The sequence below is a fragment of the Peromyscus leucopus genome, chromosome 17 (genome assembly GCF_004664715.2).
Source record: "Peromyscus leucopus breed LL Stock chromosome 17, UCI_PerLeu_2.1, whole genome shotgun sequence".
Lineage (NCBI taxonomy): Eukaryota > Metazoa > Chordata > Mammalia > Rodentia > Cricetidae > Peromyscus > Peromyscus leucopus.
The window spans coordinates 8,903,019-8,966,788 of NC_051077.1; the positions used below are offsets into that span (position 1 = coordinate 8,903,019).

The 63,770-nt window shown below is 41.1% G+C and overlaps 1 protein-coding gene and 1 pseudogene across 1 annotated transcript; both read right to left on the minus strand.

The window, feature by feature from the left end:
- Nucleotides 1-44,496: 44,496 nt before the first annotated feature.
- Defb1 (defensin beta 1) lies at nt 44,497-59,983 on the minus strand. The gene is made up of 2 exons (XM_028882051.2): nt 59,804-59,983; nt 44,497-44,727 (listed from the first exon to the last, which is right to left on the minus strand). Exons 1-2 carry the CDS (start codon nt 59,862-59,864, stop codon nt 44,579-44,581), a joined length of 210 nt encoding a protein of 69 aa, XP_028737884.1. The 5' UTR covers nt 59,865-59,983; the 3' UTR covers nt 44,497-44,578.
- LOC114701856 lies at nt 55,622-56,124 on the minus strand (annotated as a pseudogene).
- Nucleotides 59,984-63,770: the final 3,787 nt, after the last annotated feature.

Genomic DNA, 63,770 nt, shown 5'->3' on the forward strand with positions numbered 1-63,770 from the left:
ACCTGCCATGACTGCTTACACACATGAACTCACAGTATCTGCGGTTATCTGAACAATGCTCACATAAGATCAAGAGAGTTAATAATTCTAGCAAAGAAGAGGGAGGGTCTCCATGTGTCCCACACCTAAATGAGAAGTTATTGGCAGTTAATGAAAGCCAAAAAGGGGAATGTCACTTTTCCTAGGGGAGGCAGGAAGACTTTGGCAGGTTTTTCATGCCGTAGTGGATGACCTTACACAGATGGGATTATGGATGGCACTAAGTGGACTTAATGTGTTATTTAAAACACAACAACATAAAACAAGGGAGATGGGAGACATGATGTGGTACAGGGGCTGCTGGAGGGAGTCAATGGGGATAGTTATGACCAAGATATATGGTATGTACCAGGACACTATGAAAGACTGACCTGGGAAACCATGTCCTTGATTCATCCTGTAGGCCTTTGCATCGGGGACATGGTGCTTAAGCTTAGAGAAGTTTCTCTTTTCTGACTAGATGAGAAGATACCTGCATTGATGACTGATAGGAGAATGTGGTTGGATATCTCCTAGTTGCGGACACTTTCCTGTGGTCCCCTCACTGTCCACTTGGTGAGTGGCATGTCCTTAGTAACATGGTCTGTTGGATCTGCCTCAAGTGGTCCAAAGTGCTGTCACCTAGTAACCATACTGATGATGGTTATTGCCTCTGTCTGGGTAGGAGAGTTTTCTCTCAGAGTGAGAGGTCACATTGAAGCTAAGCAAACTCCTTTCTACACAGTGTATTTCCTCAAAGTCTAAGACAAGGATGGGCACAGGAAGATGCCGCTATCTTCTTGTATCTAGCCATTTTTCCAGTGGATACCTTGTAGACTCTGAAGGGCACTGACCGAGGTCAGTCAACAATGGGATGTACTCTTGTCGATCCTATAGGCCTAGAACTAGCTCTTTCTTTAGCTCCTTTACCCCATCCCTGGGGCAGTTGCTCCAGTAGCTTCTGAGACTTACCCTGAACCATCATGGGGGAGCAAAAGGAGAACATTAGTACCAGAAGGTAGACAATCTTAATGGTCACTGCCAGCAAAGCCCACAGTGTGGAGAAGGCAAGAGAACCCTCGGGACAAGTGGAGAGAAGCTTCCAGATAGCTGTTATTTATAGGGGCTTGGGGATTGCACAACCCCATTTATAACTTGAAGGGAGATGTTGCAATTGAGTAAAGTTCTAATAACCAATTTACTATTGTTTGCCTTGAGCAGTCACTGATTACTGTGTGCTCCAGGTGAATTTTTTTACATCCTGGTTATTAGAAATAGGTACATCTTATGAGGCCTTTTATTGTTGGGAGCCATCCCTGGCGGTGGAAAGGTCCACAGAGATGTAAGGAGTCCGCGGGGGAAGGAAGTGAGCCAGGACATGGTGGTTGGGAGAATCTTGCAACCTGACTGAGTAGCAGCCAGAGTGCTTCTTTATTTATACAGAATTTAGTAAGCAAGGATACATGCATGATGTTCCAAAACATAGATCATATCATTTTTGGTTTGGACATGGGCTTCAACTTCTTTTGCTCATCTTTTAGTCATCATTAATAAACTATGATGGAACAGAGTTAACATTTCCAATCATTCTACCTCATGTTTTGACATCATTAAAAAACAGAGTTATCATTCTTACTCATTAGCCCCCAAACCCAATTTTTAATAATCGAGAGTCATAAGACAGCCTGCTCTCAGGCTGGTAGCTTCGGTGGTCTCAAGGCACTAGGCCAAAACAAAATCTTTTTGCCATGTCCCAAGCAGTGTATTATTTACTTTTAGTGGTCAGAGTGCCCAGGAAAATATCCTCAGGCTAAAGCTGCTGCAGTTATTATTCAAATTCTGGCATAATACAATGTTCACATTTATATCTTTATATAATTTATTTATATGTCTAATCCTGGCATTCTGTTGTTCCCTGGTCATATGACATTATAGTGGCTGTGCATGAGCTGACTTTTCTAAGAGAGGGAGGTCCTGGCACCTCATACTTTTATCATCTTTTCACTCCATACTTTGCTCATCAGTATGTCTCTATATAGGGCAGAATTGTATGCCACATAATTGTCTGAGTGTACAGTGGGGAGAGGCTTGTAATCTGAACTGTGGCCAACTCTTCTAGCCTACCAAATCATGTTGACCTTTTTCAGTTTACATTGTTTTGATTATCTTGTTCCTGAGTCAGTACAGGGACGGATGTTTCAAGAATGTCTCATAGCCTCATGAAGAGACCTCTGGCTTCTTTATGTGTCACAACCTCCAAGGCATAACGAAGACCTTCAAGTCAATAAGGATACCTCCCTAGAAGTGGGGGAAATAGTATGTTCAGGACTATCCTGGGAGAAGGCATAGATGATTCATAAGTAATTTTCTATCAATCCAATATCCTCAAATTGTACAAATAGTAAAAGTCTCTTAAGTATGCAACAGGTGGAGATGAAAACCAAAGTGGCATGGCAGCCATCATGTGGCTCAGCTTGGCTGGATCTTTGTCAAACAGCTGTGCTGGCTTTTATGATTTCTGCCATTCCATTCAGATATGGCTGTGCCATGTTATATTTTCCTTCTTAGAAGGTTCTGAGGAGTTCCTGGTAAAGTAGTTCCTGCCAGTATCCCTTCTGTTGCAATGGTCATACACCCCATGAAAGAAACCCCAGCAACTCAAGCAGGTGACTTCCTTTCTCTAGGCTAGTTAGTATTAGTCTCAGTATAGTACTGACTCAGAATTCATTCACTCCTGTTAGAAAGGTGACCAGACTGAAGTAGTGTGCAGTTCTCTAGGAAAGGCTATTTTCACATTTCTATGTGTAGAACCTTTCTGTTCAGGATTAAATAGAAGTTTCTTTTTTCCAACTGGCCATGTATTTCTAAGATTTTCCAACTGTCTTCCTAGTGGTCAGGCTCCTAGCACATTTCCCAGGGGACTGAAGGGTCAAGTATGAGGAGCTGTAACTGAGTTTGGTGTTTCTTACTGTTTCATGTCCTTTCTTTGTTCATTAAAATTATTTCCCCATTGGTTTCCAGTGTAATTCTGTGAGTAGCCATCCCAGTATCTCAAAGAGAGATACAATTGTAAATAGTAGTAACTGCTCTTCTACATTAAGCAAGAGATATGATTACTAAGAGGACATTGATTAACTCAGAGAATTAAATATGTGGCCTGGAGGCTGGAGAACAGGACTTGAAGCTCAGAGACCAGGAAGAACATCCAACCTGTGTTCTAGAAATGGTTTGGTCAGGACTCCAAGTTCTATCCTCCATACTTGAGTGAGAATAAAGCTAATGGCATCAGCTGCTACCATCAGCACAACATCATTGTGAACCAAGTGAACTCATGCTACTACCTTCACTGCACTGGAGACACAGGAGAGGAAGGGACAAGAATAATAGAGAAACAGACAGAGAGATCATATCGACATAGGGACAGAGTCACACTGGGTCAGAAAATGGTGCTATAAATGTCTAAAGAAGAATTATGGAACAAGAAGTGTCAAATTATTGAACTGGGGTTATATGGGGTGACAATGCCCCTACAAGACTCCACTGGCTAATAAATAAAAAAGTCAAATGCTGGTGCCAGGAAGCAGTTACCATTTTAGGATTAATTGACCTGTGAGATCCCAAAGACTTCCTAAAATTATAGACTATTGCCATTGCTATTGTTTACCCACCAGACATTGAAGGTAAGACCCTACTGCTGAAGACATCACATACTCGAATCATAGAACTTGGAGAAATGAAGCTAGTAATGACATAGCATGCTATTGGAGGAAAAAAATTAATCAGCTACCCATCTGTGAACTCTGGAGCTACATTAATGAATGGCCTGGCAAGAAATGTCCACTGGTGCAATAGAGGCATGACCATCATTGAATAACAACTGCTCTCTGATTGGATCAAAGGCCCACCCCACAAGATGAACACATACCTGCCACCATTATGGAGTCAAGGACCTATGTTTAGACAGGACATAGGATCCAGGGGAGAACCTACTATACTATGATTATTCTGGTAACTAAACATATTATTAAGCCAACTCCCAATGGCTTATTGTTATACTCATGATGAATGTATCTTTTGGCCCTCATCAGAGAAGCTTCTGTTTTTAGAAGATGGTGATTATCATAGAGACCCAGAACTGGCCACGGTACAAAGAGTAAGAGATTGAGAATTTTCAGTCGTAAGTGAGACACTCATATCACACCTCTTCCCAAGACTCAGGTGTTATTGCAAAAGAGGAGTTGGGAATATTGAATGACTATAAAAAAGTGTTTTTGAGACACAGCAGGGCAGCTGTGTACTGGTATTTGCTCTGCCCATGACCTTGGGCTATATGGCCCAAAGGAGGCGGTGCTTCCTGCTGTTGTACTTGACCTCTTATAAAGAGCAGGGAGAAAGGCATGTGATCCTTCTCCAACTCCTTGTAAGTCATTATAAGAGGTCACATAAAACGGCAAGAGGCACCACCTCCTTTTGGTCCTTTAGCCCAAGGTCATGGGAAGAGCAAATACCAATACACAGCTGTACACATGAACATACAGTAGTTATAACAGTGTACACAAGATTTGTATGAGCTCAAACCAGGTCAAATTTCATGATGGAGAATTGAGTTGGGCATGAGATTCCAATCCTAGCTAAAGATCTTTTGGCATTTGTTAGCTCCTGGAATAAAGAAAGTCAGTATTCCCTAATAAGAGCACAGCCCTTTGTAAATTGACCATGCTCCAGTAGAAGGCCACATATCCAAGCTTATATGGGCAACAGAAATTAGATTCCATCGACTTTTTTCAAAGAATGGTACAATGTTGGGCAGGTAGAGAAGGGTCTAGGATATGGGAAGAGTTGGAGAAGGGGTAGATATGATGAAAACATGAAATTCTAAAAACTAATGAAAGTGAATGAATGAATTAATAAGAGAGATACTCAGAGAAACTGAGAGACAGAGGATCAGAAATTATCATCAGAAAAAAAATCTAAACACAGCAGTGTAGAAATCACCATGCCCCACAGTTCTTATATGTTTCATTCATGATTTAAAAAATTTTATATTCTTTGTTTAAGTGGTCCTATTCTCCACTTTATCAAGTCCTGATATTCTTTTACTTGATCCATTCTATTGTAATGCTTCCCCGAAATTTTGTAATTGGGTTATTGACCTTTCAATTCCATCTCAATTGCAGACTCAGTCCCATTCAATATTCCTGTACCTTTGCTTAATTCAGTTTCCAAATCCTGGATTGTCTTCACCATTTCTTTCAGCCATGTTTGTATTTTCTTGGCCATTATCCAGGCACTTATTTTTATCCTGTCTAAGTTCATTGAGGTGCTCGTTCACATCTTCTTTAAACTTGAATTCTCTGACAAGGTTTGTTATTGTTCTTTTAGATTCTGTGTCTTTGGGATCATCTAGGGAATTCTCTTTAGAGACCTTCCTCTAGACCTGTGCACTTGTGGGTGCATAGTATCTTGCCCTTCTATACTATTTGTGTTTTTATGATGTGACCTGAGCATATGGACTTCTTTCCTTGGTTGCATGTCTGATGTGAGAGTCCAGCCTGACTCAGACTGGACCAGTACAGAAGCAGGGCTTCCAGAGCTAGGCCTGATGGTTGTAGGGATGGTGATGGTGGTTAAATGCTGGAATATCACTAGTCAAAGCTGGTCACAAGCCGCATGACTGGAGCTAGTTATTTTTCTAGTTAGAAAACATCCACCTCAGATTGTGTCTGTCATTCTGAGTCCCTTGCTCAAATATTAGTTTAGAGCTACAATTTCATTTTCTTATGATGTGTATTACTAAACATGGTTTTATAAGCCTGGAAATTGAGTATAGGTTTTGGAGTGTTGTTGATGCCTCAAAAAGTTTGGGATAGATCATTTATTTATCTTCACACATTTTAGTATCTGTGCTAATACAATCCTTTTTGGGGAACAAGCTATTATATTATATACTTAATGGTATGCTGTCCTGAGAAGATGAAAGCATGAAGTCTTAATCCATTGCTTCAAAACAGCATTTTTGAGTAGTTGCATGAAAGAGCTCCAGTGGTTATTGTACAAGTTCTATGGCATGCTGTCCCTACAGGAATATTGAAGATTCTTACACTTCAAATTACCACACAAGTACTTTCATTTATAACCAGCTCCTGAATGCTGTAAAGAGGAAGGAAGAGACTGAGTGGAAAAATTCAGTACAGAAGGAAGACACCTTCATCAACAGTGAGTCTATGGGTTCCTGATCCTACTGGATGGTATCAATTCCTACCCAGAGAGCTTGAGAATTTCTACCTAAAACAGCTTATTTTACTTCTACAGATTATGATCACCATTACTGTGACTCTCACATGAACATGTGCCTTGAAGAAGAAAACAAATTGTACTGGAATGCCAGGGCTGTGCCCTGGCAGGAACTCCTGCTGTGTGAGAACCATGACCTGAGGAATGTATATTTTCTGTCCTTTCTGAAATATATCAGAACACTAAGACCTCATGTGTCATTCTCTTAATTTATTTACTAATTTTTTAAACAACCATTGAGTACTTTTTGTGTATCAGAACTATGCTAGTGAGGTGGAGTACTAATCCAAGGTCAACTTTACTAAGAAACTTATAGGCATAGAAACTGTATCCATGGGTAGATCAAAGCTATCTGTCTGGTAAGTCATGCCTGAGCATAGTCTTAAAAGTTAAGAACTATCCAGGCAAAGTTGAAGTGATCTAAATATTTTCTGTTGTGAAGAAAAAATGTGTATGGTTTTCATGCCTGAATTATGACTCCCAACCTAATTTGAGGGAGTTGGAGAACTAAAACATGAGAGAAAAAAACTTGCAAAGGAATAGTCTACATCTGAAGAACTTCAGATGCTAAGCTAAATGCATTTATTTTTATACTATAAAGTAACACTGAAGAATTTTTAGTGATGTGGAGAAGGATTGAAAGATAGAGGGTAGAAACAGAAATCAGTTAGTATATACAACTTCAACAGAACTATTTGGGAGTTCAGGGTGTGGATTAAGACAGTGCTTAGTAAAGAGCCAAACATGGTGGAAGATGACAGTAATCCCAGTACTTGGGAGGTGGACACAGAGGATGAGGAGGTTTAAGATCATCCTCAACTGAGTAGTTTGAAGCTAACCCAGGCCACATGAGACCCTGTTTTAGAAAAATAAAAGGAAAATAAAAGATACACAGGAAGTGACAGCATGGGGGGTTGGTCCTTAGAGATGTGGAATCTTGGGGAAAGACTTTAACTTTTGACTTGTTGAATAATGGACACTTCCAGGAAATTGCAGACCTGGGGTTTTAAAGTGTGATTTGTGCATGACAGTGTTTTAGAGACACTGGGACTGTATAGCAGATGAATAATACTAATTTGTGAGAACACAAGGGTAGCAGAGAGTATTGGGTGTGGAGAGAGGTTGTTGTCCTCTTGAACACTAACATTCAAGGTGGACCTAGGTTAGACATGGAAAGGCACTGCACAGTGTTAGAGATCACAGCACACTTTCCAGTTGTGGAGGGAAGCAAACAGAGGGTGATGAAAGTCAGCCAGGGGACTGAGGTGCAGCTTGTGGGGGCTTCACTTGTAGCCATTCTAATAAATTGCGCTCCTATGTCCATTTTAACAGCATCACAAGATTGCCGTAGATCACTGAGATTAAAAACATCTTGGTTGTGTCTGCAATTCTCATGTCTCCCACTCTAGCCATGCCCAACTTGAATCTAGATCACTGAGTACTGCATTTGGCCTCTGAGCCACCATTTCATTGTGGCATCAGTGGGCTTTTAGAGGGTGCATGTTTTCTCACCGTCCCAGATTAAGAAGAGCAGGCACTGCAGAACTGCTCACAAGCCCTATTGGTAATCATTGATGAGTTCTTAATGCTCTGGTAAAGGGCAAGATTCTGAATCTCCTTAGGTCACCAGGCAGAGTGAACCTCTGTGAGTTATAGAAAATAATTTATACTAAGGGGTAAGTGGCTCAGTGGGATAGGATCTCCCTCATGTACAGTTGTGAAGCCCTGAGTCTGAATCACTGGAGCCCAGTAAAAGCTGGATGTAGTGACCAGTTCTTGTAACCTCACCACCAGGAAAGTCAGAGGGGCAGGTTCTCCAGGGCTCACCAGCCAGTTTAGCTGAAATGGAGAGTGTAGAGGAAGATGCCTCCAGCAGCCTCTGGCTTACAAACACACACGCACACACATGCACACACACACATGCACGCATGCACGCACGTACCAGTGAACACACATATACACATATATATCACTCACCCCCTCTAATATTTGGGGGCACTTGACATATTCTGAAACCTCTGCCTACTTTAATGTATCAGTGACTTCCTGTTTAACTAGACATCTCTTCAGGGGAAGGGATGAGGTTAGTTTCTCAGAGGCAGCTCTGCAGTTTCTTAAAGGTTCGTGGAGATGGTCACTGCTGACTCCATCTCAACTTTACAGCGTTCATTTAATCATTGTCTTAGTCACTGTTCCATTGCTGTGAAAACACCACGACCAAGGCAACTTATAGAAGAAAGCACTGGACTGGGGGCTTCTTTATGGTTTCGGAGAGTTTGTCCATGATCATCATGGTGGGAACTCGGCAGCAGGAAAGCAGGCGTTGCTCTGGAGTGCAAGATTCACAATATAGGCTGGGTGGATGGCAGGATGAGACTGGGCCTTGTGGTCCTTTGTAACCTCGAAGCCCTTCCCCCTGAGACACTCCTAACAAAGCCACACCCCTAATCCTTTCTAAACAGTTCCACTAACTGGGGACCAAGCATTTAAACTATGAGCCAACAGGGGCTATCCCCTTTGAAATCACCACATTCAACTGTTACAACTTTGTGTCTCATTGACAAGTTTGCCTAGCCTCCTGTCTCAATTCCACAGATTTTCTGGTTTAGACTTTCCTCAAATTAAGTACCTACCTTCACTGAGATGAAAAAGGCAGGCAGGAAGTAGAAATTCCAATATCAGGCTGGGCAGTGGTAGGGCATGCCTTTAATTCCAGCACTCAGGAGGCAGAGCCAGGAGGATCTTTGTGAGTTTGAGGCCAGCCTGGTCTATAGAGCAAGATCCAGGACAGGTACCAAAACAACACAGAGAAACCTTGTCTTGAAAAACCAGAAACAAAACAACAAAAAAGGAAATTTCAGTATCAACCTCCCTTGCTTTTAGGCCCAAACTTCCAGCAAAGTTTCCTTGCTACATTTATAAATCTGTGTGAGCCTTTAATTTCTTGACTTAAGAGGCCAAGAACCTGGAAATACTAGACCACAAACTCCTCTCTCACCCCTCCACTACATTCTCCCTTTTCAAGCACACTGGCATTTCACTGAAAATTTACATCTTGGGAAGAGTACACATGCATTATGTTGTCTTTATTTCATGGAAATTAGAGCAGGTGCCTACTCTAACGCTGAATTGCACATGTCAGTGAGCTGCCATTAAACACCACAGCAGTATTTGTATCCAGTGCAGCAGTCTTTGCATTCTGCATGCAGGACAGCACATCCAGGGATTTTCTGATTCGTGCAAACGCCAAGGAAAGTCTCACAATGATGAGGTCTCAAATCTCCTGTGAGCCCTGTAAGGAAAAGGGAGAGAAGTTGTAAAGAAACAAAGCTTCATCAAAACAAAGATGCTGTAATTTATTCTGCCTAGCAAGGGTGGGCAAACCAGTCCACAAGACCCACACTAACTTTCTGATGGCTTGGGTGTCACCTGAGCTGGTAACCATTTTCTCACTGGCAGACTATTACAAAGAAAATTAGATGAGGGAGCTTATTTGATAATATATGAAGTCCACATTTCAGTGTTGTTGAACAAGACAGCTAGAAGACACGCTTACTCACTCACTCTCTGTGGTTGCTTTATCATAAAGTAGAGGTGACTTGTGGTCGCTGAGGCCATGTAGCCACCGGAGCCTCTTTTTTGGTTTTGTTTTCCTGGTCCATCAGAAAGCCTTTGGTGCCTATAACTTAGTTTTGTTTCCATGTGAAGATGCTTGGGTTAGAGAAAACACCTCCCATGACTGTGTCTCCAGAATCTGAGTGTAACTCACTTCCTTGCACATGTCCTGGATAAAGCCTTCCTAAAATGCCTTCCTCTCAGACAGTTCAATACGGTGGTATTTTATTTGTACTGAAATGTGATTTTCATTGTATGTTAATAAATAAAGTTGCCCGGGGTCAGAGCTATTAGAGCCATAGCAAGAGCATGGTGGTGTTGGCACACGCCTTTAATCCCAGCACTTGGTAGAAGAGCTAGGTAGATCTCTGTGTGTTCAGGGATACAGCCAGCATTGGAGACATACACCTTTAAGACCTGGAGGGCGGTACTTACAGGCAGTGACGAGGCAGTCATGTGTTTGGGTTTACAACCAATGAGAAGGCAGAAGAGAAAGACTATTTAAAGACAGACACACAGGAAGTAGCTCTCTTTCGGGGAATCTAGGAGCACTGCAGGAAGTAAGGTTTTAGCTCTGAGCTCTGACCTCTCGGCTTTCTCTTTTACATTGGTTCTGTGTTTCTTATTTTAATAAGATGTTGGTTACATCTACAGTTCAAAACTTGACTAGTGTGCAACCAATATCAGGCTGTGCGCAGCTAGTGAATGACCGAAGAGGTGTGCTGCTGGGGTTGAGTGCTGTACCTCCTGTGTTTGGTGTGGTGTGTGCGATTTCATACATGACACGCCATGGCACATAACCAGTGTCAACGGTCCTATGTCACAGTGAGTTAGGCTAGGAAGACCTGAAGCCATAGAGAGAGTTAGAGAGTAGAGAGAACCTGAATTCTGTCCCCAAGCCAAGAAAGCCAAAGAATGAAAAACAGCCATGAGTAAATGCTGAGTATTGTTTCTATCAAAGCCTGTCTTTTTGAGGTGCTGTGTTCTGATGGAGAGCACAGCAGCTGGGAATAAGAGACTTTAGTTCTAAAGCTAGCTATATTGCCACTATAGAAAGAAAACAAAAATAAACATGCTGATGCAGATATATGCTACTATCACAGTCACCTCCACAAGCATATCTATCATCAGTGAATATACCCATCATCCAGTTATCATCTATAGGCTATCAATCATCTGTCCATATCCCCTTCCCCATCTCTCTTCTATTAGGGTGTTCAAAAATTGGTCTGGCTTTCTGTTGTCTCAACACAAAAATATGGTGCTCTTACCTTTTGCCTAAGTACATATAGCTATGAGCCCAGCCCCTGTATTTTGAATGGAAAGGATGCTTTGTGGGGTCTTCAGTTCCTAACTACTAGTGTGAAACTCCTTGGATTCTCTTTCCTTTTGCAATGGGCAGCAACACCCGTGGTGGTGGTTGTTTTGTGAGATTGACCCGATGGATTGCAGTGAAAAGAGCACCCCTGTGGCCTGAGTGGATCTGCACCTCAGGGAGGATGAATCCCTTTGTTCTTTTAAGATGTCAAGACTAGGGATATAGCTTTCTCCATACAAGATCACCAGGCAAAAATGAGACCACTTCATTAAATCTGAATTTTCAGGGAGGTAACAATTAAGCTTTTAGAATAAGCACATCTCAAACATTGCATGGTCCACATTCACAGACAAAAAATCAATCCTTGTTTATCCATAGCGTAATAAATAAACTTATTATCTAATTTTGTTTGGTATTTAATAGTATTATCTGCAGAATTGACCTATTTTTTTTTTTTTTTGGTTTTTCGAGACAGGGTTTCTCTGTGTAGCTTTGCGCCTTTCCTGGAGCTCACTTGGTAGCCCAGGCTGGCCTCGAACTCACAGAGATCCGCCTGGCTCTGCCTCCCGAGTGCTGGGATTAAAGGCGTGCGCCACCAACGCCCGGCGAATTGACCTATTTTTACTTGTGAATTTTACCATGTATAGTCTCTGGCTTGAAGCAGGTTATGTCATTTCTACATCACAGCTATAAAATGCCCACTCTATAACTATCACCACAAGAATAATGTAGCTGTCATATGTTAGAAGTCTGTGTTGTGGCATGGTGGTGTACATATTAAATCCTAGCACTCAGGAGGCAGAGAGATTTGTGTTTGAGGCCAGCCTGGTCTACATAGTGAGTTCTCATCCATCCAGACCTCATAATATCTGAAAAAAAAACCTGTCTAAAAAAAGGAGGTATTTGGGGCTAGAGAGATGGGTTGGCAGTTAAAAACACTAACCATTCTTCAGAACATACAAGTTTGATTCCCAGCACCCAAATCAGCCTGCTTACAACCACCTGTAATTCTAGATTCTGGAAATCTAAGGCCTACTCCACAAATGTAATATTTAAAGGTAGTAAAAATGAAATCTAAAAATTTGCAGGAAAATGGATGGTTTTAGAATATATATCATGTTAAGTGTGACACAATCTTAAAAAGGACAATATACACAGGTTCTCTCTTATGCAGAATCTGTGTGTGTGTGTGTGTGTGTGTGTGTGTGTGTGTGTGTGTGTGTGTAAAAGTACATGAGGGTGTGGTAGAACATGAATACACAGACATGATGGAGTATAATGGGATGAGAAAGGCCTCGATGCAGGTGTAGACAGAGACATGAAGAGGATATAATTGTTTCTCTGGTTCTAATCCTGTTGTGTGTTCTTGGTTTCAGTAATGATTAAGTGCATGAAATATATTCAATACTGAAAGTGTAAGATTGAATGTGAAGCCCCACAGCTTCTGTTCTGAATGCTTATTCTAAGTGTACAAAGGTCACATGTTGTGAAGTTTCCCACATGAGTTTAGTATTTCATCTCACATTCCATCAGTGCAGTGCATAACCCATATGCTCAGAATGCCACAGTGGGCATTCCATCATAAGAAATGCCCTGCCTACTTCCCTTCCATTAAACAAATCCTTCTTACTTGAACATAAGCTCCACATATCTTCAATTGCTATTTCTGCAAATCCTCTGGTCCTTTTCTGCCAGACGCTCATTGTGGCTACTCTGGATAAATGCTACAGGCATCAGCTGGAATTTATTTTGCCTTCTGCCCATTGGACAGAACCTCACAGTTAGAAAGTAACTAAATCTCTCATCTCCTGAGCCACTGAGGAACAAAGCCTTTGCATAGCTTCATGGTAAGTGATCTTTCTAACACCATTTCTCTAGCCTTAACTGCATAACGGTTCAATTGCTGTGGTTTGGATTTGGACTCTACCCCATTCTGATGTACTGAGGGCTTGAGTGAATGATGTTCAGGGGCAGGCCTTCAAGTTTTAGTACCTGCTTGGAGCTGACAGAAACTTAGTGGAAGAGGGCAAATCCATGTTGGTGTGTCTTTGATGGCTACACTTCAACCTCATCCCCCTCCTGATTTTCTCTTCTGCTTTTTATCCATCCTGACTTGAACAGCCTCATCCATCACACTCCACGGTCAGGGTGTACTGCCTCTGATGAGGCCCAATGAGATGGAGGCAGATCAGCTTGGACCCAAATCTCTGATACTCTGAGCAAAAATCTTTCCTTTTTAAATTTATATCAGGTATTTCTTCAGAAGTCAAAAGCTGGCTGACAAATATGAACACTATTTTCCTCTCTAAATTCCTGAGTGAGTCCTAGTCCAAACTTCCTTAGAATGTAACAGTGTTTGGAGAGAAGGCCTTTAAAGAGGTTATTAAAGTTGAATAGAGTTGTCAGTGTATGCCCTAATCCAGAGAGACTGGAGGACCCCAATGGGAAGAATTCAAATACAATGTAGACCCACAAGAGAACTCAACTGCCTGCTGCAAGCCAGGAAAAGATACTACAAGGAGAGCAGCATGGCTGCCCCTGGCCTCAGATTCCATTTAGACCAGCAGTTCTGAACCACAGGGGCCACCTAAGATCACCGGAAAATACATGTTTACATTACAATTAATAACTAGCAAATTTACAATTATGAAGCAGCAATGAAAATAATTTTATGGTTGAGGGGGTCACCACAACTTGAGGAACTGTATTAAATGGTTGCAACATTAGGAAGTTTGAGAACCATTGATCTATAGAGAATCAGTGTCATCCATGTGGATAAGGCAAGATACCCATTTGTTTGTCTGAACTATTCTCGAAGTCACTTCTGTGAGCACTGAGTTGAAGAATAAGTTGGCTATTTTCTTTTAACCCAATATCAATTTACAAATTAATATCCCATACTTTATGGGTTATCTGTCCCCTTCATGCTACTCAGTGATTATATGGCTAAGTGAACCATATAATTTTAGATTCTATTATTACCTGTACATCTCTGAAAAATAAAAATAAATATGAATTTCTAAACAAACAAATAACAAACAAAATGAGAGAAAAATTGAACTAAATAAGTCTCTGTTGTAGAAGGTCCCTAGAATGTGGCATTTATTGTGGTGGCCAGAGCAGGTCCTGCTGTAAACCATCCTCAGCCTGGGAGACAGCATCTCCTAGAGTCACATGTCTGCCTGATGATTACAAAACTCTTTGTATTGCAAAATATGTTTTTAAACTCTTAATCTTGGACACTAGAAACAACTTTAACTGTACTCAGTGAAAACACACACATGCATACTCTCTCTCTTTCTCTCTTTAAGCACAGAGAGAGAGAGAGAGAGAGAGAGAGAGAGGAGGGAGAGAGAGTGGGGGAATTAAATCAAACAGCAATTGCTGCTATTCTATTTACCATGCATGGGCACTTTAAAGAACTGAAAAAAAAAAAAACTCAGGAAGACCCCAGAGCTACCCCAAACTAAGCAGGCTATTGCTATGGTTCTTGTATGCCCATCATGACTAGATGGTAAGATTCTTACTGCGGACTTCACAAATTTTGGTCTTAAGATGCAGGAAAATCAATTTTGAAGTCATGAGGAAACTCCCTTCCTGATGGCTAGCTTTCATAGTGCTACAAAATGCTATGCAGTCTGCTGGGAGAGAAAAGGCATCAGTGGTCTTACTGAGTGTTGGGCCTTGCATGCTACAAGAACTTGCCAGGCAAGATGTGTCTGTTGGTACAATAGCAGCCAGACTAATTTTGGGAGTAACTGGTAACTCTCTTGATTGGATTTGAGACCTGATCCACAGGAGGGAATTTATGCCTTGGAATGTAAACATGGTCAAAAACTATGGTTAATGAACTAGGTGAGAATTCACTGTTGCTGTTTTGCAAAATGGTCATGTTGTTAAGCCCTTTACAAATATTTATATCTACAGATTTGAGTTGCTCTTAACTGTGGTCAAAGAAGCATCTCATTGATGAGATTAGTGGTTAATGCAGACTCATAACTATTCAAAATACATTTGTTGAGTACTCAGCTATAGATGGAATGGACACCTACCAACTGCCACTCCCAGGCTCGGGAAATGTCATGAAAGATGAAGTGGATCCAAAGTCAGACCCAGAGGATGCTTGTGAAAGGCTGGCCTCTGGATCTGCCATGACTGCTACACACATGAACTCACAGTATCTGGGGTTATCTGAACAATGCTCACATAAGATCAAGAGAGTTAATAATTCTAGCAAAGAAGAGGGAGGGTCTCCATGTGTCCCACACCTAAATGAGAAGTTATTGGCAGTTAACAAATGCTAAAAAAGGGAATGTCACTTTTCCTAGGGGAGGCAGGAAGACTTTGGCAGGTTTTTCATGCCGTAGTGGATGACCTTACACAGATGGGATTATGGATGGCACTAAGTAGACTTAATGTGTTATTTAAAACACAACAACATAAAACAAGGGAGATGGGAGACATGTTGTGGTACAGGGGCTGCTGGAGGGAGTTAATAGGGGATAGTTATGACCAAGATATATGGTATGCACCAGGACACCATGAAAGATTGACCTGGGAAAACCATGTCCTTGATTCGTCCTGCAGACTTGTGCATCAGGAACATGGTGCTTAGGCATAGAGAAGTTTCCCTCTTCTGACTAGATGAGAAGATACCTGCATTGATGGCTGATAGAACCTGGACAGGAGAATGTGGTTGTATATCTCATAGTCGTGGACAGTCTCCTGTGGTCCCTTGACTGCCTGCTCACTTGGTGAGTTGCATGTCCTTAGTAACATGGTCTGTTGAACCTGTCTCAAGTTGCCCAAAGTCCTGTCACCTAGTAACCATATTGATGATGGTTATTGCCCCTCTCCAGATAGGACAGTTTTCTCTCTGAAGGAATCACATTGAGGCTAAGCAAACTCCTTCTCACACAGTGTATTTCCTCAATGTCCAAGACAAGGATGGGCACAGGAAGATGCCTCTATCTTCCTGTATCTAGCCCTTTTTTTTCCCCAGTGGATACCTTATAGACTCTGAAGGGCACTGACTAAGGTCAGTCAACAATGGGATGTACTCTTGTTGATCCTATAGGCCTAGAACTAGCTCCGCTTGACTTTCCTTAGCCCCTTTACCCCAGCCCTGGGGCAGTTGCTCCAGTAGCTTGTGAGACTTACCCTGGACCATCATGGGGGAGCAAAAGCAAAACATCAGCACCAGAAAGTAAACAATCTTCATGGTCACTGCCAGCAAAGTCCAGAGTGTGGAGAAGACAAGAGACCCCTTGACACAAGTGGACAGAAGCTTCCAGACAGCTGTTCTTTATAGTGATTTGGGGATTGCACAACCCCACTTATAAATTGAAGGGAGATGTTGCAATTGAATAAAGCTCCAATAACCAATTTACTATTGTTTGCTTTGAGTAGTCAGTGAGTACTGTGTGCTCCTGGTAAATATTTTTTACATCCTGGTTATTAGAATTAGGTACATCTTGTGAGGCCTGTTATATTTTCCTTCTTAGGAGGTTCTAAGGAGTTTCTGGTAAGGTAGTCTGTGGGAGCCCATTCTTGGATTCCTCGTGGCTTTACCCAGCAGGTCCGCATAGTGGATGATTAGGACCATGGGCCTGAGTGCAGGTGTCTGAGATGGTCTGCACTTGGCTGTGCTGGGAGAGGAGGTCTTTTGCGCCACCCCTTGGCGTCTCTATAAAAACCCTGGGGCAGAGACAGTCAGGGCCCGTTGGAAAAGGTTCCAGGCTCTCTCGAGGCTATCCTTTATTTTCTATCTGTTTATCTCCCCAAGATTCTCCACAATAAATCTATCTAATATTTCCTGCTGCTCGCACTCAAGAAAACCCTGGGGAGCTGTCGGGGTGGTGGGTAAACGAATGGCGCCTGAACAGGGACTGAAGAAAAAAGAAAATGGACTAAAGAAAAAAAGGGGGGACTAAAAAAAGGGGGGACTAAGACAAATGAACAGGGACTAAAGACAAAGTAATAGGGACTAAAGATAAAGGAAAATAATAGTTTTATTACAGAGTTTTTGGTGAAAGTGCTGAGTCAGCCCTGCCAGTGGAAAGGCATGCCAGTGTTATGAAAAAAAAATATTTTACATATATATTTTTGGTGAGGCAGGGGTTTTATCCTCGAGAGAAAAGGAAAGCGGACTGGAAGGATGTCTGATGCTGCAGCAAAATTCTCTTCTGTCAAAATTTTCTATCTTCTATCCCTTTCTCAATTTTATCTGTGAAAAATAAGTATAAGGTATAGGGTAGTAATATAGTATAGGAAAAACTTAGAAGTGTAAGATTGTGTAGGAAAAAATAAGTAAAGCAACTAGACAGAAAAACTCTTCAATTTTCTAACTTTGGGGGCTATGAAAGCAAACTTGGAAAAAAAATCTTTCTTTGGGCTTTACAGGTAGTAAAAAAGCTCTTCTTTGAGCTTATGGGGAAGAAAAAGTTTCCTATGGAAGCTTTTGACCTGGGGACAGCTGAAATGCTAAGTCCAAGTGGCAGGAGAAAGTGATTTCTCCCTGAGGCAAAAATGGGGGTGTAAGAAGTTTAAAGTTCAGAAGTTTTGGGAAAAGTTGGTCTTTCTCCTGGGGAAAAAATCTTTCTCTTAAAATATAAAACTTTTCTTGGAAAATTTTGGGGGAAAAAATCTCTCTAAAAAGCCTTAATCTTTCTCAAAAGCTCTTAAAAACAAAAGCCTTTCAGAACTCTCTCTCTCAGAAGGACAAAAATTAGAATCACCTGAAGATATTAGTATGGGGACCACTTGTGATGAGCTCTAAGGGGAAAAACAACAAACTTAAGACAGCAAAACCTCTCTAAGTTCTTTCAAGCTTTAACAATCCTGCCTGCAATGGAGGAGGCAGGAACAAGTTTCTAAAAACCTCTTCTCTGTCTCTTCAAGCTAGTAAAAAACAGTGGGTCAGAGTACCCTGAGGGAAACACTTGGGAGAGTGTGGGTAAAGAGCTACAGAGAGCCCCGAGGGGCAGAAAACTACCTGAGAAAAGCAAAAAAGCCAAGCTTTTCAGTTACAGCCAAGCTGAGGCATCAAGGGTTTTGTTTCTGAGTGAGCATTTCAGAATGAAAAGGTGCTCCTAACCTTCCTTATGCAAAGATCCCCTGAAGCAATGCAAACTGTTAGCATTGTATCCTCGCTTCTGACCAAAAACCCAGAGGTGACTGGCCAGCATCTCTGAGTTGGAGTGCATTTCGGGGATAAGAGGGTTCCTGCAGTTGTAAACTTCCTGGAGCAGAGCTGAGGCAGGAAGGTGCAGGACCCAGGGGAAGATTGCTAATGAACAAACAAAGCTAAAGTCGGTGGGAATGGCACAGTTGTCTGCTTTCCTACAAGTCCCGGGTTGATAGGTCCACAGCTGCAAAAAGAAATCTGAGAAAAGCTTTTCTATCAGAGAAAGGACCTTTCTGGGAAAAGCAGTAAAGCTGAACTGTGTCTGAAGCAGTTGTGCTGCTGAGTCAGAACGCTGTCTGGGGAAAGAGCCCAGCCAGGGCAGAACAGAACTATCCAGGAGTAAAGTTTTCTTTTCAGTCAGAGAAAGCATCTCTTTGAGAAAAGCTTTGTTTCAACTGACTCTGGCATAAACTCTGTCCTTGAGCACCCAGACAAGCAAACACAACCCACTGGGGAACTGGGCCAGGTGAAAGGCCTGAGGGAAAAACACCTGTCCTAATGCAAGCTTAGATATGGCAAAAACCTCCCTTGCTAAGCTTCATTTCTGAACACAAACCTCAGACCCCGAAAACAGAAAGGGACAAAAAGCCCCTACCTTCAGTAGCAGGAAAAGCCACCACTGTAGTGTCGGAAATGTTTCTGGGGTAGAGGGGATAAATTGAGGCCAAACTGGGAACTGTCTGGGAGAAAGACTCTGAAGAAACAGAAGGGACATAATTCTCCCCAGAAAAATATGACCTGAAAAAGCTGCTAGAATTTGAGGCAGATTCGGGGAGAGAGAAAAAGCCCCTACCTCCAAAGGCAGCTAGCAGAGGTACAGAGCTGCAGACAGATAGCCAAAGCTCTACATCTGGGGAGGAACAAGCAAAATGAGAATAAGATCAGTGGGAGAAAATCTCTCTGAAAGAGCTGTGGAAAAGCTGTTGTACATGATCTTGTTTTTCACTGACTGGCTAAAACAAACACAAGCCCTGAGGAAAGTTGCTATCAGAAATGCCAGCCTCAATGCTGGCTAACGAGGCAGGTGTGGTTCTGATTCGGGGGCCAGTGTCTGATGAAGGAGAAACACCTGTTGAAGCCAGTTGAGAGACCAGAAACCTCCCAATGTGCCATAGCTGAAAATGTAAAATGCTTGTTCAAATCTCCCGTTGCAAAAGCAAAAAACTTTGTTCAAACCTCCTGGGCAAGAATTTGTAAGCAAGTCTGGTAAAAGAGAATCAGGTGACTCTCAGGCCCGAAAAAAACTATGGGAAATGAATGATATAAGGAAAATGATATAAGGGACTGATATTATTGACTGATATAAGGGAAATGCATTCTGGGAAAGGTAGTTTTTCCGCTAAAGATAGCAACAATTAGCCGGGCGGTGGTGGCGCACGCCTTTAATCCCAGTACTCGGGAGGCAGAGGCAGGCAGATCTCTGTGAGTTTGAGGCCAGCCTGGGCTACCAAGTAAGTTCCAGGAAATGCGCAAAACTACACAGAGAAACCCTGTCTCGAAAAACCAAAAAAAAAAAAAAAAAAAAAAAAAAAAAGATAGCAACAATTGCCCTGAAACACTTTTGTGGTTTTTCGAGACAGGGTTTCTCTGTGTAGCTTTGTGCCTTTCCTGGAGCTCACTTGGCAGCCCAGACTGGCCTCGAAATCACAGAGATCCGCCTGGCTCTGCCTCCCGAGTGCTGGATTAAAGGCGTGCGCCACCAACGCCCGGCTGGGAAATACAGCTTTTAAAAGAATAAGCAGGAAAATCGTCTAAGAGTTTAAGTGTCATGTCCATTGGAAAAATTGAAAGGATATGGAACTAGGTGCTTCGTGGTTTGGGGCTCCTTGGTAAAATGCCTTATTTACCCTAATAGCTGTGCAAAGTTTTTACGGTAGTTGGAAGACAAAAAGCTACCTATAAGAGCAAACCAAAAGTACTGCTGTAATAGAAATGATTGTCTGAATTGAAGTACTTAGGGGAGCTATTATAAATTTGGGTGAAGGGACAGCCTCTAGTTAAAGACCGTTTACCACTGACAGTGCATCTCTGCCGGTCTGGAACGGCTGAGAGAACTGGCAACTTTGGAGTGTGGCGTCATCCTGGGAAGGTTACAGTCCCTAGCAACAACTATCACAGTTCTATAACAACAACACTCACTAAATCCCAGTGCTTTATAGCAAAGCTGACTATAAACTCTAAGCTTTAGAAATGATGCATGTACTTCCTGTCTAGTTAAGAGAATCTAATAGAGATAGTGATGATAATTAAGAGTATGAAGTAGATAAAGATAAAAATAAGATATGTGAGTTTGTGTAGAAATTATTCTGTCTTGTTAGATCTCTGTTCTAAGAAATCTTTAGGTGTTTGCTAAGTTAGATATATGCTAATGGTAGCCCTGTATAAGTTTGTAAAATAGATCTATAGAGTTCCTTTAAGTTTGCAAGAAGTATCTAAGGTAGTCTTAAGACATATAGTAATAAGCTTGTAAGAAGTAAAGATGCTAGTTGTAATTGTAACTTTAAATAAGAATAAGATGGAATGAAATAAGTATATAAGTAGTAAGAAATATATTTGCTAAAGTAGTTCTGTAGTTTTCTTAAGGAGTATAAATAAGTAGATGTTAATACATTGTATGTGAGTTTGTAAAAACGTGTAAATGTTGAATGTGAGTCTAAATGCTTTGAAAGGCAAAATATGTTATATATGAGTTTGTAAAAAAGTGTAAATGTTAAGTGTGAGTCTATTAATGTATATGGTGAAAGCACCTGAGATACAGGAGGTAGTGTCCTAGTAGACTGCAAAGCAGGCAGTCTGAATGGTTTCAAAAGCTCCAGAAGCTGCTAAGAAGCTAAGAATGGCGGATGCCAGAACCAGCACAACAAGGCATCCTCAGCTAAGATCCGTGGAAAATCGACTCAACACAGAAAAACCTGAGCTAACATCAAAAATGGTGCGATTTAGAATACTACTGTACCTAAAAAGGTCTCTGGCTTGAGAATAAAAATTCAGAGACGCTTGTTTGAACTAAAATTGTTAACTACAAAAAGTTTTGGTTGTAAAATGTCTCTTCATATTTTGAAGTGAAAGCCTGATACCAGAATTTTTTTGTTTGAACTTTTTGAACTTAAAATGAGATAAAACTGTAGTAGTTTTTTTTGTAAAGATTTTGGTTATGGATTTCTCATATTTGGAAGGCTAGTACCAGAATTTATCATTTGAATTTTAAGACTTAAGAAATGAAATAAACAATAGAGATTTCATTGCAATGGGACAATTTTGAGTAATGACCTAGGAACGGTTTTCTGGAATTGGGTTAAAAATGGAACTGTTTAAATGAAGAAATTTATTTCTACCTAGAATCAAGATGCAGTTTTGTGTATGCATATATGCTTTATTAACTGGTGATTCATGAATTGTTTTGTGGAACTGTTTATGTAAAAATGGAATTACTTATGGAACTGGTTTTGTGTTACAAATGGAACTGTTTAAACAGAAAAGTTTGGGTTTTCTAACTAGGCTTGAGATTTTGCTTAAAATTATAAAGAAAAGGGAGAGTTAATATTCCTTAGTCTATTCAATTTAAATTGTTGTTTGAGTGGATTAATGTCATGTTTTGCTAGTAAGAAATGCAAATGGGGTATACTAAGAGACTACTTTTAAAGTGTGTAAAGAGTTTTATTAAGAAACTGCTTTTGGATGTTTTGCTACATGTTTTCAAAGTGTTAATGGTTAGATTGAAAATATTGCTTTTCAATATGGGTTTGTAGGAATTGTATAAGTTTGGGTTCCTCTAACTAGGTTTGAGAGTTTGTTTAAAAAATTATTAAGAAAAGGGGGAGTTATGAGATTGAATTATGTTCACAGAAACTTATTGATATTAATACACCCTGGTTTTGTGGAGTTAAGGAAATATTTAAGTTTGTGAATACATCGAAGTTTTTCCTATGTTCTGTTAACAAGAAAATTCAAATGATTGAGTTAAAGTTGTAAGACGGAGAAAATTGTTAACTATATATAGCACCATATATGCTAATTCAAATGGTTCTGTTAAGAGTTTGCGTTGAGTTGTAAGATTGAGAGAATTGTGACTATGTACAGCAATATTTATGTTAGCCTGTTAATGGTAATGATGAAGCTAAGGGATTCTTTAAGTTTGTAGTTGCCTTAAGTTTTTGGTTTAGAAAGGGCTTGAGGCAGCTAAGACTGCTGTAGTCACCTTGGACCTAATTCAAAAGAGAAATGCCATCTATATCATCCTCTACTCCCATACTGGGAGGTGTAATAGCTATGGAGATTGCTGTAAGCCATTAATAGTTTTTTTTTTTTTTTTAATGAAGAAGGGGGGCCTGTGGGAGCCTGTTTTCGGGCAGGTCCGAATAGAGGATGATTAGGACCACGGGCCTGAGTGCAGGTGTCTGAGATGGTCTGCACTTGGCTGTGCTGGGGGAGGAGGTCTTTTGCTCCACCCCTTGGCGTCTCTGTAAAAACCCTAGAGCAGAGACAGTCGGGGCCCGTTGGAAAAGGTTCCAGGCCCTCTCGAGGCTATCCTTTATATTCTATCTGTTTATCTCGGCAAGATTGTCCACAATAAATCCTTCTATCTAACATTTCCTGCTGCTCACACTCAAGAAAACTCTGGGGAGCTGTGGGGTTGGTGGGTGAACGCCCCACAGTAGTCCCTGCCAGTATCCCCTCTGTTGCAATGGTCATACAGCTCATGAGACAAAACCCAGCAACTCAAGCAGGTGACTTCCTTTCTCTAGGCTAGTTAGTATTGGTCTTCCTGTGTAGCACTGACCCAGAATTTTTCCATTCCTGTTATAAAGGTGACCAGACTGAAGTAGTGTGCAGTCCTCTAGGAAAGGCTATTTTCACATCTCTAAGTGTAGAACTTTTCTGTTCAGGATCAAATAGAAGTTTCTTTTTTCCAATTGGACATGTATTTCTAAGATTTCCCCACTGTCTTCCTAGAAGTCAGGTTCTAGAACATTAATCAAGGGACTGAAGGGAAGTATGAGGAGCTGTAACTGAGTTTGGTGTTTCTTAGTGTTTCTGTGAGTAGCTATCCCAGTATCTCCATGAGAGGTTCAATTGTAAACAGTAGTAACTGCTCTTCTACATTAAGCATGAGATGTGATTATTAAGAGGACATTGATTAACTCAGAGAATTAAATATGTGGCCTGGAGGCTGGAGAACAGGACTTGGAGTCCAGAGACCAGGAAGAACATCCAACCTGTGTTCTAGAAATGGTTTGGTCAGAACCCCAAGTTCTATCATCCATACTTGAGTCAGAATAAAGCTAATGGCTTCAGCTGCTACCATCAGCACAACATCATTGTGAACCAAGTGAACTCATGCTACTACCTTCACTGCACTGGAGACACAGGAGAGGAAGGGACAAGAATAATAGAGAAACAGACAGAGAGATCATATTGACATAGGGACAGAGTCACACTGGGTCAGAAAATGGTGCTATAAATGTCTAAAGAAGAATTATGGAACAAGAAGTGTCATATTATTGAATTGGGGTTATATGGGGTGACAATGCCCTACTAAACACCATGGGCTAATAAATAAATAAAATCTAATGCCAGTGCTTTTGCTAGGAAGGGGTTACCTTTTTAGGATTAATTGGCCAGTGAGTTCCTAAAGACTCCCCAAAATACAGACTGTTGCCATTGTTATTGTTTATTCACCAGACATTGAAGGTAAGACCCTACTGCTGAAGACATCACATACTTGAATCATAGAACATGGAGCAATGAAGCTAGTAATAACATAGAATGCTAATGGAGGAAAAAAGTAAACATCAGACTTACCCATCTGTGAACTCTGGAGCCACATTATGAATGGCCTGGCAAGACATGCCCACTGGTACAAAAGTGGCATGAACATCATTGATTAACAATTGCTCTCTGATTGGATTGAAGGCCCACCCCACAAGATGAACACATACCTGCCACCATTATGGAGTCAAGGACCTATGTTTAGACAGGTCATAGGATCCAAGGGAGGACTGCTAATTAAACATATTATTAAGCCAACTCCTAATAGCTTGTTGCTATACTCATAGATAAATGTATATCTTTGCCATTCATCAGAGAAGCTTCTATTTTTAGAAGATGGTGATTATCATAGAGATCCACAACTGGCCAAGGTACAAAGAGTAAGAGATTGAGAATTTTCAGCCATAAATGAGACATTCATATCACACCTCCTCCCAAGACTCAGGTATCATTGCAGAAGAGGAGTTGGAAATATTGGACAACTATAAAGAAAGTGTTTTTGAGACACAGCAGGGCAGCTGTATACATGAACATACAGTGGTTATAACAGTATACACAAGACTTGTGTAAGATCAAACCAGGTCAAATTTTGTGATGGAGAATGGAGTTGGGCATGAGATCCCATTCCTAGCTAAAGATCTTTTGGAATTTGATAGCTCCTAGTATATGAAAAGTCAGTTTTCTCTAAGAGTACAGCCTTTGTTAAATTGACCATGCTCCACTGGAAGACCACACATCCAAGATTACATGGTCAACCCAAATTGGACTCTATAGATTTTTCTCAAGGAATGGTACAATGTTGAGCAGGTAGAGAAGGGACTAGGATATGGGAGGAACTGGAGAAGGGTTGATATGATGAAAACATGAAACTCTCAAACTAATGAAACAAATGAATGTATAAGAGAGAGACTCAGAAGAACTGAGAGACAGAGGATCAGAAATTATAATCAGAAAGAAATCTAAACAGAGCATCTCACTCTATAGTCTACAGCAAGGTGAGAAGTGCTGTGTATGGCAGGTTGGTGTCTAACTTGCAGAAATTCTCCTAATTTTCCAATCTAAGTGCTGTAATTGGAGACATAAGATACCATGCTTGGATGTTTCACCAGTGATTCTTAAATAGTTGGTATCTTCTTTACATTCTCTGTTCTTTTCTCAGAACATTTTCTTATGGCCTTATGCAGTATCTCAGAAGTTCCTTTTAATGTGATATTTTTCAGCAAACAGTGGTTGTTTTCAGCTTCTTATTATTCTTAGCTGTGTATTTACATTTAAAAACAAAACCATACATTGTGTTCATAAACAGGATGTCTTTACAAACTGTTCTATTGAAAGACATTTCGTTGATATGATTTTATTTGACAGGCAATACTAATAGAGGATTTTTAGATGAGCAAGACATAGTGATAAAAAATTTTGAGATAAAGTGTATTGTGTATGGGCAGCCTGCCCCTGGGATGTTATTAAAATCTTCTAGGCCACAGCTCATCTGGGGTATTGTATCCAGTCACAGTAACAGAGGTGGGGAGCAGAATATACATGACCAAGAGATGGTATTCAGGCACTTGGAGATCTGCAAACTTGGTGGAGGCTGTAGGAAAGTGAAATGGGTTGAATGTGAACCAAAATGGGAGTCCTTGAAAATAAGGCTGCCTTGTGGAAAAAGAGTCTGTGAAAGACAAACTAACCCAGACCTGACCCAAGGGTAGGGTACCCAACTTTGCAAAGATCCAGAAAATGAAGCAGAGACAGGGAATAGGCTAGTAGTAATTCAGATTACTCAGGTACAGATAGCCACAACACAGGGTGGAGACTATGGAATTCAGAAGAGGGCATATTTTGACTTAGGGTCTTGTGACCAGGTGCAAAGAGACCCATAAATGTGGCAGACATGAGGAGCAACCCAGAACAGGTCCAAGGAAGGGCACCAAGGAATATGGGAATACACAACACATAGCAGAAGTGACAGAAGCAAAGGAGCATTTGGGAGCTGACCTGTGATAGGGTAGGGCCCACAGTCATGGGGAGCCACCCCACACAGCAGTGATGGGCACATAGACTGACTGAGGTCATGCTGACTCCTAAAAAGTGGTTGTTATTCCACACAGTAGGTGACTCTCAGGGGATGACTAGGGAGAGAGCCCCAAACCCTGAATGCCAGCCTGATAGGAATATGATGCCTCAGCCCCTCTACAACTTAGTGCCATGATTAAAAAGGCAAAGAACTCAATGGAAAAAAAGAAGAGAGACTTGAACAAAAAGAGGAAGAAAGCAATAAAGAAACCATGAATCTTATAGTTACAGATGTTAATGAGAATGACTTAGAACTCCAAACATTCAGAAAAGCATTTGTGAATTTGTTTAAATAACTCAAAAAGACACAGATGCGTTCCAGGAGAACAAAGCAAAGATCTGAATGAAATAAAGAACTTGATTTGATTCAAGATATAATAGAATTCAGTAAGAGATAGTATTGCTGAAGAAAAGCCAAGCTAAAGGAATTCTGGAAATAAAAGGCAAATAAAAACATCAATGGAATGCCTTCCCAATTCAGAGGAGCATAAGAAACAGAATATCAGCCACTTTGAAGATAAAGTACAGGAGTTGGATGATTAAGTTCATTTCAGCAAGAATCTTTTTTCTCTTACAGATAAGCATATTTCTTTGTTAGTTTTTGAGATTACAATTTAATTACAACATTTCTCTTTCCCTTTCCTGCGTCCAAACTATTCCATATACGGCTTTCCTCTCCCCTTCAAACTCATCCCCCCCCACTATTTGTCACTATATTCATATATGTATTTGTATATACATATACATATCTAACTATAACCTAATGAGTCCCTATAATGTTACTTGTCTGTATGTTTTCAAGGCTGCCTGTTTGGCTCTGGACAGCTAATTGGTTTGTTCTTCCTTGGGTGGGACAACCTCTTTCACTCCCAGCTTTCATCAGTTGCCTGTAGTTCTTTCTGTAGAATTGAGGCCTTGAGGGCATTTCCATGCCCAGTTTCCATGTTTATTGGTGTCCTCCTTGTTCAGCTCATGTTTGGGTGGCCATGTTTGTGAGACTTTAGGGGTATACTTTCTGATGTTACCAGGAGATACAATCTCACACAAACCCCCTAATCCTCTGGCTCTTAGAACCTTAATACCCCATTTTCTGCAATGTTCCCTGACCCTTAGGTGAGGAAGTGTTTTTTAGATGGATCTATCAGGACAGGGTAGTCTGTGGCCTTTGGGGGCTGTATTATAATATATATATGTATATATTATATATATATAATATGTATATATATGGAAGTATAATATGTATATATATTATATGTATATATATACATACACACCATATACACATCATGTATGTATTTTAAAGTAAATATAAAATGATGTTTCCATATCTCTCTTTTATGCATATTTAGTGTTATTTTTGTTTCTCTTCTCCCTCCCTCTTCTACATTAACCTCATTTCTTCTTCCACAGTTAACTCCCTCCACCTTTTCTCAAATTCCCTTTCATAGCATCCATGTCCTACTCTCCTCTTCTCTAGAGCTCCTCTCTACTGTCATGACCCATTTTTAGATTCCTGGCTTCATTGGTTATTCCAGACATATAGTCACATCTACAGACTAGGGCCATGATTCACAAAGAAGACAGGACATGTGGCCTTTGTCTTTCTGGGTCTGGGTTACCAGTTCTTAGCTTTTGTGAATAGAGCAGCAATGAACATGACTAACCAAGTATCTGTGGATTAGGATGATCAAAGAGTAGTATTGCTGGGCCACGGAGCAGATGTACATTTACCTATTTTTTTTTTATCTTCCTGAGAGTTTTGAGTTCTTGCAACTTATTATGTTTATATTCACTCCCAACTTTTCACTGATCAACTCAACCTCAAGTCCTTTAAAAAATACTTTGAAGACTTATTTGTGATGCCCCAAAGATTCTTGGGTGTGTGCTCTTCCCCTGAAGAATGGTTGACTTAGTAAGACCTACACGCTTAGAAAAAACTGAGCCTCTTTTCTCCAAAGTCACCAATTTTCAATTATTATACAGATAGTGAGAGGTTTGTGTGTCTACCTCCCCTTTCCATGCTGTTATTTGGTCTGGCTTGGGCTTGCACAGATTTTGTACATGATGTCACAACCACTGTCAACTCATATGTGCAGCTGACCTGCCTGTGTCCTGATGATGTTTCCTTGTAGTCATCCTCCACCTCTGCTCTTACACTTTTTCTGCTACCTCTTCCAAAATGAACCCTGAGCCATAGGATGGGTGAATGCAGTATATGTATTCCCTGTACAGCTAAACATTCTATAGTCTCTTATTCTGTGTCGCTTGCCCAGTGTAGGATCTCTGCATTAATAATACACTGCAAACAGATTTGAGATGAATTGATCTATGGGTACAAAGATAAATATTAGTTTCATACTATGTACATTTAGCAGAGTAGTAAGAGTAGGTTCTTGTCCTAGGTTCTTTCATCTGTGTAGGCATTGTTTTTTGACCTGATAATTATTCTGTAAGGGATTTGTCTTTTGTAGGGAGACTTAAGTCCAATCAGAAAGTGGTTGGCTACTCCCATGGTGTTCATTCCACTATTACATCAGTAGACATGTCTTGCTAGGCCAGTCATTGTTGAAGCTTGAAGAGTTCATAGCTGAATATAATTAATGATTACTTTTCTCCTCTAGTAGCTTCCATAGCATATTCCAACACTCTAAAAGCTAGTCAGTAAGGATGAAGCTTCCAGGACCATGTCAATTTGATTTCATCGTGTCCTGTAACTTAAGTATGTGGAGTCTTCAACAATAGCATCTTCAATTTCTGGAGGTTAACCAAGATCAATGGTAATAGCTCATGATATTTGGGGGTCTATAGGATCTCATTGTCTAAAATCTTCAAAAGAAGTAACTCATTCATGCCACTGATAGAGCTGCAAACAATCACTACAGTGAGGTAGCCCAGATACAGAAAGACAAAGGTCACATTTGTTCTCTTATTTATGGATATTGGCTTTAATATCTACATTAGATGTTTGTGTTTCATTTGGAATACTGATAGAGGTCATGAAATTACTAAGGAAACATGAGGGAACTACATCAGGGGAGGGAATAGAATGAATTAACATAAAGGGTTAAAATAGAATAATGAGACAGATGGCATTAAATGATGTGGGGAAGCAGAGAGTAGGTAAAAAGGAGAATGAGGAGAGATTAATAATGTTAAAGTCCTTTTGAAGAAGACATGTAACTCTACTACTGTAGCTCACTCTGCCCCTGCCCCCCACATACATAGAAAGAGTAAAAATGGAATTAACTTTTAACAGTTGTAAAATTGCCCCTATTATCTATAGAGGTTAACAACACATTTTGCTGTCTGAGAATCCTCCACTCTGATTTCCACAGTGGCTGCTGTAGTGGTGTGCAATCCCACCAACAGTGAGTGAGTGTCCCCTTCCCCCCACAGTCTCATCAGTGTGTATCGTCAGTTGTCTTCTTGATCTTGGCCATTCTGTCTGGGATGAGATGAGATCTCAAGTGGTTTTCATTTACATTCCCCAATGACTAAGGATGTTGATCACCTTTAAAGATACTTCTTAGCCATTTTTATTTCTTCTTTCAGAATTCTCTGTTCAGATACATAGCTCATTGTTTAATTGGGTCATTTGGTTTTTGAGTTCTTTATATATCCCAGATATTAATACCCTATTATATGTATACCTGACAAAGATAATTTCCCACTCTGAGGAATTATTCACCAATTTATTTATTTAGTCATTTCCTGTGTTTTCAGATTTTCAGTTTTATGAGGTATCATTTGTGAGTTGTTGGCCTTAATTTCCTATCTTTTGGAGTTCTATTCATAAAGTCTTTTTCTATTCCTATACTTACAGGGCACTGCCTATGTTTTCTTCTATCAGTCTCAAGAGGTACAAGTTTCACATTAATATATTTGTCCCATTGAGTTTGATTTTTGTATAAGATGGGTCTAATATTCTTCTACACGTAGACACCCAGCTTTCCCAGCACCATATATTAGAGATGCTATCATTTTTTCAGGGTGTATTTTGGGCATCTTTGTCAAATACCAGAGGGCTGTAGTTATGTGTATTATGTTTGGGGCTTCTATTTTGTCCTCTTGATCCAAATCTCTGTTTTGTTCCAGGACCATTCTGTTTTTATTATTATAAGTGTTTTAGTTGGGTTCTCAAGGGCAACAGAATCAAGAAGATGAAAAAATGAAAAGAAAACAATCAGAATTAAGTAAATGGCCTTTAAAATTGTAATAGTCAAATCATACCTGTGACACTAGGCACCCATTACTTGGTCCTTGAGGCTTGGTGGCTCAACACTAGAGTAGTCTCAGAGCATCTGTCTGTCAGTGGAGGGCGATGATCAATAGTCATCTAGTCCACAAGTCAGGGTACTTCACTAGTCCCAATCTGGTATTATCGGAGCCCTGGAAATTCTTGTGGATCTGTTGGTCCCTATTCCATGAGGAAAACTGGAAACGTGTGGAATGACTCATCCCTAACTGGATTGAGGGCCAGAAGACCCAAACAAGTAAAAAAGATACTTTCTGAGAGCCAGACTGGGTCTGCCTGATGGTCTTAGCAACAGCAGCTGAAACATGATCTGGAGATGACCTGGACCAATGAGAGGCAGCTATGTCACACCAGTTGATGCATATTCATCAGACCTCCCCCAAGGGTGGGGTGGAGGGTATATAAGGCTTTCCTCTTCCTGAATAAATGGAGCTTGTTGTTTCGACATTCTCCCAGAGTCTGTGTGGTTTGACTCTGCTCCTACTTGGCCCCCACTCCCAAAGGGAACAACCGTAAGGACCCTGCTACATCTGGTGCCGAAACCCGGGATATTTGGTACTTGAACAGGGTCTGTTTGTCTACCTTTACTCATATGTGGCAATGGTTGAGAAGCCCCCTTGAGCGGTACATTTCGGAGAGTAGGCCCCTCTACGTTGGTTCTGAGCAGCCCCCTTGAGCGGTATTTACGTTGGTTCTGAGAAGCCCCCTTGAGTGGTACATTTCGGTGAGTAGGCCCTCCACGTTGGTTGTGTAAATTTGGTCCTTTCAGCAGGTAAATGCTGGGACCCCCACTTCTTTCTGTTTGTCTTGTTTGTGAGTCTGTCTGTACGGTAGGGTGGCACATACTTTTGTTCAGGCTTGCCTGGTGTTTCCATATAAGGGCTGGACCCTCAGGAAACAACAGCCACCATCTGCGTATTTTTAGTTGTGTGTGTGTGTGTGTGTGTGTGTGTGTGTGTGTGTGTGTGTGTGTGTGTTTGTGAATGCATGTGTGTGCTTGTGGGTTGTGATGCCTGGAGAGATGGATCAGTAGTTGGTAGTGCTTACTCCATAGATTTTTTTTCAGAGAACATGTGGGAACCTGATCTTTGGATAAGAGTTCTGTTCCTGGTCAGAAACAGTGAAGTGGCCTCAGGAGTAACTCTCCAATTGTTTTTCATGCCCATTTTGTTGTCTACAATTGAAGGCCTAAAATCATCCTCTACTGAGGACCACAAAAAGCACTGTCAGAAACAATGTAACACTAACTTATCTATCACCTTCATTCCATCCATGACTGTTATTTACTCTGCCTCTGCTGGCAAGGAGAGGCATGAGAATAGACATAAAGTGAAGGAAAGGGAGAGGAAATGATTGCAGCAGCATCTAAGCCTACACTGGCAGCCCTTCTCTCTGCTCCCCCCATGCCTCGAGTGGCTACCCGACCACTGCAGTATCCACAGAGTGATTTGACTGGATGTCTGCCTGCTGAGACAGCTGCTCCGCAATACCTCCCAGCCTGTTCTACCTATGGTGCCACACATGCCCACCATGGCGTTTCCAGTTAATGTGGGCCCCAAAGTGGCTAATCAGCCATGGATACCTACCCCTCTTACAGACTTGTCTTTGGTCCGTAAGGGTGCTAATGAATCAGGTCCTGACTCACCATATTTTGAGCAAGCCCTGCGACAATGGGCAATGCATTTACAGACTTATTATGACTGGCACAATTTGATAAAGGCTGTGTTGGAGCCTATGGTCTTCCTTAATTGGCGAGTTGCCTATGATGACCAGGCTGAGGCTCAGGCTCGTTTTAATATACAGTACAACATCGCTGTTTCTCTTGAGATGCTCACAGGTCGAGGACCATATGTTAACCCTGTCATATAAGCCCGAATTGGACAACACACTTATTTACTTGCCTTGGGAGACAACATTGCTCTTGGTACATTGAAGGGATCCCATCACTCTTCAATGGCAACACTGTTTCCCTATTAACCCTGGGGGCAAGGGTATGCTTGCATTTTCCCCCAGGATACCACCACACTGATATGGGTACCCTCCAGAGATGTGCGTCCAGCAACAGACCAAGAGAATTTGGACAAAGAAGAAGCTTCAGAGGGGTAATGTATGATTTGTCCTGCTACTGTGACATTCATTAGTAAAGGTCATGGCATCACTGACATGCGACCCTAGAGATTAAGCAATTGCCTCACCCCCTACAAGGTCGATTATACACCACCAAAAAGACTTCAATTGGCATGACAAAAATGACTGGGGTCCCATCCATGTCCTTGAGATAGAAAATTTTGACTAATCCTTCTCTTGTTCAAATATCTTCTGCAAAAGGTTCACTAACAGAAGGCAGCCACAAAGGTGACCCTACAGGCTTTGTTGGCTCTCGGATACCTAGATCAAAGTCCTCCTAGAGAGATAATGCACATATGGCTCACTGAGATACAGAAGGCTACTGCCTAAAGCCCACCACCCAGACAACTCTCCAGGATTGATGCTCTTCCAGGGCTGGTAGTCAATGATGGATACGAGCTTATTTGGCAAGCCAATCTAAGACAGGCATAGTCCAATATGCTGAGCTCTCCTGAGGTGGGGTCAACAAGGTTAGGGTAATGCACCCTAGCTCCCACTGAACATGTCCTATAAAATAATAAAAAGGGGTGGATATGTGGGATGACTCATCCCTAACAGGCTTGAGGGCCAGATGGCCCAAACAAGTAAAAAAGATACTTTCTGAGAGCCAGCCTGGGTCTGCCTGATGGTCTTAGCAACAGCAGCTGAAACATGATCTGGAGATGACCTGGACCAATGAGAGGCAGCCATGTCACACCAGCTGATGCATATTCATCAGACCTCCCCCAAGGGTGGGGTGGAGGGTATATAAGGCTTGCCTCTTCCTGAATAAATGGAGCTTATTGTTTCAACATTCTCCCAGAGTCTGTGTGGTTTGACTCTGCGCCCCCAACCCCAAAGGGAACAACAGCAAGGACCCTGCTACAAACATGGCTGTACTGTTAGCAAGGGAATGGACAGCATCAGCAATAATGGGACAGATAAAGGTGAGAACAAACTTACTTTCAAAATAAACTTATTTTATCTGGGCTCCGAACAGATAGTATAGCCCTCAATTGTGGTGCAACTTTCCACATCCTTCAGGACAGTTCTTCAGGTGAGATCCCCAATTCAGCTGATTATAATTGTGGTAACTCAGCATGAGAACCAAGTATAATAATAGCTCTGTCATCCATCTTGAGATCTGAAATAGCAACCCATCCAGCACTGTTCTTTTGGCTCAGGATGGCTTTTGTTGTCCAGGGTCTTCTGTAGTTTGATATGAATTAGGGTTCTTTGCTATTCCTATGAAAAATGAGATGGGGGTTTTGGTTGTGGTTTAGTTGAATATGAAAATTGGTTTTGGTAGGATTGTCATTTTCACAAAACTGATTTTACCAATGCACGAGAATGGGATGTCTTTCTATTTCTCTTCCACAGTCTCTTTCTTCAGAGATTTAAAGTTACATTGTAAGAGTCTTTGACCTCCTTGGTTGGGTTTATTTCTAGATTTTTTTTTTTGAGACTGTAGTGTATGGGAGTATGTCCATGATCTCATTTTTGGTATGTTTGTTAATGATATACAGAGAGACCACTGATTTTTGTGAGCTGATTTCATATCTTGCCACTTTTCTGAAAATGTTGATCATTCATAGAAGATTTCAGGTAGAATTTTTGGGATTTCTTAAGTATACTATTCTATCATCTGCTAGTAGGAATAATTTGACTTTTTTTCCTATTTGTATCCCTTTAATTTTCTTATCTTATCTTGTTCTAGCTAGGGCTTCAAGCACTATATTGAAAAGGAGTGGAAATAGTGGGCAGACCCACCTTGTTCCTTATTTTAACCGGATTGTTTCAAGTTTATCTCCATTCAGGGCAATGTTGGCTCTGGCTTTGTTCTATATAGTCTTTATTTTATTCTCATTTGTTTTCTTCAACCCAACTCTCTCTGAGATTTATATCATGAAGGTTTGTTACATTTTTTTCAAAGCCATTTTCTGCATCTATTAGTGATTATGTTATTTTTATCTTAAAGTCCATTTATATGGTTAATATTTTTATTGACTTACTTATATTGGCCAATGCCTACAAACTGATGATGAAACCAACTAGATCAAAATGGATAATTATTTTGACATATACCTGTATCAGTTTTCAGGTATTTTATTGAGAAGTTTTGTTCACCATGACTATTGCCCTATAGCTTTCTATTTTGCTGTCTTTACCTGGCTTCAGTATTATAGTAATACTGACTTTGTAGGAAAGGTCTGTAAATGTTCTTCTGTTTCTATTTATTAAAATAATTTATGAAGTCTTAGTTGGAAAAATTTAAAATTTTTAAAATTTTTTTAGATTTTATAATTTAACAGAGTATAGCTTTTTTTTTTTTTCAAGACAGGGTTTCTGTGTAGCATTGCGCCTTTCCTGGAACTCGCTTTGGAGACCAGGCTGGCCTCGAACTCACAGAGACCTGACTCTGCCTCCTGAATGCTGGGATTAAAGGTATGCGCCACCAATGCCCGGCCAGAATATAGGTTTTTAAAGCGTTTCCTTTATAAATTACAAATTTCTTTAGTGTCTGTTGTAATGTTTCCCCATTCATTTCCTAATCTGTTGATTTGGGTCTTTTTCATTTTGTTTAGTTGGGATAAGGGTCTATGGATCTTGTTTATCTTTTTCAAGAACCAGCTCTTAGATTCATTGATCCTTTGTATTTTTATTTATATTGCATTAATTTATGCTTTGATTTTTATATATTCTAGGCATCTCCTGGATTTGAGTGTAGTTTGTTCTTTTTACAAATTCTTGAGTTGTATCATTAAGTCATTTATTTTTGCTGTTTCTGATTTTTTTTTATCATAGACAAGCAAAGTTCTGAATTTTTCTTTTAGCACAGCTTTTAGTGCATTTCAGAGTTTTGTTGTATTGTGTTTTCATTTTCAATTAGTTATAGGAAATATTTTATTTATTTCTTGATTTCCTCTTTGATGTCCTCATTATTTAGTAATGAGTTGTTTAATATCTATGAGTTTGAATAATTGATAAAAATTTGTTTGCTGTTGATTTTAAGCTTTATAACATTGTGGTCAGAGAGGTACACAGAACTATTTCAGTTTTTCTAGATGTGTGGAGATTAGTGTGTGTGTGTATGTGTTCTATATATTACAGAAGTTTTCATTGACTGCTGAGAAGAATACGTATTCTTTGGTGTTTAAGTATAATAGTCTACTGATGTGCATTAGGTACACTTAATGTAAGGTGTAATTTAATACTGATGTTTCTCTGTTCATTTTGTTTCAGGTGACCTATGTATTGTAGAAAGGGGGAATTAAATTCACCTAATATTACATTGTTGGAAGTAATCTCTGTCTTTAAGTCCAGTAATATGCTTTTTATAAAATTGAGTATGCCAGGATTTAGTGAACACGTTTAGAAGTGCAATGACAGCGTGGGTAAGTCTTTCTTTGATTAGGATAAAGTGTCCCTCTTTATCTTTTCCGATTAATTTTAGCTTGAGAGCTATTTTGTCAATTATTAGAACAGTAACATCTGTTTGCTTCTTGGTCCCATTTTCTTGGAATATATTTTCCCATTTATTCACTTGAAAGTGGTATCTACCTTTGAAGGTAAGATATATTTCTTACCTAGGCAACAGAAAGAATGGATTCAACAAACGTGTGCCTTTTGATTGGAGGCTTATGTGCCATTCACATTTAAAGTTATTATTGAAAGGTATTTGTTGATTGCTGTCATTTTGGTTTTGTTGTTATTTGCTGTTCATGTTCTTAGTCCTCTCTTTTTTTTCAGTAATTACATATTATTTGATTTCTTTCCATAGTCTATTGGCTATGCTTATTCCTCTCTTGACTTCACAGTATTGTTTCCCATATTCTCAGGATGAATGGTTTGGTGGACATAAAAATTCTTTTTGAGCCAGGCAGTGGTGGCGCACGCCTTTGATCCGAGTACTCGGGAGTTCGAGGCCAGCCTGGGCTACCAAGTGAGTTCCAGGAAAGGCGCAAAGCTACACAGAGGAACCCTGTCTCGAAAAACCAAAAAAAAAAAAAACCAAAAAAAAAATTCTTTTTGATTGTTTATACCATGGAAAGTTTACTTTTTTTCCTTCAACTATGGCAGATAATTTTGATGAGTACAGTAGTCTGGGTTGGCATGTATAGTCTTTTAGAAATTGAATTACATTGTGCTCCTCTCACATTTGAAGCTTCCATAAAGAAATAAGGCATCATTCTAATGGCTTTTCCTGTACAGATGACTTGATTTTCCTTATTTTTTTTCCCCTACAGCTCCAATATCCTCTCTTTGTTAGTATATTTGCTATTTTATGTACTTATAATATGTCATGGAGGGTTTCTTGTCTTATCTTGTCTATTTGTAGTTCTGCTTGCTTCTATATGAGTGTATATTTCCTGAATTTGGGGGAATTTATTCTATAATTTTGTTGGACATCTGGCCTATGCTATTGACTTGGGATTCTTCTCCATCCATGCCTATAATTCAGAGGTACTTTTTTCATTGTTCCCCACAGTTCTTCTATGTTTCATTCATGATTTTAAAAATGTCATATTCTTTGTTTAAGTGGTCCTATTCTCCACTTTATCAAGTCCTGATATTCTATCTTTTACTTGATCCATTCTATTGAAAGGCTTCCCCCAAGTTTTGTGATTGGGTTATTGACCTTTCAGTTCCATCTCAATTGCAGCCTCAGTTCCATTCAATATTCCTGTACCTTTGCTCAATTCGGTTTTCAAGTCCTGGATTGTCTTTACCATTTCATTCAGTCACATGTTTGTATTTTCTTGGCTATTATCCAGGCACTTATTTTTATCCTCTCTAAGTTCATTGAGGTGCTCATTCACGTCTTCTTTAAACTTGAATTCTCTGATAAGGTTTGTTATTGTTCTTTTAGATTCTGTGTCATTGGGAATGTCTAGGAAATTCTCTTTAGAGACCTTCCTGTGGTCCTCTAGACTGGTGTACTTGGGGGTGCATAGTATCTTGCCCTTCCATACTATTTGTGTTTTTATGATGTGACCTGAGCATATGGACTTCTTTCCTTGGTTGTGTGTCTGATGTAAGAGTCTTGCCTGACTCACACTGGACCAGTACAGAAGCAGGGCTTCCAGAGCTAGGCCTGATGGTTGTAAGGATGGTGATGGTGGTTAAGTGCTGGGAATATCACCAGTCAAAGCTGGTCACAAGCTGCATGACTGAAGCTAGGCCTCTGAGGGTGGACAAGGTGAAGTTTGGCCTGTTCCTGAGGGAACTCTCCAGGCAAAATGGATGCACAAACTGCATGTCCAGAGCTAGACTTTAATGTGGAAATGGTTTGGACAGCCTTGGTTCTGGAAAGGACTCACTAAGGAAAGCATGTATAGGGGCTATGGGACCAGAGATGGACCTAAGAACATGGAGTCTGTGGAGGCAGGCTTGGCTGATGTATGTATACACTTTAATTTTCTTTTTACTTTTTTAGTATTTTTTTTTTACATCCCAGCCACAGTTACCGTCCTTCCTGTCCTCCCAGTACATCTCCCACACCCCTTCTGTTCCCACCTCCCAATCCACTCCTCCTCTATTTCTGTTTAGGATGGGTGGGTATCCCATGAGTATCAATAAACATGGCATATCAAGTTGCAGTAAGACTAAGCATCTCCCCATGTATTAAGGCTTGGCAAGGAGACCCAGTATGATGAGTAGGGTCCCAAAAGCCACTAAAAGAGTTAGAAACAGCCCCTGTTCCCAGTTCCCACTGTTAGGAGTTCCACAAGAGGACAAAGCTACACAACTGTAACAAATATGCAGAGTGCCTAGGTCAGTCCCATGCAGACTTTGTGGTTCTCTGATCAGTCTCTCTGAGCCCCTATGAACTCAGATTAGTTGATTCTGTCAGTTTTCTTGCCCTTGACCCCTCTGGCTCCTACAATCCTCTCTCCCTCTCTTCTGCAGGAATCCCCCAAGCTCTGCCTAAAGTTTGGCTCTAGGTCTGCATCTGTTACCATCAGTTGCTGGATGAATCTTCTCTGATGATAATTGGGCTGGGCACCAATCTGTGTGTATAGCAGAAAATTGTTAGGTGTCATTACAATGACATTTTCCCCTCTAGTCATGTTTGGTTCTATCCTAGGTCTCTGAGTCATCCAGCCTGTGGGTCCCAGTCCTTCCGGCAGTGTCAGGGGTGGGTTTATCCTGCTGGCATGAGTTTTAGCCTAGGCCAGTCATTGCTTGACCACTCCCTCAATCTCTAGGCTACCTTTACCCAGCATATCCCATAGGTAGGACAGACTGAAGGTCAAAGGTTATGTGGCTGGGTTGCTTGCCCACTCCCTCCACTTGAAGTCTTGCCTGGCCACAGAAGATGGCCAGGTCAGACTACATATCTGCTATGGCTCAGAGTCTTAGCTGCGGTCAACCTTGTAGATTCCTGGGAGATTCCCTTGTGCCAGGTTTTCACCTGACCGTGAAGTGCCCCCTTTTCCAGTAGTCTATTTTAGTACTCCCCCTCTTCATCCCCCCATGACCTGATGGCTCACATTTCAGTCCCCACCCACCCTCAGTCTACTGATGAAATCTCTTCTATTTCCCCTTCCCAGGGAGATCTGGGTATCTCCCATGAACACTTCTTGTTACCTAACATCTCTGGATCTGTAAATTGTAACATAGTTAGACTTTATTTTACAATTAATATCCACTTATGAGTGATTACATATCATGTTTGTCTTTCTCAGTCTGGGTTCCCTCACTCAGGATAAATTTTTTTTTCTAGTTCTATCCATTTGCCTTCAAATTTGCTGGTGTCCATTTTTTAATTGGATTATTTTGTTTGTTAATATCTAGTTTCCTGAGTTCTTTATAATATTTTGGAAATCAGCTCTCTGTCAGATGTAGGGTTAGTGAAGATCTTTTCCCATTCTGTAGGCTGCCATTTTGTCCTATTGATGGTGTCCTTTGCCTTACAGAAAATTTTCAGTTTCATGAGGTCACATTTATTAATTGTTGATCTTAGTGCCTCTGCTATTGGTGTTCTGTTCAGGAAATTGTCTCCTATGTGAATGTATTCAAGATTATTTCCCACTTTCTCTTCTATTAGGTTCAGTTGGATTTATGATGAGGTCTTTGATCCATTTGGTCTTGAATTTTTTTTTTTTAACCCAGTCTTCCATGATGCATACCTATGCTGGTTCTGTATTTTGGCTACTGTGAAGAATGTTGTGATGAATATTCAAGTGCAGACATATCTTTAATTTCTATATTTCATTTGTTTGCACAAATACACAAAAGTGAGAATGTACCATTGCAGTAGAATTTACCAGTAGTTTATTGAGAAGTTTCCATATAGTTGGTTATAAAAGTTACACTAGGGGAAATAGATGGCTCAGAATGTAAAAGCAGTTGCCACACAAATTGGCAACCTGAGACCAGTCTCAAAAGCCCATGTAGAGTTAGAGGGAAAGGGCCCACAATGTTGTCCTTTGTCTTACACATGTGCATCAGGGCATGCATAGACCCCCTCATCTCTCTCTCACACACATCCAAAGCCACATGCATATACTACTACTAACATTAACCAATTAAAATAAAATTTAAGAATTATACTAATCACATTATCAACATCATACCAAGGTTCCCTCTTTCCCACCAATGTATGCATCATTTTTAAATAATGAGAGAGGTTATATCTTGTAATTTTAATTTGCATTTTACTAATGATTAGTAATTTTAGAATTTTTCCTGAAACACTTGTCCATTTGTCCATGTTATTTTTAGAATGTCTGATCAAGTCTTTTGGCCCATTTTCTTTCATGTGGGTGTTGGGGGAGATGAGCATGAGGGTATGTGTGTGTGCATACATGTGTGTGTGTGTGTGTGTGTGTGTGTGTGTGTGTGTGTGTGCATGCACACGCACCAATGCAGAGGTCAAAGGAGGATAAGGCTGTCATACTCTATAATTTATCTGACTTATTGCTCAAAAACAGAGTCTGTCCCTTACCTAGAGCTAGGCTAGTGTAGTGGTTTGAACGAGGATTGCTCCCAGGTGTGTTTGAATACTTGTTCCCCAGTTGGTCAAACTTTTTGGGAAGGATTAGAAAGTGTGGCCTTGCAGGAGGAGCTACATCACTGGGGCAGGAGTTGAGGTTTTAAACGACTCACGCCATTCCCAGTGTCTCTTTCTCTTTGCCTTGAGGTTGAGTGTCAAGATGTGAGCTCCCAGCTACTGTTTCAGCGCCATGCTTGGTGAAACGTCTGCCTGGTGCCATGCTCCAGCCACGATGGCCATGAACTCTAACCTTGTGAAACTGTAAGCCCCAAATTAAACTCTTTTATAAGTTTCATTGGTTATGATGTCTCACCACATCGATAGAAAAGTAACCAACAGGTGGCAATTCCCAGAACTCCTTCTGTCTCCTTCTCACAGAGCTGTGGTTATAAGCACATGTGGAGGCTCAAGGCTTTTCTTCACACGGGGTACTCATGATCCAGACCCATGCCTTCGTTCTTGCATAGGAAAGTCTTACATACTGAGCCATCACCCAGCCCTGCTGTGCTGATTTTTAAAAAATATTTATTTATTTATTTTATGTTAGTCCATGAGTGTTTTGCCTGGATATATGTCTGAGTACCATGTGTGGTGCCTGGTGCTTCCAGAAGGTCAGAAGAAGACACTGGGTCCCCTCCCTGGATCTGTGGAACTAGAGTTACAAACAGTTGTGAGCTGCCACATAGGTGCTAGGAGACGAATGCAGGTCTTCTTGGAGTGTTCTAAACTACTGACCCCTCTATTAAGCCCTACTTTGTCAATTTTCAAATGGCTTTTGTTGTTCTACCTGGTTGTTGTAGCTACTTAGATAATGTGTTAGCCCACCTTTATGTATGATTTGGAAACACTTTCTGTTACTCTCTGTGTTCTCTGTCTCTCTGTCTTTTGCTATTCCAATTGTCCGGAATAACTGTTTACTGTTTTTTTTATTGCAATTTATATTTTAAGGTCATGCATAAGAAACCATTGTTCAGACTTATGGAACATTTAAAAGTAAAATCAGAGCTTGATATTTCATATTTAAGTATTTAATCCAGTTTAGATTGATGTTTAATCTGATACTTTTTAGTTTGTGATTTATGAAAACCAGATGCAGAACCTCATCCCGGGAGGGGCCAGAGGACAATGTAAGATCAATTTCCAGACTCACAGCATGTTTACTGTGACTGCTAGAGAACCAATAGAAACAGGCAGTCTTCTTAAAGATATAGTACAGATTTGCACCAACACCTCCATGAAGATGAAGACACTGAACTAATTCTGGTCATCTATCTGAACAAATGCTGCCACCCACCTGAGAAAAAGTCAGCAATGATGTTCTTGAGGAAATGGTGACGACACCTTCTAAGTCAGATAGCTTGTAAAATCTGGCTGCATTTCTCAGGCATATTTCCTCCCTCTCTTTCATTCTAGATGTATCATGAGACTACAGTTACCACAGAACACTAGAGGCCAGGCAGAGAACATCACCCATGAGGAAGAAGCATACCACTCTTCAAATAAGTTACTTCAATTTTCTATTTTATACAAACAAATATGTGGGAAATATGTGTCCAAACAGGTGCTGGAGGAATAGGATCATGAAGTAAACACGTTAGACCACTCCAGATGTATTTCCATTGGCCTATGAAGCAGAGATTTTGCATTTAACATAACTTAGGAAGCTGATAGGGCTTTAACTGTGTGAAACAAGTGGATAAAATACAAGCAATGTGGAAGCATGATTTTTTCCTGGTTTAATGAGAGGGTAGGAGTTAAGAGGCTTAGAGTTATTGGAATATGAACACAGATTTGCAACTCTAAAGGACCCATACTTCTCTACTCACTGTACACACTCATACTAGAAGGATCCAGAGGACAGTCTCTTCACCATGGCTATGAGAAAGAGGTTGTGAAGGTTGCCAAAGTATCCTTAGTGAGCTAAACATTTTCCTTTGTTGTAGATCAGAACCCATGGTGGGAACTGTGGCCACTAATTTTGGAAACCAATATGTGATGAGGTTGACTGGTTCTAGGGTGTGAGAAACCAAGCAGTAACATGTGACTGCCAAAGTGGAGTTGGGTGTGGCTACTGAAATGGAAAAGAGAATCTGTGTAAAATTCAGAATGGCCTCACCCAGGGACCATCTGTGGAATTGTGTAGTATGGAGTCTTGGGAGTGATATTAAAAAAGAAGATGTCACAATTCTTGTTTTTGAACAGGTTTCTCTGTGTAGTTTGCCTTTTGAATACTTGTATTAGCTGTGAATCACAAATATGTTGTCCAAGTATTAAACGTGCAACGAGCTACAATTCTTGTTTTAATTGTTTATGAAAAAATGTGATAGTTGTCAGAGTTAAATTAAAGTCACTAAGTCACTTCTGTCAACCCTACCAAAATACAAGTGAAATCAGAAGGTTATGGGAAAGTTCTCAGTCACAAACCTGCTTTTAATCACCACAATAGACTCTCTTAGTGACCAGCTGGAACCATCACAGCACTCTTCAGAGGGGCCTTCTGTGAAAGGACAACTGCCAGCAGTCCTGTGTTCAAGGCTGGGTTGTGACCATTCTTGTTACTCATTGCCATCAAGATTTATTTTCCCGAACTGTTTGATGTAATTTTCCTCATTTTTATTTGTGAAATCTTCCCTCGGCTTCACCCTCTTAAACATGTCCAAGGTTTGCCACACCTTGTCTGTTCCCATTACAATGCCTTCTATTTCCATTGTAATGAACTGCTATGGTGTTTATTTCTCGTCAATATAAGTAGTCTCAAAGACTTGTTCTTTGGCTCTTTAATTTCATTTCACATTTGTATGAGAAGATAATTTCTAAGACAAAAACACCAGAAACATATGGTTTATATCAGTTAATAGACAAAAGCATGTGTTTATATATATGCAAACTTTGGCTAGTTAATAGACCAAAGTGTGTGTGTGTGTGTGTGTGTGTGTGTGTGTGTGTGTGTGTGTATTAAGGAAGAGATTAAAGGCATGGATTTAAACCACTGTGTCTGTATTACTGAGTATGTTTGAGTCCAGTCAATGTCCTCTCCAGTGCTAACATCTTCCTTATTCAGCTTTTCTCTACAGAAAAGATCATCTCATTGATGAATATTACTGTGGACTGCTAAATAAATTCTGTTTGCAATGGGACTTTCATTTTGGCCTGAGGAATAGAGCCACAAGTATCTGTTATTTATCTTCTACCTGCCAAGAGTAGATGATAAAGTGTCAGAGACAGATTAAGAAAACAACAGCATCATGTGTGCCATCAAGAGATGGAAGCAATTCTTTTTGGGAAAACTGAATGTATGGCTGCTTTTGTCCACTTGTGGGCATCTGTAGACACAGCGGTGAGATGACCTGAACCACAGAAGGCCCAGACCTAACAGAGATGTGTGATAGACAGTTAGGCTTGAAAGCTGTGCATAAATATTTTTTAAATTGCTGATCTGGGAATTCAGCCAATACCCATGAAGGAGGAGCTTTCATGGGACAATTTACAGTTTAAATGAGGTTCTGATACTAAGGCTAACTTATTACTGCCCTAAACCCTGTAAGAAGAGACCTCGGCCCTGGATCTGCATATGGAACCTCACTTAACTGACTGTTGAGACCATGGAAGAGTATCCTGTTTTGCCCTAGGAGATCTGATAGCTGTGGTCACTGTTCTGTGTGATCTTCCTGCACTGGATGCTTGTAGTTTGGTGATAAAAATGAAATAAAAGTGACACCACTCAAATTGTGACCATCATTACTCAGGGCCAAGCAGGTTTTCTGGGTTTTCCAACCTCTTGTTCTAAGCCCTGTACTTCAGCCTTACACTTTTAAAAACCTCTTCTAAACTGAGACATGGAATTCATTTTGATTTGATATAAATAGGCTTTGAAAACATTTCCTTTATTAAAATACTACTGGTTTATCCCTCACTTGTCTTTTATGTTCATTCTTCAAGTCACTGTCAACTCCTGCAACAGTTGGGCTTATCTGGTTTACAGGTTCCCTGTAGTCTGGTATGAGAAGGGCAACTGGAGCGGAGACAGAATCCTCCATGTTGGAGGCATCGGTATTGGTCTGTTCTGCGGCCAAGACTTGTGAGAATACCAGCACCTGCAAGGGGAGAGCAGACACGTTTAGACTTTTAGCTGTAACGCCAAAGATTTGAGAACATTTGGTAAATACAAGGCAGAGAAGCTGGTAGCACATAAGAGAATTCTCTCTTAACAGGCAATTGTTATGAAATTAATCTTGAGCCCCCTAAGTAAAGCCACACTTCAATATTCCAGTATGAAGAGGGGGCTCACAAGCCCCCACCCATAACCAAGGAACTATTGACAGTTGATAGCTTCTAGGGGAAGATAATTCAGGTTTTGTATATATATATTTGTATATATATATTTGTATGTATATGTTAAGATTTCACAGTGCAGCTCACTGTTGCATATATATATGTATATATACACAATTATCAGGAGATATATATCCCCTGATACACACACACACACACACACACACACACACACACACACATATATGCAACAGTGAGCTGCACTGTGAAATCTTACCATCATAGTTGCTTAAACAAGACCTATACGATAGCAACATCCGTTGCCATTACAACATGGATGGGGGAAATCTCATAAGGCCCCACTCATAGATGAAGAGCTATACACAGTTAATGGCTGCTAAGAGAGGCAGAGTGAGTCTTTTTCCAGGGATGAGCCCATGATAGGTTCCCCAGCACTAAGCACATATACATATAAGCAACACCGAATTGACTGAGCAGGTTGTGTTTGGTGATAAAAATCAAATAACGTGTCACCTCAAAGAAGAGCTGATAAATTTGAGAGCGAGTGTGGGAATGTAGGAAGAGTTGGAAGAAGAAAGATTGGGGTAGACAAGATATAAATACAGTACTCAAATCTCAAAAAATTGTAAGAGAAAGATATAATGTTTGTAAATATATATTCATTTTGGTGGATCCAATTTCATAATACAAACACTATTGGGGAGAGAGACAGAGACAGAGAGACAGACAGAGAGGGAGGGAGGGAGGGAGAGAGAAACAGAAAGAGAGAGAATATCAAGATTCAGTGCTAATGGATGATATCAGTACCCTAGTATCAGTAGAAATATCCCAGACAAAAATGAGCACAGAAACTTCAGGGTAATTGTAACACAGATGCAGTGATTGTAAGGACAGTCATTTACTATTCCATCTCAAGGCTCTAAAATACACAAAACAAGTTTTAACAAATAAATGTTAAAATACTTTTGTATCTCATCAGATTACAATAGAATAAAATTAGGAATTATCTACAAGAGAAAGGTATAAACACATGAATATACTGAAAAATATGAAGTTTGCTCTTGAAAAATCAGTATGTTATTGAAGAAATGGGGGAAGGTATTATAAACTTCATAGAAGCAAATGTAACTTAAACAACCAATTATCGTAACCAATTGAATATAGCAATGGACATTCTAAGGACATAGTTATCAGTGTTTGCAATAAAAAATAAGACCTCTAGTAAGCTAATGACAAACCTTGACATATTAAAAAAGTAATATCAACATGAAAGTTAAATTAGTAACAAGGAAATAAAACAATAAATGTCAATCAGAGCTGAAAGTAATAGTTTAAAACCAAGAAATAGTCAAAGTATCAATGAAACAAGAGTTGTTTCTTTGATAAACATAAGCAAAATAGACAAATTCATAGCCACAATAACTAGAAAGTGAAGTAAAAGAAAGTGAAAACTGAAGACAATAATATCGGAAATGAGTGAGGGAATATTACATCAGATACTTCTGACATCCAGAGGGCCACTACAGAATACCTGGAGAATTATACTGACATGAAGTATATAATGTAGAAGAAATGGATAGATTCTTAGACACATCTGACCTATAGACATTGAATTGAGATGCTATAGATCCACAGTGAGCAATGAGACTCAAGGCGTAGTCACTCTCACCCCCAACAAAGAAAACTCAATACTGCTGAAATTTACTCTAGCATTCTACCAGGTATTTACAGAACCTCACACTATTCCATAAAACAAGGGAAAGAACATTTCCAAATCAATTATCCAAAGCAGTTATTAGACCAATGCAAAATTAGATAAGGGCACACAATGACAAAAGAAAACTATATACCAATTTCCTTGATGAACATAGAGTAAAAACTCTGAATAAAATCCTTGCAAACTAAATTCAATAACACATTCAAAAGTCAGTACATGATGATCAAGTTTATTTCATTCCGTGTGTGCAAGAGTAGTCCAGAATGTGTGAGATAAGCACAGTGCAGCACATAAATATAGTGAAGGGAAAAGCTTTTTTTCATGACCATGACAATAGATGCAGAAAATGACTTTGAGCAAACTTAATATCACTGTGCTTAAACCCTGAAGACACCAGGAAAAGAAGGATCATGCCTCCACATAACAAGGTTTACATTTGGCAAATTCATAGTCAACATTATACTGGATGGGGAAAAGTTGAGACCATTTCCTTTAATATCAGGAAGGAGATGACTGTATGTACTCTCACCATTCTTATTTAATATATTGCTTCTACTAACTACTTTTCTGTTGCTGTGACAAAATATCATGGCCAAAAGCAACTCAGAGTAGAAAGGGGTTTATTTTGGTTTATAGTTCCAGGATTGGGGATAAAGTCCTTCACAGTGGGGAAGGCCTGGCTACAGTCAAGAAAAGCATGGTGGTGGGAGCAGGGAACCAGCTAATCACATTTCATCACACAGGAAGCAGGGGGACAGAACAGGAAATGGAGTGAGACTATAAACCCTCAAGAGCCCGTGACTTCTTCATCCAGCAAGGCTGCCCTTCCCGAAGCTTTCATAATCTAACCCCAACAGTATTATATACTTATATTCAGACTCATGAGCCTTGCTTGAGGTTTTATTTATTTATTGCAAACACTGATAGCTATAAATGTCCTTAGAATGTCCATTGCTATATTCATGGGTTACGATAACTGGTTGTTTAAGTTTCATTTACATCTCTGAAGTTTATAATACCTTCCCCCACTTCTTTTTTTTTTTTTTAGCAGTTGAAGAAAGGTGTTTATTGGGGGTGAGGAAACACATACACACAACAGACAAACTGACAAAGAGCCTCTGCAGAGGGGAAACTCAGAAAGCCAAAAGATCCCTTCCCCCACTACTTAATCAAACCACAACATTCTACCCATGGCCTCTTAAGCCTCATGGCCATCTCATGATGAGAATGCATTTAATCCAACTTCAAAAGTCCTCATAGTCTTTAACTGTTCCAATATCCAGAGTCTCTTCTGAGACCCAAGGCAATCTCTTAACTGTGACCTCTGTAAAAATTACAAAACAAATCACACACTTTCAACATTCAACAGAATATATACTTCCGTTCCAAAATGGAGAAATGTGAGCATAGCAAGGAAAGATTAGACCAAAGCAAAACTGAAAGCTACCATGGTAAGACCAGATTCTGTTGGCCCATGTAGAGCATCTAAAGCCTCAGCTTCAATAGGTCAGATGGAACCGACTCTCCAGCTTTGCTGCCTGCAATATGCATTTTTCTCTTAGGCTGATTTTTTTTAATTCCATTTCCTGTATGCAGTTCTCCTTGGCTGATACCTCATGGTTCTGGCATCTCAAACATATTGGTATCTCAGCTGCAACCCAGGCTTCACTATGACAGTGCCATGCAATGGGAGTTAGGGTTCCTTGGGGATCCCCTGAAGGAACTCTAACCCTGCTGCACATTACCTGGTCTCCTCAGTTCTCTAAAACCGCAAAGGAAAAAAAAACCCATGACCCCCTTCATCTTCCATAGTTCTTGTCTTCAAAACAAGTGCCACATGGGCAACACTATCAAGTTCTGCTTCCAGCTTGAGATGGTCCCTAGCCACTTGGACTTCAGTTGCAGAAGCTTCTGAATACAGTTCTCTCATAACATGGAGGCCCCATCTGAGTGTGGTCTTGCCCCTCAGAGGACCTTTCCTGTTGTTCTTGTGCAGATCACACAACTTTTCTCTAACAATTACAAACTCTGACCTACTCTGGTGATGGGATGGCCAAACACCCTAATAGTTGTGCCACAAACCACATCCAAGGACTGAGGAATCTGGTTGCAGACATCCACGGCTAGGCCCCTGGTGGAGCGCTGGGAGTCTAATTAGTGAGAAAGAGGAGGGTTTATATGAGCAAGAATTGTTGAAACCAAGGTTGGATAAAGCACAGGGACAAATAACCAAATGGATGGAAACACATTAACTATGAACCAAAGACTGAGGGGCCCCCAACTGGATCAGGCCCTCTGAATAGGTGAGACAGTCGATTGGCTTGATCTGTTTGCAAGGCATCTAGGCAGTGGTACCAGGTCCTGGGCTCGTTGCATGAGTTAGCTGTTTGAAACCTGGGACTTATGCAGGGACACTTGGCTCAATCTGGGAGGAGGGGACTGGACCTGCCTGGACTGAGTCTATCAGGTCGATCCCAGTCCTCGGGGGAGACCTTGATCTGGAAGAGGTGGGAATGGGGGGTGGGCTGGGGGGAGCGGGAGGGGGCAGGAAGGGAGAGAACAAAGGAATCTGTGGCTATTATGTAGAACTGAATAGTATTGTAAAATAAATAAAAAAATATGAAAAAAAAATACAAACTACATGATTGAAGTCTTAGGTTTCCTGGTGACCTTTTCTTTCCAAGCTGCACATTTTTATTTTTATCTACCATGTGTATTGTCCCTATTGATTGTAGAACTGAATAACTGTCATAATTAATAACCATGCCACAGACTCAACCATGTTTTATGTTAAAATTTCCTAACAACAACAATAACAAATCGATACATCACTTTTTTTTTCTTTTTAAGAAAATTTCTATTCATTTTACATACCAACCGCAGATTCCCCTCTTCTCTCTCTTCCCATCCCCTCAGCTTCCCCCCTCAACACATCCCCCATTCCCTCCTCCTCCAATCACTTTTCAATTTAGCCTCACATACATTCTCAGGCCATGGACAGAAGGCAACCAGATTCTTTGGCAAAATTTTATGAATGACCTTTAGTTCAGGTACAGTTTGAATCATTTTTTCCCTCTGAAAACTCATGAGCCAAGGCCTCCACTGTCTGAATTTCTTTCAGAATTCCAGAATTTTGAATCGCTCCAGGATTCCACTAGAACAGCTCATTTAACTCAGGATACAGAATTCAGTGACTTTTCTAGTCTAAAGTTCCAAATTCTCTCATGTTCTTCATGTCAATAACTCCACTATCCTGATACCAACTTCACTATAAGTGACTTATCTGTTGCTGTGGTAGGATATCATGACAAAAAACAATGTAAGGAAGGAAGAGGGTCCATTTTGTCCTATTGTTTCAGAGAGAGAGAGAGAGGGAGAGAGAGAGACAGAGACAGAGACAGAGACAGAGAGACCGAGACCATCATGGTGAGGAAGGCCTGATATCTTGGTTACTTTTCTATCACTGTGACAGAACACCTTGCCCAAGGCTTCAGTAACTGATGCTGAGGACACTGAACACACACATGTAGAAGACTTGATTCCTGCCTCTCAGTCTTCACAAAAATTTACCTGGAGTATAACAAAGACCTTGATATTAGACTTAAAACTTTGAAGTGACTCAATAAACATAAGGAAGTCATGTAAAGATAAAATATAAAGACTTTCTGGCTAGTATTTAGTGATACTCAGTTATCAAATGTCCATCAAAAGGCTGCTGCTTTAAGAATCGACTCTCTAGTTCATGACTGATTTGGACTTCTGGAATCTTTAAGTAAGTAGGATTTCATGCAATCACAAAGCTTTGGCCCAGCAGATAAATCAACAAAATTAAGAGACAGCTGCCAGTCAGAGAAAGTCATTGGCAACTGCTCATCCATCCGAGTGGCAATATCCTGGAAAGGTAATATCCAATTCAACACCAAAAGTTAAATACCAGAAGAGAAAATAACAGGAAATAAATGAATTAAACAGATTCTTTTCCAACGAAAAAGGACAAAATACTAATGATTACACACACACACACACACACACACACACACACACACACACACACACTAAACTTTCACTAGGGAAATGCAAATCAAAACAACACTGAGATCCCATATAACCACTGTCAAATTGACTTTCATCAAGAAAAAATAAACAAGCAATGCTGGGCCGGGCAGTGGTGGCACACACCTTTATCTCAGCACTTGGGAGGCAGAGCCAGGCGGATCTCTGTGAGTTCAAGGCCAGCCTGGGCTACAGAGTGAGTTCCAGGAAAGGCACAAAGCAACACAGAGAAACCCTGTCTTGAAAAACCAAAACCAAAACCAAACCAACCAATCAAACAAACAAACAAAAAAAGAAATGCTGGGAGGACACAGGAAAAGAGGAAGAGCATACACTTCCAGAGGGAATGCAAAGTAATGCAGACACTGTGACAATGAGTATGGAATATCCTCAAAAAGGTAACACTAGCACTACTGTGTGATGTCATCTACACTATCCCTGCGTGTGCACCTGTAGCATGTAAGTTTGCACACCACAGAGGTACCTGCAGATCCATGCTACTTCAGGCACTATTCACAGTAGCCAAGGCATGGAACCATCTTAGATGTCCTTAAACAGGTGAGTGTACATGGTGGAGTTCTCTTCTGTTGTAATGGAGAGAAAACACCATTAAGGAGAAAGGATAGACGTGATGAGCATAAGAGCGAGAGGACTAAGTCAGACTCAGAGTCAAGCATCATGGATGTTCTCTCCTACATGGAACCTGGGGCCATAAATGAGTGTGAGAAGAAGAAAGGGGATTAGGAATATTAAATGGGAAAGTGAGGATAAAGATGGGGTGATGGAGGGGTGAATTTGATCAAAGTCCATGATATTCATGAATGGAAATGTAATACGAACCCCATTGTGTTGTATATTTAATATGCACTAGCTTGAAAAGTCAGGAACTAATTATCTCTGTAGTTTTAATCATCTCTTATATTAAGGGTACAAAGAGCTCTGAACTTAGTGTCAGGCTTTTTAAATTTTCTCAAAAAACTTAATTTTGGTTCATTATACATCATTAAAATTATTGGACTCCATAGTAATTTGTTCCGGCATTTATGGAATTATACTTTCTACATATGTTTTAAAGACAGAAATGCTTCCACTCTCTGGAGAGTATTTTATCTGTGATTTCCCCTGATGTCTAATGGACTAGGTAAATACTCCAAATATGTCTTAGTAGTATGATCCAACCCTGTAAATGTTAGAAATATTTCATCTATACATGTCAAATGTTTATGAACAGTGTGTATCCAGATTTGGCCGCACATTTATAATTTATTCTAGGAACTATAAACTAGAAAATAACTCAACTTTATAGGAATATATTTTTTGAAGTGCTGGATTCAAACCCAGGGTGTATGGAGCCAGAGACGGAGAAGCGGGTTCTACAAAGGCTAAGTATTGGATGTTGTCTCTTACATGTGGGGTGAGGGCCCATGGGAATGAGAGTGGTGCTATTGAGGATGTAGAAGGGGAAACAGTGAGGGAAGATTAGGAAGAGTCATGGGCTTTGAGTATAATCACAGAACATTGTATGTATGTATGGAAATGACACAACAGAACCAGTTACTTTGTATAGTTAGTATAACGCCAGTTTTCTAGTTACACTCTGTCCTAGAACAAGTCTCTTATATGTCCTATCATAGATCACCACACCTCTCAAATTGGCAACCGAGGAGCCTAGATCATCAGATCTCCCCAGTTCTCATACCCCAAGGCTGCTCACTTTTCCTTTCATGGTTGATTAATAAATTAAAGTTGTCCTAGCCATCTAAGGAATACATTGCTTTATCTAACTTATAGATAGGGAAACTGAGGCTCAGAGAGAGTGAATGAGTAGACCATTATTCCATCACAACCAAATCAAACTCAGCCAAATCCTAAAAGTCATGTTTCTGCCATATCGGCTCTCAAGAAGATGGACCGTCCTTCAAATGACCCTCAGATGGCAGCACAAAAGTCAACTATACCAACTATAATATCTATACAAAACAAAGTGAATAAAGAGACATGCTTCTGGTTTGCAATTTTCTTAGCTATCCGTTTAGGGGAGAGAGTTCACATTTCTTCATTAAAAAGTCTTTGAAAGTCATCAATGCCATTTGTCACACAGCAGCAGTCTAGATCTGTAGGTATCTGCTATGAGTAGACAGTGATAAACTTCGGAGCAATGTTCTCTGGCTCAGCTGAGAAGGCAGTGTGGTATATTTCCATTGCCATCTTAACTGGACTGAGACTTACATAGGGCATTTGTGTCAATGAGTTTGATTTTTCTAGCCATTTTTCTGTTTTATCTAAAATTTCAAGTATATTACCATAAACTCACAACAATTTAATTTTGTGTAAGTATGATGTACAATCTTGCCTTTTATGCCTGACATCCTAAATCTCCACCTAGCAATTATTCTCTAATTATTAATACATTCTTTGACAGTTTCATGTTTTTGTTTAATACGTTCTAGTGACATTCATCTCTCCACTCCCACCTTATCACTTGTCGTGGGACTGAGGTCAGGTTAGTCATCCCCCAAATGGGGTAGCAATGCTTCATTGTTCTGGGCATCAGGATTATACTGCTTTCTATTCTGCTCCAGAGCTAACATCGTGACTCCTGGCCTTCCTGTCACCTTGCCTCAGTGTCCTAAAGTCGCAGAAACTTTTCTAGTCAAGTACTACAATAGGTGTTGGCTATTGGAACACCAAAAGTGATTCTCTACTAGGAAATGAGGAACAACATATGTCTCGAGGACCGTGGAGGGGGATGGGGGAGGGAGGAAAACAGTTTGCGGCAGTCGGCAGGGCACGGTTGGTTTCCTTGCAATCATCACATAGTAAATCTGCAGCAGGATGAAGTGCCAAGGACCTTTCATGCCATTGAGGCCAACCATGACCTAGTGTAGGGCAAATGCTTAAGGATTCAAGGAAGGATGACCAACAGCACAAATGAAGAAGATATATTAAAAGACTGAGTGCGATCTTTGGTCTTTATATAAGAGATCTGTGAAAATAAGTTTTCTTAAGGAGACTTTGGGGAACTAAGAGACAGGGAGAGTTGAAATCTGAGAATGAACATGCACTGATCAGGCTGCAGATGTCGGGATTTGTGTCCTCAGTTTCCCTGCTTTAAATACACCAGAGAAGCTAGAGCCTTCATCTAGTAACTGGTAGAAGCAGAGGCAGAGATCCACAGCCAAGCACCAAGCAGAGCTCCGGGAGTCCAGTAGAAGAGAGGGAAGAGGGATTGTATGAGCAAAAGGAGGGGGAGTCAAGATCATGGTGGGGAAATCTACAGAGACAGATGAACCAAGCTAGAAGGAACTCAAGAACTCTAGACCCACAGCTGTGGAACCTGCATGGGACCAGACTAGGCCCTCTGCATACGAAGACAGTTGTGTGGCTTGGTCTGTTTGAGGGACTCCTGGCAGTAGGATCAGGGTCTATCCCTGTGCATGAACTAGATTTTTGGAGCTCATTACCTATAGTAGGACGCCTTGCTCAGCCTTGATGAAGGAAGGAGGGGTTTGGACCTGCCTCAACTGAATGTACCAGGCTTTGCTGATTCCCCATGGGAGCCCTTACCCTTTTGAAGGAGTGGAGGGGGGGGGCTGGGTGGGAGCAGGAGGAGGGATAAAAGGGGGATCTGTGGTTGGTATGTAAAATGAATAAAAATATCACTTAAATAAAGAAAAAAAACTAATAAACAAATAAATACACCCTGAGCCATACAGGTGAGACACTGTGATAGTATGGTGTAATTATAGGCAAATGTGAAGTTTTAAAAATGCAAATGAATATTGAAGAATTTCTGATGAAAAGATAAAAATTTTTAGAGTAAAATACCTTCAGGCTGAAGTGGAATGGATTGCCAAAGGAAAACGGTTGGTAAAAATTAAAGCCCCAATTCACCCATCTCTCCCGCCAGATCTACGGGTAGACTCAGTGTTGAAACACCTATCAGCAGAGAGGTCGGGGCCATGGGATAGAGTGAATGTGGAACATGAAAGAGAAACTCAGATGTAGGGGAACCATCTGGATTTTCTTAATGGTGACTGCGTACCCACACCGTGGCCCTGACTGTGGAGCAGAGACTGAATGTCAATCATAGGCAAGAAAGCAGCCTGTCAGAATCCTTGCTATTTTGCTATTGAGAGAAAGTCTTTCTCCAGGTCAGGACAAGGAAATTGGCTTCCAGCATGTTGGGGAGGGGCCCAGGAAGAACACCAATTGGAGGTGTTAAAAGAAAAGTCAACGTTGCCTTGGAGGCGGGGTGTTTGTGAAGTCATGAGTGGAGGCATGAGAAGAGGAGGGTCATCAACTACACTTGCCACTTCCAGAAAAAGCAACAAAACTGTAAACCAGCTTAGACACAAGTCAGTCTCTCTTCTGAATTCAAGTGGCTCCCGATACCGCTGTGCAGCGGGAAACCCAAGGCCAGCTTCAGTCCTCAGCAGCACCTCTCTCCAACTTCATGGAGCTTGAATGCACTGCCCGTCTAGACTCTTCTTGAGAGGGAATGTGTGTCTGATGATCTCTTCAGGGATCTTGGGAAGTGAGTGAAAGAATACAGGGTTGGGGATCTGAGTGGACGTGTGTTCTTGCCATCAACCTGTCTGAGTCATAAAAAGATCTGTAGAGCAGGCCTGGCAGAGTCCCCATGTGTAAGATATCCCGGGACACTCAGACGACACTGGCAAAGCTGTCCCTGTCGCTGAAAATCAAAACCTATAGTGTTGCCGGGCGGCGGTGGTGCACGCCTTTAATCCCAGCACTGGGGAGGCAGAGCCAGGTGGATCTCTGTGAGTTCGAGGCCAGCCTGGTCTATAGAGTGAGTTCCAGGAAAGGCGCAAAGCTACACAGAGAAACCCTGTCTCGAAAAACAAAAAAGAAAAAAAAAAACCTATAGTTTTTTTTTTTTTTTTTTTTTTTATGGTGAAAAAGTATTTAGAATTAGCCAGCTGGACTCAGTTTAGATGATCCCAATTTTCTTGGCAACATCCAGAGCATCATAGTCAGGAGCCAATTGAACATATGCCTTCTTCTCTCCATCAGGCCTTATGAGAGTGTTGACTTTGGCCACATCAATGTCATAGTTTCTTCACAGCCTGTTTGATCTGGTGCTTGTTGGCCTTGACATTCACAATGAACACGAGTGTGTTGTTGTCTTCTATCTTCTTCATGGCTGACTCAGTGGTCAGGGGGAATTTGATGATGGCATAGTGGTCAAGCTTGTTTCTCCTGGGCGCGCTCTTTCGAGGATATTTAGGCTGCTTCCTGAGCCACAGGGTCTTGGGCCACTGGACATGTGGATCTTCTTCTTTTTGTGGCTGTGGACGCCTTTCAGCACTGCCTTCTTGGCTTTCAAGGCCTTCGCTTTGGCTTTGGCTTTGGGAGGGGCAGGAGTTTCCTTCTTTGCTTTCGGCGCCATCTTGGCGAAAAGTATAATGTTGTTTTTATGATGCTTTGGAGTATGCCTGTTGAACCCTACATCTTGCTAACTTGGGGCCCTCTCCAACCCGATGTGGAGGTTATATGACTGGTTTGTGGTTTTGTTTTTTTTGTTTTTTTGTTTTGTTGTTGTTTTGTTTTTTAGCTAATGGAATGTGTGGTGTCTAGATGGAATATGGAGATGGTAGCAGGTAGATTTCTATTACTGAAAGCTTTTATGGGAATTAGAAGAGACAGAGAGAATTAGGACAATCAGATCAGGGTGGAGATTTCTAGATGAGACACTTGAGAGGAAAGGGTGGTAACTGAGGTCACACAATGCTAGTACCTGGAGTCATTTTCCTGTTTTAGTACAGGCAATAGGCCTAACCTAGCAGGGTTACGTCTAGAGTTTTCGGGGAAGGGAGGGAGGAGCTTGTGGAGCTGTGAATGACTGTAGTGGTAGGCTGGGTTAATTCTTTGACCTCTAATTAATTGTCACAGGTGCAATAGGAAGAAACATGGCTTTGATGGTAGGACTTCCTAGTGACTGCCTGATGTCACCTTGGACTGGTCTGTAGTCAGTCTCCAGACAAGTCAGTGTCTCAGAAAGCTATTTTCCATTTTGTTCCTGTCTCAACCCATCCCAGATGTGTCCTACCTCATAAAGCATCTTGATCTGGCCCTGACTATCTATAGATTTGCTGACAGGATTTTCATCCCCTCTCTCAGTGCCTCCTTCTATAACCCTACTTTACCTCCAAGCCTTGAGAGTCCCGTGAAGCCATAGGAGAGCTGAGGTCTGGGGCTGAGCTCCTGACTTACTGTTGTTTGTCCATAAAATGTAGATATTGATTCTATATCCACCTTGGAAATATTATGAGGACTTAATGTAAATGTCCTATTGATTTGTTTCTCTCCAACTTTTTATATATGCCTCTTATCATCTCGCCTGTCACATACAATGTCCTCAGCAGCCAGGCATCTCAGAGTTCTGTGTCCAGTGGTCTGAAGGAAAGTGATAGGTTGTGATAGAGTCTGCAGAGACTTGGGGTAGGGACATCTGTGTAGAGTAACAATCCCTAATCAGTCACATTCCACATTGGTAAAGTAAGAATATAGCCACATCTTCTGTTTGTAACAAAAGATGAGTCTAATATTTTATGTGGCATATTGCTATTGTTAACTGTTGAGAAAGAAGTAATGTTCGAAACACGATGTCCACCAAATGACTTCTGTTTCTCTTTCTATCTCAATCTCTTTAGAGAAGCCTTTCTTGATGTCTCAGAGGAGGTTATCTCCTTACAAGGTCTCTTGGCAGATGAAACCAGCAGCATTTCCCAGGGCAGATAGAGTTATTCACTTGTATAGTTAGATTTTGAGCTGTGTTTTCCTCTAGAGTTGAAGGTTTATAGACAGTTGGAGACCCCCCTCTCTCTCTGGCTCTTCCTCCTTCCCCTGGCAATAGCTGTACATATTTGTTTATCACTAAGGATTTGCTCAGTGGCAGCCTCAATCACCCTTGGTTTCCAAAGAAGCTAGGCTGAGATCTTGTTATGTTGACATCATTCTGTTTTCACAGACTATTTCTACAGGGAGACAGTGGGGAGCCTATTTATTTATTTCCCAGGAAAACAGGCTGGTTAACTAGATGGTCCTGTCTTGTGGAGTCCTGTGGACCAGCTGGACAAGGGAAGGTCTAAGGACACTGCCAGAAAGGAATTGTGGGGAAGGTGCCTGTGAGGGTTCAGATGGGACATGACATCAGACCAGGAGCCACACAGCCTTCCAGAAACAGAAGCCATCACCCTTCACACTAAACTGAGTTCAGCAGACAGTGTAGGTCTAGAGAGAATGTGGCCAGAAGGAACAAAGCAACCCAGCTGACAATGACTACGAATGCCTGAGGTGATGGGTACAGTATCTAGCTAGACCTAACTGTTTTGTAGTGTATGCATTCCCCAAAACAGCATGTGGTGTGTTACAAACCTACATGATTTTTACCTACAATCTATGGCTGTATCCAAACAAAGCAAAACAAGAACTCTCAAAATTCACACTCCAAAACCTATGCCAAATACATGCAAGATCCACCTGCAGCTTGGCTCTGGAGACTCTCAGGAACCTACATGTTAATGCAAAGACACCTGAGGAGTTTCATTCTTCCTCCCCACCAAGAGCATAAGGACCAGGCCAGCATATTAATCCCAGAGGAAAATACTTTTACTAGACAGCATCCTTCCCTGTGGTCAAATAGAACCTTGCAGTACACTAGGTGTTCCTCAGTGTTCCTTCTTGGCCCTTGGGACCCTTAGAGTGACCTGAACATCACCATATTGGCTTTAGGCTCTGCTCTTTACTATTTCCAGAGAGGTGGCTTGAGAATTCTTGTACTGACAGGTTATACAGAAAGGATATTTGTATCCTAAAAGAATGCAGTAGAGTGGCTGTACCTAGGAAGTTTCTAGCAATCCTGGTAAGTATTCCTGGATCCATTCTTATAATGAAGGATCAGGAGGTATGACTGAGTCTGCCCACCCTTGAGAGGTGGTCCTGTTTCCATGGTTTGAAGGAGCTACCTAGCATCACATTTAGAATAGTAGACAAAAATAAGTCTTTATTCTGAAAAATACACTTTTAAATTTTCTTGAATTTGGGCCACAAGAAGGAAATGTCTCCTTCTTACTCAGTGAAAGCATTCCCACCCCACCCCTAATGCATGCCAAGACAAGTGTGTCAAATAGCATGCACTGTGCAGTTGGCATGTACTGGCATTTTTCAGACTCTAAAAAAGTGTAACTTATTAAATGCATTTCTTTACCTCTCTAAGAGCCATTACCTCACCATGAAAAACAGTATGTTAAGAATGCACCTGGATCCAGATTTCACATGGGAAAATTGGGGCATAACTATTTTGAAACACATACCTCCAGAGGCTAGCATGATAGCCTAGAGAAAAACAAAACAGGATTTTCCAGAGAATCTCACAACTAAAATTCCTTCCCCAGAACCCTCCTAATACAAATATGGAAATAAAGCTCAGAAATACATGACTTTCTCAATGTTACCCTGAGAGATTACTTTGGGGGAAAAATATGTCCTCAATCACTACTTCAGGATCCTGTCTCCCATGTCAGGGACAGGCTGCTGTGGCCCAGACAGTCTGAGCATCCTCTGGACAGATGTGAAGCCCTTCCATTTGATGGGTAAAATCTCCTTGCCAGAAGAATGTGGCTACCAGGGAATGCGAAAGGTCATCTGTCATCTCTTGACTGCTTACCTGGCATTTCTAGGCATTTACAACTGGCTGAGCTGGCCTGGTGAAGGGGCAGCGGCACTTTGCCTGAAGCGGGATACTCAGAGATGCTCCACCCCGGACCCAGGTGAGGCTAGTGTGTCTCCCTGGATCAAAAAGCTTGTTTCTCAGTGGAAGAATCTTAGCACAGGCAAAGCAGACTCCCCACAAGACCTATCTCAGATTCTAGGGACAAACATCACAGCTGGAAGATACCCACTACTCACTGTGAATTCCTTAGCAGGCTCATTTTGCTGCTGCCCAGGAGTTGACCACAGGCCACTCACGAGGCTCTCCTGTTGCTAGGCTTGCAAAACCAGGAGCTAACTATTACCTGTTCCCCCTTAGCCTCTGTGTCCCCAGTCCCAGTCAGGGCCATCAACAAGTTCCCAAGGCTTACCTGGCTCCATCTGGGAGAAGAGAAAAAATAACATCACCAGGAGAAAGTAATGAGTTTTCATGGCGGCGGCGGCGGCGGCGGTGGCGTCCAGCGTCCAGAGTGCAGAGAGGACAAGAGACTCCCAGGTAGCTGAGCTGACAGATGCTTCCGGAAGCCTGAGTGAGCTTGTTTTTTTTATAGGAACACTGGTTGCATAACCTCATAAATAAGCTGAAGGGAGGCGTTGCAAACCACAGTGCAGTTCAAATGACACCTCATGGTATTCGCCCTGAGAAAGAGTCCAAGTCCTGTGGGTACATTACCTCTCCTCAGCTCTAGCTGGATTTTATTTTTTCAGCCTGGATAGTAGGCATAGGCATCTCTTGTCAAGCCTGTTCTGATTCTCAGGTTGAGATTCTAAGAGACTCTTTGTGAGGCAGCCCCTATCAGGACCTCTTGGGTTAGATAGGTTCAGAGAGCCTGTGAGATGCCCAGTAACCCAAACAGGTGACTCTGTGGCTCCGGGCTGCTGTGGTTCCCTTTTGTTTAGCTGTTTCCCTTTACCGTGCTCAGGGTTTATCTTCTCCTGGCAGGATGGTGAGCTGATTGCTGGGATGGAAGCAGCAGTGGGGGTTGCTTTCTCATCTCTGCATTCAAACCTTACTCCCTGAAGGCTCTAAAGAGCTGGTGTTTCCAAATGGGCACCTCTTCCTGGGGTTTTCCGACTCTGGCTCTCCAGAAAAGCATCTGAGTTAAGTCCAGGGAGGAGCAATTGTCCACCTGGTGAATGCTTAGCTAGGCTCTAAGTATTCAGTTATTGTACCATTTTAAAATATCTTATTTTTCATAGAATTTCCAGTGCAAATCTATAAGCAGATTTCCTAGAATATTATGAAGGATCTTATTTATAAGCAACAGTAAATGCCTCTGCCCAACATGTAAGAACAGAGTTTTTTTTCCAGCTGAGAATGTTTTTTATTAATTATTTTTACTTATTTTACATATCAACCAGAGATTTTCCTCCCTCCTCTCTTTCTGTTCCCTCTCCCAACTCCCTTCTAACCCCCTCACCCCATCCACTCCTCAGAAGGGTAAGGCCTCCTATGGGAGTCAACAAAGCATGGCACATCAAGTTGAGGCAGGACCAAGCTTCTCACCCTGCATCAAGGCTGAGCAAGGCATCCCACTGTAGGGAATAGATTCCAAAAAGCCAACCCATGCATCAGGAACAGATCCTGGTCCCACTGCTAGGGTGTCTACAAACAGCCCAAGCTACACAACTGTCACCACATGCAGAAGGCCTAGGTCAGTTCTATGTAGGCTCCCTAGCTATCAGTCTAGAGTCTGTGAGCTCCCACGAGCTTAGGTCAGCTGTTTCTGTGGGTTTCCTCTGTCATTATCTTGACCCCCTGGCTCCTACAACCCTTCCTCCCAGAGCTTGGCCCAATGCTTGGCTGTGAATCTGCTTCCATCAGTTACTGGACGAAAGTTCTATGATGAAAATTAGGGTAGTCACCAAGAGCAGAGTTTCTTAAAGTGATGCTAAGAAGCATATAGTCCCATTGTTGGGGCTGGAGGACTGAGCTGTAGCTAAACTGCTAGGAACAAGGTCCAGTCTGTGCCACTTGATCTGATGAGGATCCTAGGCTGCAGCCACCTCAAAGGAGGAACCAGCACAGACTCTTCAGAAACTATGGCCACCACTAGCAGAACAGCTTTCTATACTAAGACATGGACCTTTCAGATACAAGCACACACACAAGAACACGCAACCACACACAAATACCACAGAAGCATACACACACACACACAAGCACATACACATAAGCATGCATATGCACACAACTGTCTATTTATCTCTCCATATATATACATATATACATATACATATATATATATATATATATATATATATATATATATATATATATATATGAGAGAGAGATACACATACCGGGGCAGACATAGACAGAGATAGAGACAGAGATGGTAGAGACAGAAAAAGAAGAACTAGAAGAGTACCAGAGATGAAGAGAGATTGAGAATGGCTAAGACAGAGACACAGGCTTGCCTTCAGAAAGGGAAAAAGTCAGAGACAAAGGGAAAGAGAAATACACAGAAAGAAACACAAAGACAGAGTGAGAAAGATTTACATGGGGAGATTTGTTTTTCTCCCAATCCCAACCTTGGCCCTTCTCTCTCTGTAGCCATGCTCTGAGTCTGGATACTTCACTGACTGCTAGAGCCTCAGTCATAAGGTCAGTTACAAGAGATTCTGGGAAAACAAGGCCGTTGGGTGTTTATTCAATAGTGTGCATGGTTGTTTGTGTCTCCCATCAGTTTTCTGAAATGCAGATTGATGCTCAAAGAATGTAAGGTGCTGGGAATAACATAAGAACTATTAAGTGCATGTTATAGCAAGATCCAAGTCACATTCACATACATGGGCACATTTACTTGGTTCCTGTGTGAGGCAGGAAGTCTTCAGTATCTTGGAGTATGGTGAGAGAAGAGTTTCTTTTGGAAATTTTGCTCAGAGTATAGACACATGAAGATGACATAGGATGCAGCTGGGTAGGTACTCTAATGGTGTCATCTGGATGGAAATAAAAGCCCCAAGAAAGTTTGACTTGCACTTGCTCTGTAAGTAAAGTTACCGCTGGCTAGTTTTTAGGGGTGCCTCTTCAGGAAATTTGAGGGTTGGAGAATAGGGCGTTACCATGGAATAGACAGGAAACACAGCTTCTGGCTCTTTCTCGTTCTTACTCATTGTGTGAACCCCAATTCCATAGGAAGAAGTTGCCTTAGAGACTCCACTCTCTGGGTGATAATACCACATGTCTTTATGAACTGCCTGTGTGCCTTCAAAGAAATGGAAATAGCATTGGGCACTCCTGTCATTCTGCAGGTGAAATATGATAGTGATCTTTAAACAAAACATCTCAAAATTCTATGGCTAGGTGTCATGTAATCTCAGTTTAACTAGGAATTTGGGGAGTGAGCTGAGTCAAAAGGATAATTCTAATTTTCAGAAATGATGTTTTCTCCTCTGAACCCTGGAGACATTTTGTTTCTTAAGGCTGTGTTGACAGAACTTTAGCTATCCTGTGATTAATTTTCTAGCTTATTTCTCAGAAGGAACCTTCATCCCAGTGTGGGACCCTCTCTGTTCCCCCACATCCCTCAGCAGTGCTTGTAGGGAAGAGTGCGGTCTTGGCTTGGTCCCTCCATAAGAGGGTCTATGACTACCCTGCAGAGGTCGGGAAACACATTGTGTTTCTAGAGGAACCTGATATAGCAGCTGCTTCAGCAGAAAGCATCGCAGTGGCTTCAGATCAAGCAGGGTTCTGGCTCTCTTCCATCGGAGGTCACAAAATCATGCCTTCTGCCATCAGAAGTCTCCTGTCAGGGGAAAGTAACAAAGGGAACACTCATGATGTGCTTCTCCTGATGAATCCTCCCATTTGTTATAATGGTTACAATTTGGAAGTATCTCTCACTGGCATATACTCCTACTCCATAAAGGATAGTCTCAGAATTCAGAACTGGTCTATTGCTCCAGCTCCAGACTGTGATCTGGCAGGTGGGGCCAAGGATAGACTCCTGCTTGGCTGATAGTGTGGATATCATCAGTGCATGGTTTTGCCCAGAATCACCACTTACTGACAGTTGGAATCACAGACTCACGGTATCTAAGCTGGAAGACATTTACCCAGCAGCTATTTCAGAGAGTTCCTGTTTCCTGTAGGGACTTAGAGGTCCAAGGACCAAGCAGGGCTGTCACCTTGCCCCATCATGACCTGAACAGCTGTGATACATTTATGCCATTTGTCAGGCTTCATGGATGAGCTTTTGTGGAAGAAAGGGTTTCTGGTAGTTAGGAAAGTAAAGAGAAAGTGAATTCTAGTTCCAGAGGATCAGATGTTTTGTGGATACAGAAAGTAATTGCAGAATGAATTAATATTACATCGTGCACTGAAGGGGGCTG

Coding starts and splice junctions, on each gene's coding strand:
- Defb1 (XM_028882051.2), bottom strand. CDS start 59,864: ATGAAAACTCATTACTTTCTCCTGGTGATGTTATTTTTTCTCTTCTCC. Junction 44,728..59,803: donor CTTCTCCCAGATGGAGCCAG/GTAAGCCTTGGG, acceptor CTCCCCTTGCAG/GTGCTGGTATTCTCACAAGT.